Source organism: Carettochelys insculpta, chromosome 5, assembly GCF_033958435.1.
Source record: "Carettochelys insculpta isolate YL-2023 chromosome 5, ASM3395843v1, whole genome shotgun sequence".
NCBI classification, from domain to species: Eukaryota; Metazoa; Chordata; order Testudines; family Carettochelyidae; genus Carettochelys; species Carettochelys insculpta.
In genome coordinates this window covers 55,552,060-55,624,148 of record NC_134141.1, presented here as the reverse complement: position 1 = coordinate 55,624,148, position 72,089 = coordinate 55,552,060, and the positions used below count along the sequence as shown (strand labels likewise).

The 72,089-nt window shown below is 45.3% G+C and overlaps 1 protein-coding gene across 1 annotated transcript; it reads right to left on the bottom strand.

Annotated features, from left to right (window-relative positions):
• Window positions 1–42,797: 42,797 nt before the first annotated feature.
• Window positions 42,798–56,309, bottom strand: LOC142013508 (cryptic protein-like; the record flags this gene model as incomplete). The annotated part of the gene is made up of 5 exons (XM_074994981.1): window positions 42,798–42,925; window positions 45,387–45,496; window positions 45,604–45,718; window positions 53,332–53,478; window positions 56,252–56,309. Coding segments are annotated over 5 exons (558 nt in total), but the record flags the coding sequence as incomplete, so codon positions are not given.
• Between the last annotated feature and the right edge of the window lie 15,780 nt (window positions 56,310–72,089).

Sequence of the window (72,089 nt, the reverse complement as noted above, 5' to 3'; positions counted from 1 at the left end):
GTTCAGCTTCGACGTTGCGCGGCACCACATCGAAATAGGCGCTGCGAGGGAACGTCTACACGCCAAAGTAGCACACATCGAAATAAGGGTGCCAGGCACAGCTGCAGACAGGGTCACAGGGCAGACTCAACAGCAAGCCGCTCCCTTAAAGGGCCCCTCCCAGACACAGTTGCACTATACAACACAAGATCCACAGAGCCTACAACTGGTTGCAGACCCTATGCCTGCAGCATGGATCCCCAGCTGCCGCAGCAGCAGCCAGAAGCTCTGGGCTAAGGGCTGCTGCCCACGGTGACCATAGAGCCCCGCAGGGGCTGGAGAGAGAGCATCTCTCAACCCCCCAGCTGATGGCCGCCATGGAGGACCCGGCAATTTCGACGTTGCGGGACGCGGATCGTCTACACGGTCCCTACTTCGACGTTGAACGTCGAAGTAGGGTGCTATTCCGATCCCCTCATGAGGTTAGCGACTTCGACGTCTCGCCGCCTAACGTCGAAGTTAACTTCGAAATAGCGCCCGACGCGTGTAGCCGCGACGGGCGCTATTTCGAAGTTAGTGCCGCTACTTCGAAGTAGCGTGCACGTGTAGACACAGCTTTAATGTGACATTAGTGAGGGGTTTATTTATGCTCCACACTCCTGATCAAGTTTTCCATAAGTGGTTGCCAGTGTTGGATGCCCAACTTTGAGGCACTAGGTTTTGTCATGCGGGGTCCCCAATGTAAGTAGGTGCTCTCCTGAAAATTTTCATCCACCATGTTTCTGATGTGTGATTCTGAGCCTGTCTGAAACAAGTGGATAGCGAGTAGAATTGGTGAGAAACCAATGCCAATGTGAGTAGTCATCTCATGTAGATTTGCTGTGAAGTCATTGATTTGTAGATTCTATATGGCAGACACATTGACTGTGACATCACACAGAATTAATCATTCATAGGCTGGGTCTACACTTGCCTCCAGCTTCGAAGGAGGCATGTTAATCAGGGCAATGGAAGATTACTGATGAAGTGCTGTGGTGAATATGCAGCACTTCATTAGGCTAATGCTCCCCCTTGGCAACTTTGAAGCTTCAAACTTCAAAGTGACGGCTTGCATGTAGCCGCAGGCACTTCAAAGTGGCTGCACTGCTTCAAAATTTTGAGGAGTAAAGGGACTTTGAAGTAGTACGGGCACTTTAAAGTCTCTGTGGCTCCATGCATGCCGACACTTTGAAGTTTGAAGCTTTGAAGTTGCCATGTGGGAGAATTTGACTAATGAAGTGCTGCATATTCACCACAGCACTTCATTAGTAACCTCCCATCCCCCTGATTAACATGCTCCCTTTGAAGCTGGGCTCAAGTGTAGACAAGCCCACAGACAGGTACCCGTGTTAGTCTGTAGCTTCACGAAAAACAAGCAGTCCAGTACCACTTAAAAGACTGACAAACTTATTTATTAGGTAATGAGTTTCCATGGGTAGTTCATTACCTAATAAATAAATTTATCAGTCTTTAAGCTGATACAAGACTGCTTGTTTTTTATTTAACCATTTCATATTTTTAATGCTATATCATATGAATGCATCCTTTCTGCAGGACTGATATCAGGGCATCAATGTAAAGAAGAATTGCATTCATTATATTATTGGTATTCACTATCTTCACTATACGGTCCATGCACTATATTAGTCCTTTTCCTTCTAATTTAATTAAAAATTCCACTGGATTTTCTGAGTATCTCCATATGGGAATGATCTTTCTGAAAACTCTCATTCATTGGTGTTCCTTCTTGAACCTTTTACCACTGGTTTCTTAGTTTCCTAATACATATCCTATTAGATCACTAGAAGTCTATGAAATTGACAGTAAAATTTCAAATTCTGCTCTACATAAGAAGTTAGTAGTATGTATACTTACCCACCAGCCACTGGATATGCCAGTATTCAGATGGCACCAAGGTAGCTAAATAGTCTCCAAGTGAAAATTGCCCTTCTAAGGCCTAATCCTCCTTGGCTGTGTCTACACTAGCCCCCTTCTTTGAAGGGGGCATGGTAGACAGCCCAAATGGGGAATAGCAATGAGGTGCTGCAATGCATATGCAGCACCTCATCAGGCTAATTTTTGCCACAGCTAACTTTGAAGTGCAGGCAACTCATGTAGCTGCGGGCACTTCGAGTAAGGGTACTTTGAAGTTGCGCGGCTACTTTGAAGTGCCCACGGCTACATGGCTTGCCAGCGCCTTGAAGGCACAGAGAAAATTAGCCTAATGAGGTGCTGCATATGCATCACAGCACCTCTTTGCTGTTCCCTGCTTGGGCTGATTACCATGTCCCCTTCCGAGAAGGGGGCTAGTGTAGACACAGTCTTCTTGCGTTAATGAACAACAATTCGCCTGAGTAAATCAGCTAGAGTTCAAATCCATAATGGGCCAAATCCTGAAGTATTTGCTTAGCTATTGGGCGTTTTACCTGAGCAAGGAATTCAGGAAACAACTTGTCTGTTTTTTTTCCCAAATTCATTTTAGATGGTCCTGTACATCCACTGTATATTTCAAAGAGTAAAGTTAAATATAGAAAGGTAAGTAAAGTTCAGAAATCCAATTTCTGGCTGGTAAAGGTTAATTTGACATGTTTTTCACAGTAAAGACACAATTGTAAAATGAATTACTGCAATATAACAATCTAAAATAGCTGAAGAGGCAATAATGTTAATACTATCATGGGCTCACAAAGTTTTTGTTGGGGGCTTGGGATGGATGTGAGTTATGGCATGATGATTCATACAATAAGCTTTCTGAAATATATAGTCCCCTGTGGAAAATGTGAGATCACTTGCCTGTGTGACCCCTGTGTCAGGAAGAGTCCATTGTTTATATCTCCGTGTAAACATGAAATAGGTTGCCTTTAATAGTACCTTCCTAAATTTATTGTCTTCTCTTTTAAAAGATGAGTAGATATTTGCGTATGAGGTGTATAATACTGAATGCATCACTGAGGTTCAATCGTGTGTTAGTTTCATGTGAGTTAGGTTGGTAAAACACCATTTTAATAATTACACATAGTCCAAATTGTGTTCTTGCTGAAACAGGTCACTTACACTTCACTGTGCACTTCAACTGGTAGAAATATGATAAATGACTGAGAGGGATTTACAATAGCAGGTTATTTACAATGACTGACCTATTTATGTATTCATTGCTTGATTATTTATAGAGAATATTCATGCAGAATAACATTTCAGTGCATTGGCAAGGGTAACTTCAACCACTGTAAAAGAATAATCTCATAACTACTAGGTCAAATTATAAGTCACTAGGTTGTGCAGCGCACTGGAATGCACTGCTGACCTGTCAGGTTTACAAACCACACTTGAGAAATGTAAGCATGAAATCTGTTAAAATAGCATCACTGCATCCCTAGGCCAGTCTTGTCTCCTGTAGTCCATGAAATTCACACTAAGGGAGATTGATAGATTCTCCACTGCTCTCCCTTGTGGCTTCTACATGGAGGAAGTTTTGATTCCTGCTGGAAGGGGGTCTGCACATAGTTTTTTGTATCACTGCCAGAATGTTGGCTTAGAAACTGAGCAGGACAAACTGTCAGCTTATTCCCGTAAATTTGGTCTTGCAGGCAGAAACTACTTCAGAAAGGTGTTAATTGTTAAATCAGCACACTTCTGCATGCCCTACCTGCACCCCTTCACTAATCCTACTGTTTTGTGGTCTTAGTTAGGGGAAACCTTTCTGATGTGGTCTATACCAGCAGAAGTCTATAGAGCTACGAATGAATCTTGCCTATTGCTTTTAACAAAAATAGCTGTTTTTGGTGAAAACAAAGGGAAATCATTGTGTTGATGTTTTATCAGTTTTTCTCTTGGTTATTCATACAATTTTTGAACACTTCTAGTTAATGTCCCCCAGAACTGAAACATATATTAAAATACATAGATAATATCTGCTAATTATTAGTATAAGAAACTCTTCTCATAACACTTTGCTTTCATTAAGACACACTTCAGTGCATGCTGTATAGCTGGTGCAGGGAGGAGTATAATTTGTGAAAAAAATAAGTTTTTCTTCTAAATTTTTCCATTTTGCCCCCTATTGAAATGCAGTTTTGTTTAGAGAGGTACAAAATCATATACTCACTTTAAGGAGGGATGGGAGGAGGGGAGAGTCCTACCCAAGTAAAACATTTAAGAAACCAGAACTTTGTTCCCAAAATGTGTGTTCAAAACAAAAACTTTGGTCAAACTGAAAATATTTTCACAATATTTTAGTTTGGTTTTAAAAGCTTTTTCTCCTTCCAAAAGAGGCGTAGTCAGAAAATTTTCTAGGAGCTTGACTGTCCAACCAGTTTGCATATTCAGCATGAACATTTCAAGTCTCTTGCTGTGACAGAAATGTCCTAAACACCTAGTAGCCCAATGGATAGTATAGTCTGCCATTAACTTCAACAGACTTTGTATGCAGGGCTGGAGGGGTTCTCAAGCCATATCACCCCTTTGATCTTTCTTATCTTTACCCGCTACTAAAATTAGTCCTCTACTTTTAGTGACATCAAATGAGATTTGTTTGCCTAAGTAGAGATTCGTTAGCCCTTAAGGTGCTAGAGATGACTGCTTGTTATTTGAGATGTTAAAATAATATGCTTAATATAATTTTTATGAACTTTTTTTTAAAATAAAGGTCTAAAATGTGCTTATATACATGGGTCAGGTGCATCTTTACATTCAAAGTGTCTCTTTACAAATCCATACAATTCCATACTTTCTTTGGTGAGTTCATATCAACACACAGTTCTATTCTATGACAAAACAAAATGAAAAAAACAAATACATGGAATTAATACACTGAGAAAAACATATCAGGAGAGCACACCTGAGATTTTACCAATTAAGTAGTGTCTTATTTTCCAATAAAGCATAAAATAATTAAAAAAAATCAAACCTAGAAAAGAAAAAAAAGGATATTAAAATTCCCAGTATCTATAAAGGCAAAAGGCATTTGTTTATCTGCCAACTTGTGTAATCACAAAATAATTAAACTAGGAAGAAAATACCCTATTGTACTCAATACAAAAGAATGTAATTTATCACATCATCAAATCTTACTTTTATAATACAGTAGCTTCTTCTCTCAAAACATGGATTCTCTTGTAGGATTACTGAATACTGTCAATTTTGACCTCTAGGTTCCTCTTTTGTATGAGACTCACTGTGGGTAGTGGGAGTAACCACTGAGATCTCTTCATCTGTCACTCATTTTTATTTGGGACTGGTGACATGAGCTATTTTGAACTGGATCAGTATGGGGAGGAGGGGAGGGAAGAACCTACAGTCTCATTTTATTAAGTCTGTGACACATGAACTGGAAAGACCGAACAGCTATAGGGCACCAACCCTGATTGCCACATTTGAGCTGCACTCCAATTTCTGGCAGGTGCCACTGATGTCATAACTTGGCTTAGGGAAACAGTAATCTGCACTTGTCAAAGAATAACTGGAACATGACTGCCATGTGACTTACAACTATTCAGCGTTGTCCCCTCCAGTGAAACAGAAAGATCTGAGCAGTGCCCATTGTGTAACACAGCTTGTTTTAGGATTGTGTTACTGAGTGAGTGACATAAATATTTTTTTTCTCTTTTGAGCTGCTGCTCTGTAGGAACACCTGGTAGGTTAGATGACAGGGCTCCAGCTAAGCTGTTCATGCTGTGCATAGAATGGGAATCTGAACTCAAATGGAGGGCAGCTGGATTCATGGTCGATAGGAATGCATGACAAAATTTAGCACTTCCATTACAATAAAATGATTGAGCAAAAACTATTCCATACCTGCACTTTGTGGGCCAGATCCTGCTGTACTTACTAAAGCTGAATAGTTTCCCATCCTCCACTAATGTCACTGAAATTAATGGAATTATTTATGGAGTAAGGCACTTTCCCCTGCTCCCCACATACAAGTGAAAGTAACAGACTCTGCCCCAGATATAACACAACATCAGGGTTCTGAACCATTTTTAATTGCTTAAAGCTTAGGTGAACAGCAAAGCTAAATTCTCCATTAATGAGTCTGCCTAACAGAGATGCTCAGAACTGTCTAACATATTTAATAGAAATTATTCGTATTTATCCATCCTTGCTTATTACTGCAAATCGATTTTCAAACCTGTATTTTATTCTCTCTGCTTAGATATGATATTCCCTTCTCTGACCTTGTGTCTTGGAAGGTGCATGCTCCTGCACAATGCTGTTACATTCACTGAACTCTGGGTGTAGACAGCGCTATGTTGATGGGATGGCTTCGCTCGTCAATGTAGCCAGCATCTCTTGGGGATGTGGAGTGCACCGATAGAAGAAGCTCTCGTGCATTGCTGCAATGCTGTAAGGTCAACAAGACCTTACAATGTTCATTCTTTGGGGCAGAGACTGTATATTCATCTCTTTGTACAGGGCCAAGCACAATGGGGTCTAGCCACTACCGTAATACAAGTGATTAATAATGGGAGGTAGAGTCCTGTATGTTTTCTACACTGCTCAAAAGCACAATATTAGCAAAGTGGAAGGGCAGCTTTGTCTTCAGGTGGGGAAAGACCTTTTCAATTTATTTGTCACATCTCCTCATGGCAAATCCCAAAGGGATCCAGCCACCTTACAGTTTGAGTGCTATCCAGATCGCTTTCTGCCTAGGTGCTTAAGGTGGTCTAGCTGGCTATTCAGTGTTTTTGTCACATCACAGAGGCTACACATGACCACTAGTTGTGTAGTGGAATTGCTTGGTACATTACTTGGTACACCTGCTTGACAATTAGCTCGTCTATGCTTGAGCTGGCCAAAACTTGAATATTAATTTTTGGAGTAAATGTTGAAATTTACCACAAACCTGTAGCTGAAAATTTTCCTTTTAGATACCTGAACATGGCATTTATAACACAATACTGGGGGGCCCCATTGTGAGTCCAGCTTATGTTCCTAAATAATGTAAGTTATAACAAAATGACTTACAAAGGGGAATTAATACCCATAAGGAATAATGTAATTAGCTTCAGATAGGTTCCCAACACATACAATTCACACATATGTAAATACATATAACATACTTATAACCCATAAAAACAATACATAGAAATAGATAAGAGAAGTATGTTGTTATTCTTACCTTGCAAATGTATTTGATGTGCTTGGTGGTGGATACTGAAACTGTACCCTCTGCTTGGTGAGACTTAGGCAGGGAGACAGGAAGATGGGACAGGGGAGTCATCCACCTTCATCTCTTCATCATCCAATATGTCAATTTCTCCATCCTCCTTGATGCCTAACAGCTGTGCAACTACTGTTGGTCCTGCTTCTTCCATGTCCTGAAGGTCTAGATTCTTCCATGACTGGTTTGCGTTTCTTTGCTTTCATAAAGAAAGACTCTAGTGTTGTCTGCTTGCCACCATGAATTTTTACACCCAAAATCTCTCAACAGCATGACAATCTGTCATCTGGGAGATGTACAAGCCTGGAAGAGTGATCAGTCAGATGATCATGAGTCTTGATTATGTTGATGATTTCATCAGCAAGGTTAAAAATATGGCAAAGAAACTTCACTGTAAGTCTTTTATCTTCCTTCTTCATTGTTTCTTCTTCATTTTTGTCCTGGCTTTCCTCTTCAAATGCTTGCTTATTTAGCCCTTCCACGTCTTCATTACTTAGAGGTTCTGAATGAGAACCAAGCAATTCAGTCAAATCCTCTTCATCAACATTGTCAAACACTGTCTTTGCTAGTCTCACCAACTCCTTTTGAATTGTGATTGCATTGAAATCAACAAATTCATTCACTGCTTCAGGATAGATTTTTTCCCACACACTGTTAATGCATCACTTATTTCATCACATACTGTGCCAACATGCATCACTTCATCCATTATGTTAAAAGTTTTCTAAAATTCCTGCACGGTTGTTTTTCCTTTTCTGTCTGTATCCTTGATGAGTCTCCTGAATGTCATATGTAGATAATAGGCTTTAAAGATAGCAATTGCACCTTGATCCATTGGTTGGATCAGCGATATAATGTGTGGTGGTTAAAAACTCAATTTTAATGTTGGGGCATAACAATTCATAAGTCATGTGCAGCAGCATTATCTACAAGAAGAATTTAGAATGTTAGATTTTGCTTTTCACAATATTTTTACATTTCCAGAACAAAATAGTCCACGATCCAGTCATGGAATATTTGCTTTGTTTTCCAAGTCTTTCGCTGAGACTTCTTCATCCGTCTCTGTCTTTGTGATTAGTGTGCTGTGGGTGCACTAGAGTCTGGTCTTCAGTCACAGAACTTGTCTTAGTCTGGTATAAACAGCCATCAAATAGGAATTGTTTTTGGTCACTGCTGCTCTGCTTTCTTTCTTCCACAGACTGCCACACTTCCAAAAAGAATAGATATCGGGGTTTGTCAACTGGCACCTAGACACACAAGACAAAGACTGGGATAATATGCGTGCTATTCTGGAATCCCTGTACATCTCAGCACATGAAGAGTCCAGGGATGCCTCGAAAGAGCACTTTATTTCAGCATGTGGTACCATTTAGTCAGCACCACATGCCAAAATAGCCTATTTTGAAATCTACTCCAAATAAGCTATGAAATTCATGTAGCACAAATTTCAAAGCGCATTGCGAGGTTGGGGTGCTGTGTAGACATAGTCTTACTGTTTTGTTGCCCAAAGGCAGTTTTTGGTAACCCAACTTGGTTGTGCAGACAAGACCTAAGTATACCCAGGAGATGGAAGTAGGCGTTAGGCAAACACTGACCATGTGCAGATCTTACAAAACCTTCTGAAACCAAAGGCAATTTGGTTTGGCTAAGGAAGGTTTCATTGGAACCAAGAAATTTAAGAATGCACTGTTGTGATATTCAGTGTCCTCATGTAGTGTGTAATCAAATGTCCTGAATGAATTAGATATTTTCCATAGCTGAAAGGAAAGATTTTGTGGACATGGTGCTTAGAACAGCCAAAGACTTCCTGGAATTCTGTTAGTAACAGCAGACTTTGCAAGGGCTTAACCAGCCACAGCTATTTCTGTATCTTGAAGCAGAAGTCACTAAAATGTGCCAAGGAATTTCCTGTTAACTTCAGGCATTGGTCCTGGAGAGTAACAAAATTTGAGTTCTTCTTTCTCTGCATGTGGCAAATGGACAAACTCAGAAGTATGTCATAATTGTTGTTATGAAAAAGCTCTGTAGAATGTAATAGGTATTGAACACATGAGGTATTACAGAGATTAAAGAGGAAGCCATAGAATTTCTAAAAACTTATAGGTTGGTATCTTTCTAAAGAAAATTGAAAAGCATCTTACAGAATTTAAAAATTAAAAAAAAAATTAAGTGCTTTTGTCCCTCATTAAAAAGCTGTAAAAATATTATTGCTTTGAATTAAGTGTTACTGAACTCTTTCATATGGGTGGCTGCAAATATAGAGGTCCTCACATGTACATACAAGTTTTTGCATTGTCCACAAAGTAGCGAAAACATATGGGAAGCTATCGTGTGGGGCTTCTTTCCTCTAGGTTGTTTTACAGTAATAATTACAAGGGGGGGAACCTACTATGACATGTTTTAGGAAAACTTTCCTCATTGTATTCCCACTGAGGCAACTCCACTGGTCACATCAATAAGGGACAATTAGCGTAGCCAGAGGACAGTCATGTATACTCAGATGAGAGATGGTCTAGATCACAAGGGATACGTCTACACTAGCCAAAATATCTGAAATGGCCATGCAAATGGCCATTTCAAAGTTTACTAATGGAGTGCTGAAATATATATTCAGCGCCTCGTTAGAATGAGGGCGGCTGCGGCACTTTGAAATTGACGCTGCTCGCTGCCGTGCAACTCGTCCACATGGGGCTCCTTTTTGAAAGGACCCCGGCTACTTCGAAGTCCCCTTATTTCCATCTGCTCATAGGAATAAGGGGACTTCAAAGTAGGCAGGGTCCTTTTGAAAAGGAGCCCTGCCTGGACAAGCCGTGCGGTGGCGAGCCGCGTCAATTTCGAAGTGCCGCGGCCACCCACATTCTAATGAGGCGCTGAATATGTATTTCAACGCTTCATTAGTAAACTTCGAAATGGTCATTTGCATGGCCATTTCAGATATTTTGGCTAGTGTAGACACAGCCAAGGTGTCCACACTAATGCTCCCACCAATCTATGGCAATTTGAGAGGATTTTCTCCAAAATGCTGGTGTAGATGTGGTCACACTATCTGCCATCTCGATGAGAAGTTTGGTATTACTAATGATTAGTAGCTGCAAGCAGATGTTAGTCTTTCTTGCACAAGGAAAGCTCTAATTCAAGTTTAACAGGTGCAGTAATTACATAACAAGCTGAAAACCTTGTAGTTGCAGCTACATGTCATCCAAATGGGTGGAGCACTGAGTAAGTAATATCAAGTGTGGTAAGGTTAAGGCAAAGGTGACTGCTGACCAATGGAGAAGGGGGGCAGAGTGAGGGCACTTGGTTTCAGCAGTTAAAATCTAGAGAGACAAGTGACACTTCGTGCCTCCACATGCATCATCGATGGGTTAATCGAAAGACTTTTCAGAACTATTGCTCTCCCAATGGATCCTCAGTCTGTCCATACAATTCCTGATTTAAGATATAACATTTTAGTAGGTTGTATAGAAGTCATCAAGATTATCAAACACAGGGATGTAAAATTAGATTCCTAAATCCGCAAGTATGTACATAAAAGAGAAGCAAGCAAAATAGAGCAATAGAATCTTTTAGCACACAAATTTGAAATTTTCTATGTCTGTAGTTTAAAAGATCCCCTTTTGTTTAACCAGCATAACATGTAGTAAGTACAGCCTGTGATATGGAAAAGGAAGCGTCAGCCCTTTATAGTTGATCTCCTTTCAGAAAGACCAGTTCAGCACAGTTTTTACAGCTGTGCATTACTAGCAACTACACTTAATCAGACAAAAGAAGTGGCCTCTGCAAATGCAAATTGTAGTTAATTGTTTTAGTTCAGTGTGGGACAGCTGGTGGGGAGGCAATACCATAGAGAGGGTGGGCAGATATGAGCCATAAAAATGCAACAAAAATAGGAAAAGTGACGCCCTTTAAAAATAAATGCAGTAGAACTTACACAGGATTGGTGTAAAGATTTGAGAGAGTTGCACAGAATAACAATCACATTGCAAAGTTATCATGAGGTTCTTTTGAGCACTGTGGCTGTTGTGTTGGCATCAGGGAAGTTCACATTGCTTAAGCACAGAAGAGTATCATTGAGTCCCTCTGTGGTCACGTGTGCGTGTGTTTAAAGCAGGCCCCCGTCTTAAAAAAACACTTCCCAGGTGATCAGAGTTCTTTGAGGAAATTATCACCCGGTATTGGCCAGTGTTGGCAGACAGGGTACTGGGCTGGAGGGACCTTTGGTCTGACCCAGTATGGCCGTTCTTATGTTCTTATCAGCCCTGTACTGGCTTATACACAGGGTGCCCTTATTTCTCCAAAGGGAAAATGGGACACTGCATGAGCCCAGTGCAAGCTCCCCCCAACCATCTCTGCTTCCTGTCAGTGTGGGGTAAGCCCCAGGCCCTGCTCCTTTTTCTCCTGCATTTCGGCCTTGAACAAGGTGCTCTCCTGCTGCTTGATTGCATGGGGCCAGCCTGAGGTGCCCCTCTACTCCATGCATGCAGGGTGAGCCCATAACCTCATTTCGCCTGCCTCCACGTGGCTGGCCCAGCTCTAGCTACTTTCCTAAGCCCTCCATCCCATACAAGGCTGGTATTGTCTTTTGCCCCCTCTATATCCCTCCTATGTTTCTTAGCACTCCAGTCTCACTTTTTGGCAAAACTGGGGATTTGTCCCATTTGCATTTTCCAACTAACGGACAAATGCCCAATTTTGCCAAAAAATGTTGGGACAACAAGGAAAGGGCTTAAAAAGGGGGCTGTACCAACCAAACTGAGATGTATGGTTTCCCCACTTACACAAAATAGAACGTAGCTGGAGATTTGTCAGCATAGCTATGGAGCTATAATGCCTTATGTGGACACTCTAATTGCAGGGTAAGTGGCTGTTTTGGGTCAGTTGAGCTCTCCCTGCATCCGAAGAGGCATAACACAAACTGGGGGCGGCGGACGAAAGGCTTTTATACTGGAATACATGTTCAGATGGGTGATATATGTTGGCATATATCAAGTTAAATTCACACACTATCTTTATACCCGTTACTTCCCTGTGCACACAAGCCCTGGATGCAACTTCACTTACCTAGTAATCACTAGTAACAGAGAGGTAGTTGTGTTAGTCTGTATTCTAGCAAAACAAAGCAGCAGCCATGTAGCACTTTAAAGAATAGCAAAATAGTTTATTAGGTGATGAGCTTTCGTGGGGCAGACCTGGAGGAAGATCTGAAGAAGTGGGTCTGTCCCACAAAAGCTCATCACCTAATAAATTATTTTGTTATTCTGTAAAGTGCTAAGTGACTGCTGCTTGTTTTGATAGTAATCACTACTCTTTCACATTCACTGTCTGATAATGTTCCAGCAAATGAACGCATGGGCAGAAAAGTTTTGAGGAACAGAATTTTATGTGGTTATTACAGATTATATTCAGAGAGCTTTTCCTCATGATTGTTTCCCTTGTCATCCAACCCCTGTAGATTTGTTTTGTACACATTCATTCAACCCTGTGAGCTCTTCAGGGCTCAGACCACCTTTTGCTCTATTTATACAGTACTATGGGGTCCTGATCCTAATTGGGATCTACAGGTTCAACTGTAATAAAAATAAATAATATTTCACCAATTATACTAACCCTTCCCTTTAATGTTTACATATTGGAATAATAAGAGCTTTTGAAATAGCTGTGGTTTTTATACTGATAATTTTACAATAAAACAAACAGAAATGAACCAAACAACAAAGTATAATAATACCCACTCCTATATACACGGCTTACTCTCTGTTCCTATATACAGTGCAAGTGTAATTTCACCTGATTTATGATGAAGCCTCTATTTTTAAGTGAAATGTTGGAAACTCCATCATTTAAGGTACTTGAAATTGGACTGGGCAAAGCACTACAAAATATACTCCAAGGACACTTAAGAAAAAGCAGGGGAATGGGTTTGATGACCTTAGAGGTCTTTTCCATTTACGATTTTTATGATTCCATATTCCATTACATTTGTGTTCTATTCCTGTTATTTGTGGTTCTGGTGTGAAGACGGGGAGGTGAAAAGTGATTCTTCAAAACTTAAACTCTTCACCATAAGCAAAAAATATTTTGTTTAAACTTGAGTCTAATGTTAACCGTTGGTCAGGTGTATTATGGATTTTTTTCTACTCAGGCTGGAATCTGGACTTGTTGGGTGAAAAGCCTGGTCTGCAATGGTGTGCCTATTTCTCTAAAGCTTTTGAAGGCAAAATCAGTCTCTGTAGCTACCTAGTGGCTTCATGAATGATCTTGTCACTTTCAAAATGAGAGCATATGGAACAAAATTCTTGAATTTTAGTTTTATGATTTTGCATCAGTTCCAAAGTTGTTTTAGAACTTCTTAGGCTATGTCTACATTGCAGCCTAAATTTGATGTTAAAGCACTTAGTTCAATTTTACAATGTGATTGTCTTCTCTGCAAATACCTTTAGGTTGATTTTAAGCGGCGCCACGGTCGACTTTCTCGCTCCAATCCTCTGATATGGTGTAACACCAATTTCAAATATAAAAGGTTGAATTAATGCTTGTGTGGAAACAGCATTACTTTAAATTGATGTTATTGGCCTCCAGAGGTATCCCACAATGCCCAGAATGTGTCAGTTCTGGCAGCTTTCACCTCTGCTGCTCTTCAGGTGTTCAGGAAGTAGAAAACAGAAAAGCCAGCAATTTAAATTTATTTTCTTTCTGGCCAGCACCGTGATCCCATTTAGCCATGACAGAGAGGCCCAGCATGGAGCCATTAGGAGATCCGAGATCTCATTTCAGCTGTTGGGGTAGCCTCTCCCCAGCAAATCACATGGTAGCTGGGCTGTGGGGAACAGCTTCTTCCATGCACAGGATTTAGCAGGAGAGGCTGAGAAACTTATTTTCTGTGCTTCATATTTGTATGGGGCAGCCTGCTTCAGGGTGCCATGCAGGTGGCAGGCCAGCCGCCACCCCACCACCCCACCTGGCAGCCATGCTGTGGGGATCATGCTGTAGAAAGTGGCGTGCTAATGAACAGCTCAAAATATGCTAATGAGGTGTGGATGTAAATTCCCTGTGCCTCATTAGCATAAGGTCACATGAGTTGGAGTCCAGAAGACGCTCTTCTGGACTCCAAAACAGTGTGTAGAAGCACGGCCCCTGGGGGGTTTTCTGGAAGGAAATCCTCCTTCCAGAGGCCCCTTCTTCCCGAAAAGTATGGGGACGCTTCTTCCGGACTCCAAATCATGTGACCTTATGCTAATGAGCTGTGGGGAATTTACATCCATGCCTCATTAGCATATTTCAGACCATTTATTAGCACGCCACTTTGGAGAAAGTGGCATGTGTAGAAATGGCCGTTGAGGGGCTGGCTGCTGGCAACTGATATTTTTGGGGGCTGGCCCTCAGAAGCAACATGCACCAGTATTCTCCCTTCCCAAAGGCAGGTCTGTCCTCGCCTACAGACAGCCTGCCAACCTTAAACAAATCCTCACCAGCCACTACAAATCATAAACCAGTGGCTCTAGCCCTGGAACCAGCCCCTGCAATGGTCCTCGCTGCCAACTCTGCTCACATATCTACACCAGTGACATCATCACAGGACCTAACACCAACCATACCATCAGGGGCTCCTTTGCCTGCACATCTACTAATATAATATATGCTATCATGTGCCAGCAATGCCCCACTGCAATTTACATTGGCCAAACTGGACAGTTTCTATGTAAAAGAACAAACGGACATAAATCAGATACCAGGAACAGTAATGTACAGAAGCCTGTGGGGGAACAATTCAATCTCCCTGGACACTCAGTAGCAGATTTAAGGGTGGCAGTCCTGAAACAAAGAAATTTCAGATATCAAATGGAGAGAGAAACCTCTAAGCTGCAATTTATTTGCAAATTTGACTCCATTAACCAAGGATTTAAGCAGAGACTGGGAGTGGCTCGCAGCTTACAAAGGCAGCTTCTCTGCCCTGGGTGTTAAGATCTCCCCACTAGACTCTGACAATGGCTCATATCCCCCTGTCTGATCTGGCTTGTGTTTTCCTCTTTTGATACCGACTATCGATAATGGGCCATTTCCACCTTGCTGAATAGACTTTGTCAGCTCTGGCCCTCCCTTTTTATGGGACCCCATTCTTTAAATACCCTTCTGAAACCACCCCTCCCACTCATGCATCTGATGAAGTGGGTCTTTGCCCACGAAAGCTTATGCTCCAAAATATCTGTTAGTCTGTAAGGTGCCACAAGACTTCTTGTTGTTCCCAAAGCATGTGGCTCAGGGGAGCCACAGTCCCAGCAGTGACCTGTTTAGTGTGCTTTCACCGAAGGGGAACAGTAGTTGAGCAACCTGTTGACATGGCACAGTCAGCTGTGTGCTTCCAGAGTTCATTTGCTAAGGGTGCTTCAGCTTCTGAAGCCCACCAACTGTTTGGCTTTCTTACAACGTGGATTGGTTTGCACTTGGGCATCATGGGTACATGGTACACTCAGTGAGGTGTATTTTCCCAGGGAGAAGAGTAGTTGAGTGACCTACTGACATGGTACACTCAGCTGGGTGTTCCCAGAGCTCATTTAGGTGCTTCACCCTCTGAAGCCTTCTCGTTTGCTATATTTTCTTCTGGGATTCCCTACTTTTCTTTCTCTCCTTGAGAATAATATAAAGTCTTTCCCTAGTTGTGTGGAGCCCACTTTGTTCCACTTGGGCACCATGGGTTTCAGCGTCTGAAGCCCACCTGTTTGGTGTGTTTTCACCAGGGGAAAAATAGTTGAGCAACCTATTGACATAGTTCAGTCAGGTTATTTTTAAAAGTCACTGTTCTTTAAAAAGGGACAGTACTAAGAACAGAGCCAGCAATGGATGCTTAGAAACAGCTTGGGGTTGGGGGGTACATAATGCAGATGAATCAAACAATTTCTCTCACTGGGAAAAAAAGAGACTTCAGAAAAATGGCCATTTCTTCTCAACAGGAGGAAATGAGGACAATCCATTATGGGAAGAAGACATCACATACCCACAATCACTTGTGGACTAATTTTTTCCCATAATGCATCAGAAGAAAACCCAGAATACCATGGGGCTGAGAGAATTGTGAGATAGGTTCCCACAATGCACTGCAGCAACAGTCAAACTTTGGCAATTTAGTGGGGACACACTAAGTTGACTTTATGGGCAGATGTGGAAACTCAACCTTGACTTTATAAAATCCAGTGTTACAAAGTTGACTTTAATAAAATGTATTTTATTTCATAGCATACACGTAGCCTAAGTTACTTGAATGCTTAGTTTGCTGGACCTAGCAAGTATACCCTCTATAAAATCAGAATCACTTATTTAAAACTGAAATGGGGCAACATCTTCTAAGTATGTGGGCCTCCTGGATCTTGAAAATGTGTTTCAAGGGAGTAGTCAACCAAGTTCCCAAAATGATATATAATTTTAATACAGTTTCTACAAATTACTTCCAATCCTCCTCCAAGAAGTCTGCTAATGCAGAGTTAGGTGATGGCTTAGTTAGTTCCCAGTGCCATAAACTCCTTAACCACTTCACTTGATTTACAAAGCCCACCCAATCTTAACTTTGCCCTTCCCCCTAAATTTACAGAAATATATGCCAAAGTCAAAATAAGCAGTTGCTAACAGGTAATTAGAAATGGATCTCTGGAGCATACTCACCCTTTCTGGGAGGTGGTAGCTTCCTATGCTGACTGGAGAAGCTCTTTACTCTGTGGTGTCACCATGCATGTAGGGTCTTCCCTAAGTGCTACTGTGGTGCACTGTGCTCCTACAGTACTGTGAGTGTAGACAAGACCACTGTGTCTGACTACAAGTGCTACTTAAGCCTTGGACTCCATGGCTATGTCTACACATGAAGCCTACATCGAAGTAGCTTATTTCGATGTAGCGACATCAAAATAGGCTATTTCGATGAATAACTTCTACACGTCCTCCAGGGCTGGCAACGTCGACGTTCAACATCGACGTTGCGCAGCACCACATCGAAATAGGTGCTGCAAGGGAACGTCGACACGCCAAAGTAGCACACATTGAAATAAGGGTGCCAGGCACAGCTGCAGACAGGGTTACAGGGCAGACTCAACAGCAAGCCGCTCCCTTAAAGGGCCCCTCCCAGACACACTTGCACTAAACAGTACAAGATCCACAGAGCCGACAACTGGTTGCAGACCCTGTGCATGCAGCATGGATCCCCAGCTGCAGCAGCAGCAGCCAGAAGACCTGGGCTAAGGGCCTGCTGCCCACGGTGACCATAGAGCCCTGCAGGGGCTGGAGAGAGAGTGTCTCTCAACCCCTCAGCTGATGGCCGCCATGGTGGACCCCGCTATTTCGATGTTGTGGGACGCGGATCCGCTACATGTGCCCTACTTCGATGTTCAACTTCGAAGTAGGGCACTATTCCCATCCCCTCATGGGGTTAGCGGCTTTGATGTCTCGCCGCCTAACGTCGATGTTTACATCGAAATAGTGCCCAACACGTGTAGCCATGACGGGCGCTATTTCGAAGTTAGTGCCGCTACTTCGAAGTAGTGTGCACGTGTAGACACGGCTCATGTGATGCATAGCTCATCTACAAGTCGCCTCCACTTCACTCTGTCTCAGGACAAAACTTCTTCCTCTTTTGCGTTTTCCTTGAGGGTTCCATGTGAGAGCTTGATGGCCTATACTGGATGATGGTTTTCTCAGAGTGTGGCCTAGCCATCCCCACTTTCTTCTCTTGATTTCAATGCCAATTGCTTCTTTTCCTGCTCTTTTCCAAAGATCCTCGTTTGTGATGAAGTCTTGCCATTTGATGTGAAGGATGTACCTCAGGCATCTGTTTACGAATGTTTGTAGATTGTGATTTGAAGACGTTTTAGTATGCCAGGTCTCACATCCATACAAGAGCACACTCTTCAAGTTTGTGTTGAAGATCCACAGTTTTGTCTTGGCAGCTATATGTGAACTCCATGTGGGAAGTTGAGTCTTGAATGCAGCTGTTGCTTCCCCTGTCCTGCCCCGATATCCTTGTCTGTTCCTGCGTCTATGCCCATTATACTCCCCAGGTAGGTGAACTGCTCCACATCTTCTAGGTCATCTCCTCCTAGTGTGATGGTGGTGGTGTTGGACTGTTTGATTCTCATTGTATTGGTTTTTCTCTTGTGAATGCTCAGTTCTGTCATTGAGGCAGTTTTGTCTAGTGTTGTGACCTTTTCTTTCATGCTTTCATGCTGATGTGAAAGGAGGGCAACATCATCAGCAAAATCAATGTCCTCTAGCTGTTTGAAAAGTGAACACTGACTGCCTCACTGACTGCCTCATCTGTTGTCCTGTTCATAATCCAGTCCATTGTGATCAAGAACAGGAAAGGTGACAATAAGCATCCTTGTTGCACTCCTGACAGTATGCTGAAGGATTCTGTCAAGATTCCATTGTGAACAACTTGACACGTTGAAGGTTCATAGACTGAACAGATCAGGTTAATAATTTTGGAATCTTCAAAGATCTTTACCTACAGATCTATTCCCATCCTTCCAGCCATCTGACAGCCCCACTGGCTTGGTTTTGCGTGGTCTTTCCTCCCTTCCAGTTTCATGACAGATGACTACCTGCTACAAATATGAGCTATGAATGACTGATGCCCTATTATATATATGCAACACTTCCCACTAGCTGTGACTGGCTTACTTTTTTCTGAGATGCTGCTGTACATATATTCATTTGTGGCCTCATAATTAATTAATTAGTTCTATAAATAGTAATCATATATTTACTGCTTTTTCTGCTTAGAAATAGTATGCAATTTCTATTCTTTTAGAAATATTTTGGATTATGTCCCAATTATCACACAGTTAAGGACAATATATAAGTCCCTGAGAAAGTGATTTATGAAGAATGTTAAAACGACTAAATACGTACAGCTAATTCTCCCCTAATATTACTAAGCGCCATATGGAACATCATCTATTATGCACTCCACAATATCTCCGCTGTGTTTCCTTCCAATCCAGTTATGTTTTGGAAAGTTATGTGCAGACATAGATGCCAGTTTCTAAATGCTATTAATAATGATTTTTGAAGGGGCTTTTCTTCCCATATCAAATGCACAGGAATCAACTGATTTTTTTTAAAATATTTATTTAGTTTGTGGGCCAGAATGGATGCGAAAAAAATTTTGCTGAAAAATAGCAACATCGACTCCAAGTTGGGAGCAGTTGGTGTTTATGTAATACTTTTCTTAATTTAATATTTGTGTTACTTTTTTATTATTAGGTTTTGTAATATCCAGCAAATCGTGTACCAAGCCAGCAGTATGTGAACAAATTTTCCAATAAGCTCAAATTACATTGTAAGTATAAAAAAATTGTAGCGTGCACACAACTACCTGATCTGTATGGTACAGAATTGCCATATCAAATCTCATGAACAGTGAGAAAACATTACTGCAACAGAGATAACTCTTCATATTTGACAAACTGGGGACATCAGTCCAGGTGCATGTGGAAAGTAACTTTGGAAGAACTCCTGCTTTCTTTCAAAGTCAGTTCTCCATTCCCGGGATGGGAAGAGCGCCCTCCTTCGAAAGATAATTTTGAAAGAGAGCAAGTGTAGACACTCCGCGGCCCGCTCATTCGAAAGAGGGAGTCCTCCATGGCGGCGATAAGCTGGCAAGCAGAGGCGCCGCTCACAGCACAGACAGAGCTCTATGTTTCCAGCGTCTGGTCACGCTTAAGAGGACACAGGCTCCCTGAAACCCTCAGGTAGGAAGCTGAGAGCGTGCAGCCAGCAGTGAGGCTATGCTGCTCTCCAGCTTGCCAGCCACCTCAACAGCCAGCCAGTCCCCCACACCACCTGCACCTATGGCCAGCCACCCAGACCCCTGCCCACCCAGGGGCCCTCCAAAAACACCGGGGAGTCATCCCAGGAGGCGGGCCAGGCCTCGAAGCGTTGAGCCCCCTCCTGGACAGAGGCCGAGATCCAGGACCTCCTCTCCCTCTGGGAGGATAAGGAGGTCCTCCAACAAACAGGGGTCCATCACCACAATGAGGTTGCCTTCGAGTGGCTGGCAAAGGGGCTGCTCGGCCGCAGCCACCACACCTGCACACCGGACCAGGTCCAGTTGAAGGTCAAAGAACTGCGGCAGGGGTATTGCAGTGCCTGGGATGCCGCTGGCCAGTTGGGGGCAGCCCCCACAAGCTGCCCCTATTACCAGGAGCTCCACCGCCTCCTGGGGGTGAAGGAGGCGGACCCCCCACCATCTTCCTTGACACGTCCATCAGTGACACCAAGCCAGAGACGGTGACTGAGGGTGAGGAGCACCTGGGACCGTCAGCCAGCTCCAGGTGACCACGGATAGCATGGTGACTTGACCCCACCAGCAATGACGAGGGCTCAAGTGAGGGGGCCCTCGTCATTGACCTCCAATCCAGGCTGTCCAGCCAGGCCCTGTCCAACCGTGCCTCGCCTGCTTTCCCGGAGGGACCCATAGGTAGGTGGCGTGCACACTGGCCTCCCTAGTGCCCAGGGAGGGAGTGTCAGGTCCCACCCAGGGTGGTCACAGGCATCCCACACAGCCACCAGTCCAGGTGCACGTGGACCCTGGACAGCTATGTTCCCCGGGCTGTCAGGGGGATGATGCGTGGCACTCACCACCACATAGATGGAACAGCACCAGGGGCTGGCCAGACTTGGAGGCAGTGGGGAATAGTGTGGCGGGGGAGTGTGTTCCCAGAACCCCTGCAGGGCACCCAGGGACATGTACCCTGTGCGGGGCAGGACACAGGGCCTGCACCCGGGACTAATGGCCCATTCCCCCCTCCCCTTCTGTCTCCACAGCTCCTGCAGCCAGTGGTCAGACCAGCCCCACCACGGAGGGCGAGGTGGAGCAGCCCACATCCCGAGCAGGCACTGTATGGGGTCGCTGCTGGGCCATCCGCCAGCACCACCAGGCCGGCAATGAGGAGGTGGGGGACACTGCCCATACCACAGCTCTGTGGGACCTTCCTGGTGTGCTGCGGGAGTGGCTTGCCATGGAGCAGCAGGCCTGGGACCGGGTGGCGGCGAACATGGATGCCCTGACCCGGGCCGGGGTTGGCCACCTAGACCCAGCTGCCCCCACATCACAAGCCACTCCCACACCCAACCCCCCCTGCCTCCACCCCACCATCCCTCATCCCCCCGCCCCCCGACTTCCCCGGTCCCTCGATCAGTCTCCCCACTCCTGACCTCAGCCACCTCCCCAGTCCCCCAGTCAGCCTCCCCCACACCCCTTCAGCGAACCCCTCCCCACGAGCCCGACCTCTGTGCCCTTGTCCCAACCCACCTGCCCCCGGTTGCCCTGATGCAGCTGGCCCATATGTTGATGACCAGGGCTGGCCAGGGTGAGGCCATTGCCCCCGCCCCCCACTCCTCCCATGCTGACCCCAGGGAGCCCACCGGGGCCCCACCCCAGCAGCACCCCTACCTCCCCGTGCCACTCACCCCAGCCCAGCCACGATGGAAACAAAAACATCAAGTCAAGTTCTATGCAGGCAGAAAAGGCAATTTATTACCATTCTATTTCTTTTAAACACATCAAGTTCACCAAGTTACAGCATCAGTCTATGGTTCTCATAGTGCATTCTTATATCCCCACTCCTTTAGTTTTCTTTAAGTCCTTTCTAATGCCCAGATGCTGATGAAGTTCTCAAGATAAATTTCACAATTAAACAGCTTTCTTCCACCTCTTGAATAAAATCTTTGCAACATGCAGCAATGCAAGTAGGGCAGAATGGTCTGGTATGCCATACCAGCAAGCGACTTATAGCCAGGCAAGATACAAGAGGTGCAGAACATGGTGCTGGTGACAGCTCCATGCAGGCTATACTGCCTCCAGCCCATCCCTACAGGGCCTCCTCCATCCGTACAGCAGCCCTGCTGGAGGACAGGGCAGGAGTGAAGCTTGAGGCTGTATGGCTGCATCAGGGAAATTGCCGGCATGGGGCTACCTAATGGTCCTATGATCTGCTCCTTTCTCTGCTTCAATTCTCAGGAGAGCCCTGAACTGCTGGGGTCTCTCAGGAGCCACAGTAGGGCAAGGAGCAGAACAATGGTACCTCCTGTGTAGTGGCTGTACCACCCCCAGACCTGTCTTCCAGGAGTGCTATTGTAGAGACTCCAGGAGATGCATCTGCAAGGACGGGCAGGATGGTAGAGCTGTGCTAAAAAAGTTGCTGGTGTTCTGCTCCTTTACCTCTTATGGTTCCAAAATTTCCAGTGCAGTGTGAGGAAGACAGAATGCCCCCTTCTCTACACAATAAGGAGGTGGAACATGGAGAGGGGAGAGCATGCAAGCCCTGGGCTGTGGAGGATTACAGGAGGAAGTCTCGTGTCCCCTGTTAATTGCTGCTTTTCCCCACTCCTTTAAGAAACGGAATTTGCTCACATCACAGGCAATGTGTAAACATAAATTTAGAAAACACTGGGTGAAACAATAAAATGTTGTCTTTGAATGTTGTATTCTGAGAGATGAAGGAGGTAAAAGAGGTGGAAGAAGCCTGGAACTGCAAGAAATAAGGAGGTTATCTTGGTTTGAGACCAGGAAGAATCAGGTCTAGCATTTGGTCAGTGGCAAGCAAATTTGCCTATGTGTTGTCTCCATTGCTGGTCAAACCATAGCGTTAGTATTATTTTGTTAGATTTTATCTAACATAAACATAGCATCATATTTAAAGGTTCTGTAAAACAGAGGGCTAGTCTCTGCTTGTAATGCCTGAGTGGCTCAGGTGTAATGCTGCAGCTGTGTTGCTCTATGACTTCAGGGAAGCTACATACCACATCAGCAGGAGAGTTCTCCTGTCACCATAGCTAATCTAGTGCTCTGAGAAACAGACTGACAGAAGAATTTTTCCATCAGCCTAGTGAGCCATCTGGTTGGCTCATGGATGTGGATTTTTAACATCCCAGGGTGATGTTGCTGGGTCGATAATTTTAGAGTGTAGTCTTGTCAAAAAGCAAAAAAACAAGGGCTTGACCCAGTTCCCATGTGAGTCAGTGGGGCTGGACTGAGACATAGATCAAGACTTGGGTCTATTTTGATTATATAGTCAATAGTCTGTCCACACTACAGGGTGGTGTCAGCTAGTGTTGGTCAGCAAACACTGACCTTCTGCTAATGTAGGAGCCCCATCTTCCTGTATCTATCCTGGGCAAAACTATGTTACTAGGGAATGTGTTTTTCCACATCCTTAGACAAAGCTATGGCAGTATAGTCTGTAAGTTTAGAGCAGGCCCCAAAGGATTTGTGCTCTCCGACCCCGAATGCTGTATGGAATGGGATGAGGCACTGGCTCAAGAGTCTTTACCTTTGTGGACTTATCAAGCCAATCCTTTTGCTGAATCCCATCCAAGGATTGGTACAGATTGAACCTTTCTAATTTGTAACTCTCTGGTTTGGCAACATCCATGATTTTAGTTAGCCAGATGGCCACTTATCATGGGTGTGGCCAAGTTTCCTGCAGTCCCATAAAGCCTTTTTATAGCCACCAGTCCTACCCCTGTGTTGTGTGCTGTTATTTAGTTGTAATTACCCCTATATGTCTCTTAAGAGCCCAGTAAGCAGTGGAAGTGTCGGTAAATCTGCTAGACAATATTGACATCCCCTGGTCTGGCAAATTCTCTGATTCAGCCCCAGTCAGGTCCTGGGGGTGCCAAATTTGAGAGGTTCAACCTGTATAACAACTACTGGAGAAGACAGTAAGGCTTGGCCTAAAGTTATATCAGCTTAGAAAACATTCCCTTGATAGATGTAGCTCACAAAATTACCAGTGTAGCTATCGATGGTAAAAAGCTTCCTTTAACTAACTGGTTTGGGGTGGCATCCCCTTCTGTCATCATAAAATGTGTCTACTCCATGGTCCTAAGTCACAAAACTGCATTAACATATCAGTGCTGGGAGACCCTCCAAGAGATAGAGAGATCCTTGAATTTGCTCAACTGCCTTTTGCTTGGAAGTAGGGTGTACAGGGTTTGGAAACCAGGGTCTGGGCTTTTTGTGCATGTTAGAGAGTTTCTAAACTGGGAAACAGTAGGGAAAACAGAGATGAATATGGGGAAAACCACTCCTGGCAATGAATCTGAGTAACAGAAGGGAGTGCTTTATATAGGCACACTGAGAAGCCTAAGTATCCTGTCTTGTCAGCACTGCATTAAGCACTACTTTAAGAGGCTAAGTTCCCTGTACCACTGTTTCAGTCAGCAGTTTCAATCTTACTATGAATGTCTGAACAGACAGTTAATTATAGTAAAACATGACAACAGACTGAATCCTTGGGTCCGGAAGGTCACAAGACTGCATCCTAGTCCTTAGGGGCTGATATGGAGATGCTGCCAATCATTTAAACCAGTGTAGGCTGGTTTTCAAAGGCAATGAGAATATATAGAGTTCTGATGACTGGAGAAATGCCAAAATGTGCCTGGCAACATTGTGGTTTGTGACAGTAGTTTCTCTGGTGATAATTTTATACACTGAAAAAAGATCTTTTATTTCACTGCAGTTGGCCATATACACATTACTTGCAGGTTGATATCAAAAAACTTGCCTGCTTTACAGAGGAAGAATGTGACAATACTGTAAATTATGAGTGAGTAGACTGTGCTATCAATTTTTAAACCAAAATCCACATAGTTTATGTGAATATGTTTCAGTTTATGATTTCTGGATATCACAGATGTTTAAATCATTATTCTTGTAGTGTGATTCGTAATTTCAGTCACATGGTATTTTTTCTATTGCTTGATTGGAAGTCAGATGAAAAGATGATCAATGAATTATAAAGTCAAAACCTGAGAGGAGAACTCAATCAATTATGCTAAAAAATGTGAAAATTTCAGGATTAAAAACATACACTAATCAACTGCTCATGGACACATGCCACTATGAATAGCAGTGCTGCAGACTTATCACATTTATTTTTGAAAATATTTGTAAACCATTTTTGTATTTTTGCCAAGCTGTCATATTCATATTTAAACCTGGATTGTGCTTTCTGCTACGTGATCAGACATTCATAGACAGCATGTAAAGTGGTCATCCGGACTCAATTAAAGCAAAAATGCTTGTTTTATAAGGAAAAAGCTATGTGAGAGGACTTCAGCTTCATCCTTTTGTGTATCTTTCTGCATGTGAAACACCCATACTGTATTGCTATGTAAATAATACTATTTCTGTAGCACCTTCCTTAGACTTTTGAAAAGCCTGTGGTAAAGTTAAAGTCATCATCATCATCATCATCATCAACAACAATCATAGGCTCAGCACCCGTTGGTGTCTGCTGCCTCCCTAACTATTTCCTTCTGTCTTTCCCTGTCCAGTGTGTAGTGGCTTAGTTTCTGTAGATTAGCTCCGCACCAACCTACTACATCACCTACCCATTCACTGTGAGGTCTTTCTCTCCTATTCAAACCATCTATTATGTTGAACACCAGGGTCGTGATTTTTCATTTGTTGTTCATGCTGCAGATCTGCCTGAATAGCTGTAGCTTCTGTTGTATAACCTTCTGCAGTAGGTTCTTTTTTGGCTGTATCTTCCTATATACTTCCTTGTTGGTGACCTTCAGCATCCATCCTATCCTCAAGATCTTTCTATAACAACTCCTCTCAAATGCCAATATCCTTCTCTTCGAACCCATGTCTCACATCCATACAACATGCTGCTGAATACATGTTTTCAAGACACTCAGCTTCATTCCTAATCTAATCACTTTGCTTTTCCAGATTATCCATCGCCATCAAAATCACTCTTACTTTCACTATTCTAGTTGCTATATCCTTCTTACAGTCTAGATCATATGTTTTGTTGCTTCCCAGATGCATGAACTTCTCTATGTTCTGTAGTTCAATCCCATCTACCCTGATCTTATGTCCCATTTCCTTATCTCCAAATACCATTGTTTTTGTTTTATCAATGCTCGTAATCAATCTGTACCTCTTCCCTTCCTCGTATAGCACCTGCACTGTTCTCGCTAGCTTCTCTTTACCTTCTTCAATTATAGCTGTATCGTGAGCAAACCTCAAGTTGTTGATTCTCATCTCGTGCACAGATATCCCTTCTACCTCTTCCTTGATCTTGTCCATCACTTTCTCTAGGTGCGTGATGAAGATACTTGGCAATATTGGATCTCCTTCTCTCTTACCTTTACTTGTTCCAAACCAACTTCCCACCTTTCCATGCATTCTCACCGCTGTCTCCATATTGTCGTTATGTGTCAGAGAGGTAGCTGTGTTAGTCTGTATCTTCAAGAACAACAAAAAGTCCTGTGGCATCTTATAGACTAACAGATATTTTGGAGCATAAGCTTTAGTGGACAAAGTCCCTCTTCATCAGATGCAAGAGTGGGGACATGGTTTCAGAGGGGTATTTAAAAAGTGGGGTCCCATAAAAGGGAGGGCCAGAGCTGACAAGGTCTACTCATTCAGGGTGGAAAAGGCCCATTATCAGTGGTATGTATGAAGAGAGGCAAAAACAGGTCAGATAAGACAGGGAAGATATGGCCCATTATCAGTCTAATGTGAAGATGTTAACACCTAGGGCAGAGAAGCTCCTTTTGTAAAGTGCGAGTCACTCCAAGTCTCTGTTTAATCCTTGGTTAATGGAGTCATATTTGCAAATAAATTGCAGCTCAGAGATTTCTCTCTTCATCTGATTTTTGAAATTTCTTTGTTTCTGGACTGCCACCCTTAAATATGCTACTGAGTGTCCATGGAGATTGAAGTGCTCTCCCACAGGCTTCTGTAGATATGTGAGCAGAGTTGGCAGTGGGGTTTGTTGCAGGGATTGGTTCCAGGCTTAGAGTTACTCTTTTGTGATCTACAGTGGCTGGTGAGGATTTGTTTAAGGTTGGCAGGCTGTCTGTAGGAGGGGACCGGCCTGCCTCCCAAGGTCTGTGACGGTGAAAGATCATTGTTCAAGATGGGTTGCAGATCACTGATGATGCTTTGGAGAGGCCTTAGGTGGGGGCTGTATGTGATGGTCAGTGGTGTTCTCTTGTTTTCCTTGTGAGGCCTGGCTTGTAGCAGGTGGCCTCTGGGTACCTGTCTGGCTTTGTCAATCTGTTTCCTCACTTCTTTAGGTGGGTATCATAGTTTGAGGAAAGCTTGATAAAGGCCTTGTAGATGTTTGTGTCTATCTGATGGATCCGAGCAAATACGGATGTCCCTTAGTGCGTGGCTGTATATGATGGATCATATAGTATACCCTGAATGGAAGCTGGAGGTGTGTAGATAAGCATGGTTGTCTGTGGGTTTTCAGTATAGGGTGGTATTCATGTGCCCATCGCTTATGTACACAGTAGTGTCCAGGAAGTGAATCTCTTGTGTGGACTGGTCCAGGCTAAGATTGATGGTGGGTGGAAACTGCTGAAATCACGGTGGAACTCTTCCAGAGCCTCCTGCCCATGGGTCCAGATGATGAAGATGTCATCAATGTAGCGCAGGTAGAGGAGGGGCACTAGGGGACAAGAACTGAGAAAGCGTTGTTCCAGGTCAGCCATAAAAATGTTGGCATACTGTGGGGCCATGCGGGTGCCCATAGCAGTGCCACTGATTTGAAGGTATAATTTGTCCTCAAATTTGAAATAGTTGTTGGTGAGGACAAAGTCACAAAGCTCCACCACCATTTGTGCCACAGTCTCATCAGGGATAAAGTTCCTAACAGCTTGGAGTTCATCTTCATGTGGGATATTGGTGTAAAGGGCCTCTGCATCCATGGTGGCCAGGATGGTGTTTTCAGGAAGGTCACCAATGGATTGTAGTTTCCTGAGGAAGTTGGTGGTATCTCGAAGAAAGCTGGTGGTGCTGGCAGCATAGAGTCTAAGTAGAGATTCCACATCCAAACAATCCTGTGGTGAGGGTACCAATGCCTGAGATGATGAGGCGTCCGGGATTCCCAGGTTTATGGATCTTGGGTAGCAGGTAGAATAAACCTGGTTTGGGTTCAAGGGGTGTGTCTGTGTAAATTTGTTCCTGTGTTTTTATAGGGAGGGTCTTGATCACATGCTGTAGTTTCTTTGTGTATTTCTCAGTGGGATCCTTGGACAGAAGCCTGTAGAATGTGGTATTGGAGAGTTGTCTGGTAGCCTCCTTTTGGTAGTCTATCCTATTCATGATGACAACAGTGCCTCCCTTGCTGGCCATATTGTCGCTGATGTCCTTCAACAACGGTATCAGTCTGCTATCCACTCTGTCTGACTCCAACACTGCCCAGATCACTTTCTGATCTATACTGTCAAATGCCTTCTGAAAGTTGATGAGGTAATTGTAGATGTTCTCATTCTTTCATCGAGCTTTCTTCACTATCAGTCTTAGTGCCAATAGCTGCTGTATGGTACTTCTATCTTTCCAGAATCCCGCATGCTCGTCCACTAGATGTTCTTCTATCTGCGATCTCAGTATTTCCATCAATATCATCATCAGCACCTTGCCTAGATGACTTGTTAGGGCAATTGTTCTCTAGTTCTTGCACTCCAATGCACTCCCTTTCTCGTGTATTGTCACTAGCATGGATCTCGTCAATTCCTTAGGTGCCTTCCCTTCTTTCCATGTGATATTACATAGTCAGTGTATTTCCTGAATCACACTTTCTCTGTCATATTTGATCATCTCTCCTGTGATCTTACCATTTTCAGGGCTCTTACTGTTTTTTGGTCATTTCACTGCTCTTTTTTGGTTCCTCCATTGAGATATTATTTTTTTTCAGTTCTTCAGTCAGTCCCTCCGAGATACTCAGGTCCAGCTGTGCTTTGTACAGATTGGTGCAATATCTCATCCATTGCTGCACAACCTTCTCCTTGTTTATAAGCACTTCATCATTCTAGTTTTTATTTGCCATCTGCTTCAGCTGCCACTTCCTATTAATATTTCTGATCATCTTATATACCTCCCTGGACTTACACGCACTATAGTGCCTCTTTGTGGCTATGTCTACACTTGCCGCCAGCTTTGAACAGGGCACGGTAATCAGGCTGATAGGAAACTACTAATGAAGTGTTGCAATGAGTATGCAGCACTTCATTAGGTTAATTCTCCCTGCGGCAACTTCAAAGTGCCGGCATGGTGTGTAGCTGCAAGCATGCTACTTCAAAGTGCCTTTACTACTCACAATTTTGGGAAATAAAGGCACTTAGAAGTAGCATGGGCACTTTGAAGTGCCCGTGACTACACAGCGTGCCGGCACTTCAAAGTCTGACACTTCGAAGTTGCCACAGGGAGAATTAGCCTAATGAAGCCTAATGAGATGTTGAACGGTTTTTCTTCAAATCTCACCACCAGCATTCTTGCTCTCACCAGTTTGTATTGTAACAATGCTCCTCTAGCTCTTCTGCTTGGAAGGAATCCAACTTTTGCCTCATGGTCCGTTTAGTTCCTTCGCTGAATGACTTCGCAACCTCACCTCTCTCCCCATGCCATCCAATGCATCTTCGCCAGTCCAAGTGTATCACATCAGTATCTCTCCATCTCCTTTTGAAGCAGCTATAACTTTCTAGTTGCCCACGGTGTTCAGACATTCCATGTTCCAATTGACAGTATATGTGTTAGTTGTAATTTTCTTTTGGTAGCCAACTATTGACTTAACCCCGATCGCTCGACTGATGCCATGGACCTTATTTATCTGGACAATGTCTGAGCCGGCATCTTTTATCAGTTAGTCATACTGGCATCAGATTTAATTCGTATTGTTGTTTCATGATCAGCACATCTACACTCATCTAACCAACCTTCGTCTTTTATCCAGGCGTGGGACTGGCATGGAAACCCTAGAGGCTTCATGGCAGAGTTTAAAGTAAAGTAGTAATGATAAAATATACAGCTTCAGCTTAATTTATCTCTGTACTTTGTTCTGGACTTCATTCAGGTTCTTGTCATCCAAATGAGCAGTCCTAATTATCGTCAGTAAGGGTTTAGTAGATTACTTTTTTATAATAAAGTATTAATGAAGTTTTGAAATAGCAATGAGATAGCAATGTCAAAATCATCACCAGAGCATCTGCTCACTGAGGCTTGGGTGGACAGTATCTGCCACAATGAGGTTGTAATAAAAATAATCATTGAAAATGAGAGGTTGGCCAAAGAAAGATGTTTGCTGTTGCCAACCTTTCACGATGACAACAAGAATTAGCTAACTTCTTTGTAGTTATACTGTACAGAAGAGTCTGAAAAGTGGCAGCACAGCATTGGGCAACTATAACTGACACGAAATAAAAATACAGCAGGAGACATGTCTCCTAAGTGTGGCATATCAAATAACTTTCTCACATTTTTTGCAGCAGAGTTCATGAAGGAAATCAAGGTACCAAAAACGTGATAGTGCCTGATCCCTGTTCACAGAACAAAGAGTGTTTCTTCTCAGGGACTTGCTTCTTTGCAGAAGTTTCTCTCGTTTCCTTGCTCCTCAGAAGAAATAAATCTAACCAGTGAGATTGCTGGGTAATGGCTAAAGTTTATTTCCAGATAAAATGTTTGTGTTTATAAAATTCTGAGAAAGTGCAGTCCTGCCCATAAGCACTGTCAGACTATGTGGACAGTACATGGGCTCACCTGCTGAAAATTAAGCTAATTAAATTACCTGTTACCCTATCTTCAGCTGACATGGAGAACACTTAATCCCCATGCTTTTTATAACATTTTACACATCTGAAGACTGTTATCATGTCCTTCTTTCAGTCTTCTCTCTAAATTAAAAACACCCAGTGCTTTCACTCTTTCCTCATAGACAGAGCCATCCTACCCATAGAATGAACTAGGGTGACTGCCCCAGGGCCCGTGACTTTGGGGGCTTATGGATGGGAGGGATGGTGAAGAGTTTACCTGGGATCAAGGGCCAGGAAGAGGAGGCAGCAGGGGTTGCCTTCTCTCCCCCACATCATCACATGGCTTGCAGGAGCAGCAGCTTGCTCTGCCCCACTGTGCTGAGCTGCCCTCCCAGCCCACTGGACTTTGCTTCTCCATAGTGCCACTCTGGTTCCTGCTGCCTGCAGAGAAGTGCTACACAGTGGGCTGGGAGGGTGGCACGGCACAGCACAGAGCAGAGCTACTCCCACTGCCCGTATGGTCAATGGGAGGGGAGAGGAGGGGAGGCAACCACTGCTGCCTCTGCCATTCCCAGTGCTTGGCCCAAAGTAATCCACAGACCCTGTTGCCTGGGAGAAGACAAGGAAGTAACTGTGCAGAAATACTTCTTCACACTCCCCAAGTACATTTGTTCAGGATTTGTACTTTATTCAAGTAATTTATGTTCATGAAACTTGTACTTTCACTTAAGTTTTTTTTTAAATATTGTCCTTTTTGACTCACCTGCCATTTCTGAAAGTATTTAGTTACTCACTTCTTTCCTCACCCCATAAGCCATTGTGCAAGCCAGTATCCCAATCTGCTAAAGCTCAGCTGCACATGTATGTGAGCCAATCATCATGCAATGGCAATTTTTTAAAAAGGTAACCAAAAGTGCAAAGAAGAACCCCTTTAACAGCCTTTTAATAGCTGCATTAACACCTTTTCACTCAAAAGCAATATCTATGCAGACACAATATCAGCCCTAGGGACCAAGGCTGTTGCCCAAGATGATGTGCTCAGAGGGTTGCATAAGAAGGGTCTCATGTGACTTTACCTTCAGCCAGCCAGCTTGGTAGCATGGGAAACCCAGCATTTCAGCCAATGGCAGGTCAGACAGAGGCAGTTAGTCTGTTTCGGGTAATTCCTCTGCACTGGAGGGAGAAGCAGCAAGGTGGGTACCGAGGGCAGGGTCTCCCCATTCTCCCTGGGACAGATGGCCCCCTGTGCAGAAGCCCTGTGGGAAGAGGGTGGGGCAGGCTGTGCTAGAAGAGGCTCAGAGTGGGTGGCTGAGGTTGCTGGGGGTGTGAAGAAGTGTGTGTGTATCTGGTCTGTTCCGGCTGGCTGGGGTTTGGAATGTGTGTATGTGGGGGTGGAGTGGTATTAGTGTGTGTGTGTGGCTATCTGGGTGAGTCTTAGCGTGGACCAGGTGTGGTCCACCCCCAGCCCCTTTTTCTCCTAAGCCCCACTGGGAGACTAAGCTGCAGACTGGGAGGGGGGTATGACACTTGAGTTTTTGAGGTGGCAACCTTTGAGTTGTGCCCCTCCCCTGGGTGTGTGGGGCTTAGGGAATCACTGACAGGTGGATCATTAACCTTACACCAGGCAAAACAAACAAGCAACAAAATAACCCAGCCTTCAGGTTGGGCACATGGAATGTAAGGACCATGACTCTGGGCCTTACAGAAGACCTACAGAGCATTAGTAATCCCCGGAAGACAGCAATAATTAACAGCGAGCTGAGAAGACTGAGGATGGACATTGTGGCCCTCCAGGAAACAAAGCTATCATCCTCTGGATGTCTCAGGGAGAAGGACTTTTCCTTTTTCTGGCATGGGAAGCCTCCAGAAGGGACCAGGGAACATGGTGTTGGCTTCACAGTCAGGAACAGCCTAGTTGGCTCAGTCATACCACCAAATGTGGGAACTGAGAGATTGCTGAAAATCCAGCTTCAAACACCAGTGGGCATGGTCAACATCTTCAGCGTCTATGCGCCTACTTTAACTTCTGCCCAGGAACTTAAGGACAAGTTCTATGATGAACTTAGCATTGCCATCAGTGAGGTACCTTCCCATGAGCCGCTATTCATCCTTGGCGACTTCAACACCAGAGTTGGCAGCGACCACCACGGCTGGCCATCCTGTCTGGGACAGTTTGGAACAGGTAAGATGAATGAAAACTGACAGTGCCTCCTTGAACTCTGCTCCCAACATGACCTCTGCATAACCGATACCTTCTTCAACGTCAAACCCCAGCACAAAGTTTTGTGGCAACACCCAAGATCGAAACATTGGCACCAGCTTGACCTCGTCCTCACCAAACACAGCCATTTAGGTAATGTCAGGGTGACATGTAGCTACCACAGCGCAGACTGTGACACTCACCACTTGCTCGTGTGTAGGAAGGGGCACATCCAGCTGTGAAGATTATTTCGCTTCAAAAAGGACGGGAGGCTGTGCATTGACACTGGCAAGACTCATGACCCTTCAAAAGTATGTGAGTTTGTCCAAGCACTTGAAGAGGCCTTGCCCTGCCCGACGACACTGATATCAGCAAGAGATGGGAACAACTACGGGACGCTATCTATAATGCTGTGATATCTACCTTTGGGAAGAAGACAGTCAAGTCTGCTGATTGGTTTGAAGCCCACACTGAAGTGCTGACACCCCTGATTGAGAAGAAGAGACAGGCACTGGCTGCATACAGGTCCTCTCCCAGTGAGGTGAACCTGCAGGTGCTCTGGTCTGCTCGGAGTTAAGTGCAGCAGGTTGCTCGGTGGTGGGCCAACGATTACGCGCTCCAACTCAGCTCCAAGATTCAGCAGGTCGCAGACACTGGTAACATGCGAGGAATGTACGATGGGATCAAGCAGGCCATTGGTCCATCACAAAGAAAGACTGCCCCACTTAAGTCGGCCACAGGCGAGGTCTTGAAGGACAGAACCAAGCAGATGGAATGCTGGGTGGAACACTACTCACAGTTGTACGCTAGAGAGACCGTAGTTACAGAAAGAGCCCTGAATGCCATCGAGCCTCTGCCCACCATGACTGAACTTGATGCTGAGCCCATTTTGGAGGAACTCAGCGACATGCTAAAAGCACTCTCTTCTGGAAAAGCCCCAGGGAAAGGCGGTATTCCCTCAGAAATCCTCAAATGCGCCAACGGTACCTTAGTTTCAGAGCTGCATGGAATACTTTGCCAGTGCTGGAGAGAAGGCAGTGTACCGCAAGATATGAGGGATGCTAACATCATTACTGTCTACAAGAACAAGGGTGACAAAAGCGATTGTAACAACTATCGCGGCATCTCCCTTCTCAGTACTGTGGGGAAGCTATTTGCATGTGTTGTTCTGAAGAGGCTCAATGTTCTTGCGGAGAGAGTCTACCCTGAGCCTCAGTGTGGGTTCACAGCTGAACAGTCCACCATAGACATGATTTTCTCTGTTATGCAACTACAAGAAAAGTCCAGGGAGCAGAACAAACCTCTGTATATTGCCTTCATCGACCTGACCAAGGCATTTGACCTTGTCAGCAGAAAAGGTCTGTTCACGATTCTGGGTAAGATCGGCTGTCCCCCAACTTTGCTCAGCATTATTAGAGCCTTCCAGGAAGGCATGAAGGGGACCGTCGTATACGACGGATCTACATCCGAACCCTTTGATATTCTCAGCGGAGTGAAGCAGGGGTGTGTGCTGGCTCCAACACTGTTCGGCATCTTCTTTGCAGTTTTGCTCAAATATGCCTTCGGAACTGCTACAGAGGGCATCTCTCTCTGCATGAGAATGGACGGCAACCTCTTCAAACTGTCGAGGCTTAGAACAAAGACCAGGGTGCTTACGAGGCGTCTAAGGGAGTTCCTTTTTGCTGACGATGCAGCTATTGCTGCTCACACTCAGCAGGAACTGCAGTCACTTATAACTCGCTTTGTGGATGCATGTATGCAATTTGGCCTCACAATCAGTTTAAAGAAGATCCAGGTGATGGGCCAAAATGTGGGTAACGAACCATCTATCAACATGCTAGACTACGAACTGGAAGTCGTCCATGAGTTCGTGTACCTAGGCTCGACGATCTCGGACAACTTGTCACTTGATAGCAAGATCAACAAGCGCAGTGGAAAAGCCGCCATAACATTCTCCAGGCTGACAAAGAGAGTATGGGTTAACAATAAGCTCACTGTACACACCAAGGTGCAGGTCTACACAGCCTGTGTTTGGAGCACACTGCTGTACTCCAGTGAAACATGGACTTTGTGCTCAAAATTAGAGCAGCAGCTCAACACATTCCACGTGCGCTGCCTTAGGCACATACTCGGTATCTCATGGCAGGACAAGGTCCCCAATAGCGCAGAGCTTGAGAGGGCAGGCACCACCTCCATGTTCATCCTTCTCAAGCAGAGGCGTACGCGCTGGCTGGGCCATGTCTCACGCATGATGGATGGCCGAATACCGAAGGACCTCCTCTTCGGTGAACTGGCGTCTGAAAAGAGGACGAAAGGGCGACCTAAATTGCGCTACAAGGACACATGCAAGCGTGACCTCAGCACTCTCTCTATCAGTGTGAACACCTGGCTTTCGCTCGCCTCAGACAGGCATGCCTGGAAACAGGGAGTGAAGGAAGCTCTTGCTATGTATGAAACTACCTTGGTGAAGGAAGTGGAAGACAGGAGAGCCCTCAGGAAGAGCCGTGCCCCTGATACCAGAGTGACATCTGCCTACTGCTGCTCACAAAGCGGAAAGGACTGCCACTCCCAGATTGGATTGCACAGCCACAGAAGACGCTGCTCGAATCAGTCCAACTGGGGCTCAAACCCATGATCCCTCGGGATCGAAGGATGCCTACTACTAAAAATAATGGAACCCTATGATAACTCAGGATAAGAGAAGTAGCTGTGTTAGTTTGTATTTATGATAAGAATAAGAAGTCCTGTGGCACCTTGTAGACTAACAAATATTTTGGAGCATAAGCTTTCCTGAGCAAAGACCTGCTTCATTAGATGCATCATCTGACATCATGCATCTGATGAAGTGGGTCTTTGCCCATGAAAACATATGCTCCAAAATATGTGATAACTCAGGTGATTAACCATAGATTTCTATAGGATGGCTACTTTTTGTTTCTGGATACTTGAATACTATCAAGATGTGGTAACTTTGCACTTTTAGCCACGTCATTTTCCAGATGGATACTTTAACTTAGGTAGATTTTTTTGCAAAGTAACTGCACTTTTATCTAAGTAACTTTTTTGGGTACTTTTCCCACCACTTCCTGGGAGAGGGAGTTAAGGGGGCAGGACAGGAGAGAGGCAGGGTATGTGACGTGGGGGGTGGCCCCAGACCTTGACTTCCCCCTCAGGATGGCCCTGCTCATGGGCTGGTTTTTTAAACCTCTTGTCATTTTTTTGCTTTCTTCCAGATGCTATACAATTTAATCATACTTTTGTTTTTAAAGTGTGGTGTCCAGAACTGATCTTTGTACTCCACCTGAGGCCTCACCAATGTCAAGAATAGTGGTCTCTTTGCATAGAGCCATAGGCTACATTCACACTGCTTCTCCATCCACAACTATGAAACATGCCCAATATTTTGAAATGTTTTTCGAAATCCTGGGCATGCTATTTCAGCCTGCTGCTATACCTCATTGCAGGAGGAGTAAAGGATGCCTTAAAATAGCACAGAGAGGAAGCCGTGCTCGTCTATACACTATCAAAACAAGGTCTGGCTGTGGTCTGAAGAAGTGGGTCTGTCCCATGAAAGCTCACCTAATAAACTATTTTGCTAGTCTTTAAAGTGCTACTTGACTGATTTTTGTTAAAATAGCACAGTATTTCAATGTTTGCCAAAATAGCCTATTTCAAAGTTAACTCAGCATAGGGTATGCAATTTGCACAACGCAAATTGCGTATCTTGTTGTAAGTAAAGGGTGCAGTGTAAATGTAGCCATAGAGGGTTAGGCCCAAAGGGACCATTACGTCATCTAATTTTGTACAGTACAGGACACCAACAACACCCTACACCGAGACGCTATTCCATTTCTGCATCAGACATTTCTTATTAATACATCCCAGCATACAGCTACCAAAATGCTCCCTATGCTCCAGGACAAAGTTTGTGGACGCTGCCACAATAGACAGGGCACTGAGGCTATAGGATGACAGCTAGGGAAGCGGAAAGCATGATCAGTATGTACCCTGACAGGCTAGTGACGACAGGACAAATGCTTACTGGGAAGAAGTCTTCCCTACTCAGTGAAGTTTTGGTCAATAAATGCAGCCTCAATTTAGGGCTCCATAAAAGTGGACAGAGGAAGAATGTGAAACTGGGCCCAAATGGAAACAATGCTGTCTTCAAACACAACCAACACAACCTGAATAAAAACACTGAGTTTAGAGAGATGAGACATCTGGATAACTGGCATGCAAATGAGGACTGGGTCTGGTGCAGAGTACATCAAAAAGCCAAAATATAAATATATGCTCTCTTCTTGCTAACATTTACTAGTACCCCCTCTTGCTTCTTTTAGCAATTGAAAACTAGTTATCACCACAGTGGCCTAATATGCCAATCCAGTTTAATTACTGCTAAGGCAGGTAGGTGTATTTTCATTACGTGCTTAGTATCTGGGGAACTATTGTTGAAAGTGAAGGATGTCAAAATTTAATTGGGCTCCTCTGAACTCTTTCGTTCTCAGATCCACAAATAACAAATCATGGATTAAATACGTAATTTTTTAAAGTTATTTGTAGATGGTTAAGAAGAAAAAATATTGTGGGAAATTGTATCAAAAGCTTTGCTAAAGTCAAGGTACACCAATTCCACCAACTTCCCCATTTCCACAGAGCCAGTTACCTCATCATAGAACCTAATCAGATTGGTCAGGCATGAGTTCTTGGTGAATCTGTGTTGACTACTCTTGATCACTTTTCCCCTCTTCCAAGTGCGTCAAAATGGAGTCCTCGAGGATCCCCTACATGATTCTTCCAAGGACTGAGGTGCGGCTGACTAGTCTATAATTCCCTGGATTGTCCTTTCCTTTTTTAAACATGGGCACATTTGCCTTTTTCCAGTTATCCAGGACCTCTCCCGAGCTCCATGAGTTTTCAAAGATAATAGCCAAAGGCTCTGCAATGAAATCTGCCAAATCCCTCAGGACACTATTTCACCAGCAGGGTCGTGAAGCACTGGCATGTGTTACCTAGAGAAGTGGTGGAATCTTCATCTCTAAACTTAGTTAGGGTTGATCCTACTTTAGGCAGTGAGCTGGACTCAATGACCTCCTGAGGCCTCTTCCAGCCCTAGGATTCTATAACTCTGTGATTCTAAAAAATACATTAAATGCCACTCCATAAATGTTAACATCTAACTGAAAAAAATGCTAGGTCTTTGTCATTTGAATTTTTGTGTAATTATGTTAACTGGACATCAGTTTGTTACCCTGTTCTATTTCTATAAAAGCTTAAAATAATGAAAAAATACATTATATTACTGGTCTCTTGAAAGAATGTACTTGAAGAATTAAAGAATTATTAGTTAAGGTTTCCTAATGAAGAAAATGAAAAATGTCAAGTGATAAATCCACAGTGAGAAACTAGTGTTAGAAAATATATTATTTAATTTTTTGTAAACTAAACAGGTACTAGTAACAGAGAAGGGGCCGTGTTAGTCTATATAGTATCAAAACAAAAAAGCAGTCAAGTAGCACTTTAAAGACTAACAAAATAATTTATTAGGTGAGCTTTCATGGGACAGACCCACTTCTTCAGACCATAGCCAGACCAGAACAGACTCAAAAATATATTCAAATATATCCCTTAAATATTGAATATGTTCTGGTCTGACTATGGTCTGAAGAAGTGGGTCTGTCCCACGAAAGCTCACCTAATAAATTATTTTGTTAGTCTTTAAAGTGCTACTTGACTGCTTTTTTGTTTTTAAACTGATACTGTATGTGATATAGAACTTATTTTGCAGACAGGGATAAATTGTGTTCATTGTGATTTGCTCATGTATTTTTAAATATTTCTATCTCTGTCCATTCTAGGAGCAAAATAGGATCTAAGATCATGCAAGATACAATTTGTTAACTCCTCTTCCCACTGTAGGTAACAAGAGCTAGCTTAATGATGGTTAACTCTGGTGAAATATTCATTGTAGACAAGGTTAGCGTGTACTTGAGGAAATGCAACAGCTTGTCCAGTGTATATCTGGAGGGCCAGAGAATAAGCTTTTTTATGTGTGTATCTATATAATTTAGTGGGGCCAAGAGCTACTGTAGGCCCAGAGGCAAGGTGGGAGGAGGGGCCAGTTCTCTGTCCTGGAAGGAATGGTGCAAAGGGTGAAAAGGCTGGGCTAAGGGAAGTCAACCCTACCCCTCCTGCTCTTTCAGTGCTGTGCATGAAGTAGTAGTACAGTGTTGTCAACATTTCAAAGAAGCCTGGAGCTCAAGGCCCCCTTGAAAGGCTGGGCCCTGCGGCAAATGCCCCCTTAGCCTCTGCCCCATCAATGGGTCTGAGCTCATTGGATGCATACAAATGAGGAAACACATGTCTACTCTGCATGTCACTTTCTCAGGGAATATGTACCATAAGGCATACTTAAATGTTCCTGATTTAACATATACAAGCAGCCTTGACTATTTCCTTTGAGCTTACTCTCTCAAGTAGGACACTCTTCTTGGAAGTAAAGGAATGCTTTGGAAATATCTGATTAATACCCAATATAAAATAAGCTATAATATTTGTATTTACTTCTACAAACATGCCAAATCCCTACAGGTAATTCTAAACCCATCATGTTCAGATGATCCTATTAAAAAGTACAGCCCACAGATATATAGTGTGAACCACATAGACAGCAATAATAAAAAATCCACCACAGAGACACTTGTATCCCAAGGCAGTTAAAATAAAGTCAAGTTACTTTTTACAGGAAAGAGTTTTAAATAATGAATAAACTAACACCTCTGCATTTACACTATGGTAGTGCCAGAGGCTTCAGCCAAATTGGAAGCCTGCTATGCTAGGCACCATTACAAACATACAGTAAATGCTGGTCCCTGACCCTTTTGACTCCGATACAATGTGAATATGATGGGACTAAATTTTGAGTCCTTCTGGCACTTCTGTAGTTTAAAAGGAAACTCTTTGAAGTGTAAAGTAAGCAATTCAGTCAGGAAATTATCTGCCAAAGCTAAAAAAATCAAGAAATGCCAGCTCCCACAATGCAGGAACACAATTGCTTGTACAAAGGCTCAGAGTATATACCATTCAAAGTGAAAGACACCATTTTGTATGTTAACACTTTTGGTATGTGTGAATTCCCCAGTGCTGCCAAAAGAAATAAAGCTGAGAAGAGGAGGAATGTGACTCGTATGGCAGGAATGGGCAATCTCAATGACTTATTTAATCTTGCCAGTTTTATTTTTGTTAAGGCAGGATGTTAAGATCTTCCATTTTTCTGATCACATCAGTATGGTTTAACATTTGGATGTTATGGTTCCATGGATACATTACAAACTGATGGGGAAAACACTTCTGATAAGCATCTGGAACAGTGGTGTCCAATAGAAATTCAAAGATCGCCACACTTGTGGTTGTCATCTTTCCATGTTTGGCATATTATATTATTAAATAAATAATAATCTAAATAAATGCCCTCCCCCTCAACCAGAGCCAGGCCCTGGGTGAGAGCCTGGCACTACCAGCCCTCACCCTCTAAATAAATGTCCTCTCCCAGAGCATGGCACCCACAGCACCCCCATTCTAATTCAATGCCGGTGACTCACTAAAGCCACAGGGTCCACCCCCAGGACTGCCAGTGCCACTGTTGCCACACATGTCTCCCATAAAGCGGTGAAGTATGGAGTGGGTGGAAGGCACTCCCTGCATGCGGCTTTCAGAAGGAGCTGCATTTAAAGGCTCCAAGAGCTGTAGATGGGCCACCCCCAGATTTGCCACAATGCAGAGTCCTACTAGCCACTTGTAGTGAGTGGTGAACATGTTGGACACTGCAGCTCTCGAATGTAGGTCTTCATGGCTGTTGAGCAGGGCTTGGGAGGGTAGAACCAGGTGGCAGTGGAATGCTTCCCCAAAGCACACACATACTTTGCAATAGAAGTTGACTTACCAATTATTAGATAGCAGCACAAATGTGTCAATGCAAATTATCAGCGTAGAGGCACTGCCCTGGTGGTATTAATGTGGAGCAGTGGCTCCGATCTCTGGCCAGCTACGCTGTGTCTGCCCTTTCCCATCTGCAGCCCCTGCATCCAGCATGGCTATTAGTCTTGCAATTCCCTACCCAGTTCCTTCTGGTGTATGGAACATCCTCAGCCTCTGATCCCATCCACATCCTGTGACCTCATCTGAATTCAGCCTCTGCAATGCTTTCCCTTGTGAGTCCCCCTTAGCTCTTGAGGAAGAGATCGTTTAAGTGCCCGTCTATTTTACCCCAAATAAACAGGGAACTGGCTGAGCATGGAGCGAGTCAGAAGTTAACAGACACGTGTGTGGATGGCAAAAATGTATGTGGAGTTCTGAGAACTTGAAATCCAGAGGCATTTGTATAATCATATTGTATATGATATTAAAAATGACTATCGTGATTAATAAGGCAATGAATATGCAAATCCTTCTGCCCTGATTAGCCAAGGGCCATTAAGAAGCTTTGTATCTGCACACTCTACAATTACTGAGAAAGTCATACAGACATTATGCAAATCAAATCCACTTAGCTAAAATGCAAGGAATTACATAATTTGATATCAGAGGGTTTGTCTACGCGTGGAATTATTCCAGGATAGCTGTTTTGCGATAACTATTCCTGAGTATCATGTCTGAACACTCTTATTTCATAATAAACTTAATCCACTTTGGAACTGGATCCTACTTACTGAAGCACACAGCAGACAACTTAGATTTATGAAACCCCAAAAATGGTTTAAAAAAAGTGAAACAGAGAGGACATAGGAAGGAAAAGTGTGGAGACAAAAACTAGAAGAAACCCAAATACTATTTAGATTTGCTGATTGTAGACAGTGTGGGAAGGGGTAGTTAACAAAATGATAGTGAATAAGCATCCATAAACTTGAGTAAATACTCTTTAATGATGTACTTAGGAAAACTTTTTTGAACATAATCCATTTTCTGGGAATATATTTTTCAAAGTAATTCATTCAGATCAATACAGCCCCTTTGGAAAATATGCATCCTTTGAAAAATTAAGTGTTTGGATTAAATTTTTTAAAATAAAGGTTATTTGCATATAGGTGTTGTGATCAAACATAACTTTTACAATATCTTTAAGTATGAAACTACTGTAATACAAATAACTCTTTTTAGGATGACTCTTTAAAAGTTAGCTGCTAGGGGGAAAACAAATCCAGACTGACAAACAAAACAAACAAACAAACAAACAAACAAACAAAACCCTTTGCAGTCAAGTAGCACTTTAAAGACTAGCAAAATAGTTTATTAGGTGAGCTTTCGTGGGACAGACCCACGAAAAAAATTAAATTAAAGTGCTACTTGACTGCTTTTTGTTTTGATAGTGTATAGACTAGCACGGCTTACTCTCTGTTACTAAAACCCTTTGCTTAATTATTTAATTTTCTGCCTTTTCAGCCTTTGAACTAGCCAAGAGATATATTATTAAAATTAGATATTTATTTATATTCATATTCACAATACAATTATGGCTGTTTTAGCCTACATAGGTGTAAATATACCATCTTCCACTGGAAGAATTGATCTTTTTAAGCCCCATAGAAGCCAGTATTTGAAAGCAATTCATAGATCCACTTCAGTACGTGTGGGGAAAGCAACATGCCGGTCCATTCCAATTCACAGAAATCAATGGATTTGTTGCAGGATAAAATAAAAAGAATGTTCCTTTGCTACCTCCCCCACCTCCACCCCCATCAAAAGCATCTATGAATCAAGTGCAGATAATCAGTTCCTGCTGCTTGCCATTATACAATTAAAGATAAAACACAAGGTTTCTCATATTCATGTTACTTTCTCATTGTTAAAGTAACTACCTTTCTTGCGTCTTATCTTTGTTACTCATTAGCCGAGCTGATGTAGCAGGGGAAACAATAATGAAACTGTAAGGATGGCTGTTGTCTGTTGAAGTTTTAGTCCATCAGACCTCATGCCAAGATGAATCCAAGCTCCCATGTTTTCCTTTGTAGAACCTGAAGAACAAAGCCTGAATTTAAATTCCCTTAAATTAAACAGAACCTGGTATGATTTACATGTACTTCATTTCTCCAAAGTACTTCCTTTCAGGCTGCAGCCGAACTGCCACCTATGAAGACTTTCAAGGGACTGTTCACAGTTCTAAAAGAGTTGTGAATGACAGTACTCAGAGAACCTTTAAGAAATGAATGATGAGATTTTATGGCATACAGGAGAGAAAACCTCCAAGTATTCAAATGTAAATCCCAGATATTTGCCAGAATGTTACTCTTTAGCACTGCCATATTTGTGTTTCAAGTGCATCTGTAGTATGTAGATGGAGATAATGTCCCCCCTAGAGACCCAGAAACTGTTTTTTAATATGAAAGAAAAATGTTGGGAGTACTAAAGGCTTTCAGGTTTTTCCTGTGTAAATAAAATTCTCCAGGGAACATGAATGGAAAAATTCCTTCTAAACAGATTACCAAATTTGTTAATTCACTTAATGGTCTTTCCAGGTTAATTGGATTTTGTTAATCAGAATGCTGTCCCCTTTTATTTACCTTGAGTCTAAATTCTTAAGGGTTTAACATTGTAAACATTTAATGAAGAGAGATCTTCTCTTTTGTCCCACACAAACACAGCTAAATTATAATTTAGCAGATCTGTTTAAATAGAAGGGAATTTGGAACAAACAATTTTATGTTACATAAAGATTATGTGTATGTATGTATGTACATAATAGCTATATTTGTGACCTATATTTTACATGCATAGTCTTATATATATATATATATATATAATGTGTCCCCCTCAATTTAGAGAGCTCTGCTAAATTAAAAAACAAAACCTCCGATTGTAGGGGAATCGAGCAATTCTTGAACATCTCCTCTCCCTCCATTAACTTTCTCTGAGAGGGTTAGTATTTCACCCCACTCACCACAGATACTGACTCAAATCTTTAAAAAAAAAAACAACAACAAAATATTAAGAAGAACTAAAATCTATTTATCCACCAATCAAGTGCCCTGTGGTTAAAGATTATGTAGACTCTTCCATAGTATCCTGACAGTGTGCCTCCATACTGGATCAGAGGGCTCATTTCTAGGGAAGGCAAGTCCATGCAATTTATCTTTCTCAAATTTCCCATCATTGCTGACACTGGTGGGTTTCCATTGATGTTAGCAACAGTGAGAAATCCAATGTAAACAGGACCCCTACAACTGTCCATGTGTTAATCACAGAGTCAGCTAGATCTGATTTGAGCAGGATTAGATGACAGAATGGATACATTGCCAGTGGGAAGCATACAATAGGGTCAATGCAGCTATCGGGCTCTGTGGTGTGAAAAATTTACAGCATCGAGTCACAATGAAACTGACCTAACCAGCAGTGTATACATGGTTAGGTCAATGGAAGAATTCTGCTGACTTCTCAGTCACCTCTGCAGCACCCCAGGGGAGGCACATGGAGCCAACCACACGCCCCTCCAATGTCCCTCTGCCTCCCACGTTCACTGTCAGTGCTTCACAGATCAGTGTGGTGACCACCCCAGAGCCACACAGCATGGGAGTTTCTCAGCTCATGCTACTCCTAGGCCATGTGGCTATATGTGTGTGTTGAGGGGGTTGGGAGAGGACTGCCCCACATGCACTGGAAGTGGTGGTCAGGGGCTGGGGGAGAGTGGGACATAGGTGAGGCAGGGGTGGGAGGGGGAGGGGATCTACAGAGAAGGGGTAGAGTGGGGCATGGGAGGAGCAGGGGCATGTGGCCTGTGCCCCCCTCTGCAATTCCTGCAAACTCTGGTGGCGCCCATATTGTAAACATGGCTCGGCACGGCCATGACTGGCGGGTGTAGTGGTGTTGGCAATGGTGGAAAACTTATTGTCAAGGTGCTAATGTAGAGATGCCAGTGTAATCTTTGGCCTCACCTTAACACTGTCCCACACTCATCCCTATTGACCATGGATGTCTAATCAGGCCACTGATAAGTTATTACTTACCAGGGCTGGCACTTTATGTGGTAATAGAGATAAAAAGACTGTATAGCACAGTACCGCTTCCCTGGTAAATCCACTTCTCCTGATGCCTCATCTCAGAGACTAGGCTCACTTTCCTCACCTCATCTAGATCAGACCGCAATTTTAAGTCTGATCCAGGCAAAGTTCTAAGTTTCCTCTTTTACTATACACCTAGAACCCTCATTTCTTTCATTTTATTCCCAGCATCGGTATTTGTCTGAACTCAAGAGATTCCCATTCACTAAATCAGACCTATCTTAAGAGAAACCTAGGGTTGCTCCTTGAACAATTTGGAATAATTCTCACACTCCCTGAGTGTTTAGTCTCCTCATAGCTGACTTACTGAATATATGACACAGGTGAGCTGTGAACAACAAACATATGTGAATTCTGAGAAGTGAAAAATGTATGTGAAAAACATGAATTGTGCTTTAGAAAAGAATAATATGCTTCTTACCACAGCCATATTCCTGGTCTTGAGCAAAACAGTGCAGAATCCCATAAATACATTGGCAGAAAAAACATTCTTCCCAGGTCCACTCTCCATGGCCAATAGTGCCACAGCTACTGCAGGAGAAGAAAGATTATATAAACAGGAGTCCTGTGTGTGATTGAAAACTGAGTTAGTTTCCTCTTTCTCCTTTGCTGGGAGACAATCCCTGTTTGTTGCTTACCTGATCCGTCTATCACGTTCACAGTGTCTGCCAGTAAAGTGTTTTGGACATATGCAAAAACTCCCCAGGAAACAGGTCCCTCCATTCTGACAACAGTCTCTGTTCAGTTTGCTGGCTTGAGTCAGAAGTAGAGAGAGTAGAAAGGAAGAATTAGAAGTTACCTAAGGAACCAGACTGACAAACAGACTTGCCATGCACAGCTAGGTCACCGCTAGAAATCTGTCCAGAAAAGAGTTAACCCCTGAGGGCTTTAAGGTTAGGGTTCTTCACAGAAGACACTTGTTTACTGGGAGGAATCCACTACAGTTGATTGAATGTGTTACTCTTTTCAAAAAAGCAAAGACTAATTTCTTCCTCAGGTAATTAATTAATTAATTATCCTCACATTCACAGAGGCAGTGAAGCCTGCAGGCCTGAGTAACACACATTGGCAGGGGCAGAGCCAGCCCCACAGCAGCGATCTGGAGGAACAGCTCTGGCTACCCCACTATCCTTTCAGGATTTGCTCCACTACCTTCTTTCGTGATGGGGAACATCAGAGCTGAAACAGTTAGAGTGGCATTGCAACTGGCACATGGGGGTTATGGTGAGACTGCTCTGAGATTAAGACTGTGGGGTCATGAGGCCAAAGTTGAGCATCATTGGGATCTTTATGCATCAAATCTCAAGGGTCAGTCTCAATTTTGATCCCACTACTCCCCTGTAAATCACAGAAGGCTGCAGGGGCCAAACCAGAGTGGGCAGTGGAGTGGGTAGCACTGCTCCTCCTTGTCATTACTATGGAGCTAGCTCATAGGGCAGGACAAACACATCTCCTGCCACCTGAAACCTTGCCCTTATTTCAGCAGCATGCATGTCATCCCCTCCCCAGCACCTGCCTCCCCGCTTAGCTCACCGGAGTCCCTCAGGACAACCCCACTAAGGCTCAAGAAGCTGCACTGATTGCTCTTCTGGGGGAGCAGGCTGAGAGGTGTGGCAGGGAGCCCCTGGAGGAAAACAGATGTGAGGGGGGTTTTCTTAGAGCATCCTGAGTTTTTTTTTTTTTTCAACACAAAGGCTGATTCTCCCATATATTGCAATGCAGGGACCTGAATCGCAGAATCACAGGGCTGGAAGGGACCTCAGGAGGTCATCTAGTCCAGCCCCCTGCTTCAAGCAGGATCAACCCCTACTAAGTCATCCCAGCCAAGACCTTGTCCAGCCGGGACTTAAAAACCTCAAGGGATGGAGAATCCACCACCTCTCTAGGCAACGCATTCCAATGCTTCACCACCCGCCTGGTGAAATAGTTTTTCCTAATATCTAACCTACACCTTTCTCTCTTCAACTTCTGACCATTAATCCTTGTTCTGCTATCTGACACCACTGAGAACAGTTTCTCACCCTCCTTTTTAGAGCTCCCCTTCAGGAAGTTGAAGGCTGCTATTAAATCACCTCTAAGTCTTCTCTTCTGTAAACTAAACAAGCCCAAATCCCACAGCCTACCCTCATAGGTCTTGTGCTCCAGCCCCTTAATCATTTTTGTTGCCCTTCGCTGAACCTGCTCCAGCAAATCCACATCCTTTTTATACTGGGGGGTGTAGCCAGACAGAGTCTCCCCCTTACAAGCCAGCTTGCTCGTTGCCCCCCCCCCACTGAGGAGCACACAGGGCACGGAAATGGCTGCTGACAGCACAGTCTTTGATGCCCTCATTGAGGCCCAGATATGCTGGCTTATCGTGACCCTGAGAAGCAGAAAGTACAGCTAGAAGGCTAACAGGCCAGACTGTCAACATGAGAGGGGGGGTGAACCCTCAAGAAATCACCCCAGCTGGCATTGATCAATATGATGCACACACACAATCACTCAGAAGGGGACGTGCCCCGCCCGCACAAAAGAATGTCCTGTACTCCTAAATTGTTTATCTCTTGTCTTACAAGTGCAAACTAAGTAGAAATGCCCTTGTAACAAACTGGAGTCACAAAGACAAACCAGTATGATCTGGCACCATAGATAAGAAAGAGAATACATAACCCAAAAGGGGTATAAAAGATGGGTCCAGCAGAACTCTAATTTTGAGTGCATTCGACCAACTTCCTGCTGGTCGGGTCAGGTGATTGCCTCCCGAGGTCCACAGCTGGGGACGCCCAACCTCGTATTCGTCTTTCCGTCGGAATTGAGTGACCGATCCGGCTTGGCTACGCTGGTATCGAGGAGATGCAGAGAGGGTAAGATACACCCATGCTAGGTCTCTGACTTTTTTTTGTGCACAGCTAAAGAATTAGAGCTCTGTAACTAGTATCAAGATATCATTGTGTTAGATGGTAACAGATATCTTTGTATTGGATTGTAACGTAACTTGTTAACACCTGTACTTTGCTAGCATATAAGAAGTAAACAATAGCCTTTTGTAACCGCACGCTTATAACTGTAGCTTTAATAAACTTGTAACTAGTTAAGATCCAAGCCTAACTATTTTGTTAACCCTTTTGTCACTGCAACACAGCCAGCACAACAAAAGAACTTTAACCGTTTGGTTACTACAGCCTGGCCGTGGGTGAGTGTGCTAGGAGCTGCCTGCTCTAACAGTAAAAAACTGGGTTGCTTAGGACCCAGGGGAGTACCTCACCGCACATTACCTGGCCACCGGCTAACAGGGGGGCCCAAAACTGGACACAATATTCAAGATGTGGCCTCACCAGTGCTGAATAGAGGGGAACAACCACTTCCCTAGATCTGCTCCCAATTCTCCTCCTAATGCACCCGAGCATGCCGTTAGCTTTCTTGGCTACAAGGGCACACTGTTTACTCATATCCAGCCTTTCATCCACCATAACCCCTAGGTCCCTTTCCTTCGCACTGCTGCTGAGCCAGTTGGTCCCCAGCCTGTAACAATGTTTGGGATTCTTCCGCCCCAGGGGCAGGACGCTACACTTCTCCTTATTGAACCGCATCAGATTTCTTTTGGCCCAGTCCTCCAATTTATCCAGGTCCCTCTGGATTCTCTCTCTACCCTCCAACATATCTACCTCTCCCCCTAGTTTGGTGTCATCCGCAAACTTGCTGAGGGTGCAACCCAGTCCCTCATCCAGGTCATTAATAAAGATGTTGAATAACACCGGCCCCAGAACCGAGCCTTGCGGCACTCCACTTGAAACAGGCCGCCATCCAGATATTGAGCCATTCACCACTACCCCTTGGGCCCGATCATCAAGCCAGCTTTCTATCCATCTTATAGTCCAAGGACCCAATCCATATTTCCTTAACTTATGGACAAGAATGTTGTGGGAGACCGTATCAAAAGCCTTGCTGAAGTCAAGGTGTATCACATCCACTGACTTCCTCATGTCCACAGAGCTTGTTACCTCGCCATAGAAGCTGATCAGATTGGTGAGGAAGGACTTGCCCCTGGTGAATCCATGTTGGCTACTTTTGATCACTTTCCCCTCTTCCAAGTGCTGTGGGGGATTCTGTTTTGTTTCCATGTCCTGGATGGGAGTGTTGTTGGAGATGAAACTTTGGCCTGAACACCCAGAGGTGCTGTGCATTGTGCCTGTCATGTGAAAACATTTCTGGGAGTGCCTTTTCACAGAGCCTAGTTTTGCCTATTTTGAAGGCCTCTACTAGCCACATCTGTAGGGACATGAGCAGCAGGTGGAGCCCATTTTGGGGAGGCTATCCACTGGTTCCACCACTTTACTCATGACTCCTTTCCCACTGTGGCTGGAACCACAAGCACCCCTCTTCCCTCAACTCAGAAGCCCTCCTGCCCCCGAGGCATAGGAGTCTGGTCCTGGCTGAAGGCAGGAGCTCCCCCTGGCACACACATACCTGCCCAGAGGAGCTTTTGATCAGCCACACTGGGTCTCCCCTCCCTTCCCTTCTCTTGGGCCGCGTCTACACGTGCACGCTACTTCGAAGTAGCGGCGCCAACTTCGAAATAGCGCCCGTCACGGCTACACGTGTTGGGCGCTATTTCGAAGTTGAAATCGACATTAGGCAGCAAGACGTTGAAGCCGCTAACCCCATGAGGGGATGGGAATAGCGCCCTACTTCGAAGTTGAATGTCGAAGTAGGGCACATGTAGACGATCCGCTTCCCGCAACATCGAAATAGCGGGGTCCACCATGGCGGCCATCAGCTGAGGGGTTGAGAGACGCTCTCTCTCCAGCCCCTGCGGGGCTCTATGGTCACCGTGGGCAGCAGCCCTTAGCCCAGGGCTTCTGGCTGCTGCTGCTGCAGCTGGGGATCCATGCTGCATGCACAGGGTCTGCAACCAGTTGTCGGCTCTGTGGATCTTGTGTTGTTTAGTGCAACTGTGTCTGGGAGGGGCCCTTTAAGGGAGTGGCTTGCTGTTGAGTCCACCCTGTGACCCCATCTGCAGCTGTTCCTGGCACCCTTATTTTGATGTGTGCTACTGTGGCGTGTAGATGTTCCCTCGCAGCGCCTATTTCGATGTGGTGCTGTCCAACGTCGAAGTTGAACGTCGACGTTGCCAGCCCTGGAGGACGTGTAGACGTTATTCATTGAAATAGACTATTTCAATGTCGCTACATCGAAATAAGCTCTTTCAATGTAGCGTGCACGTGTAGATGTAGCCTTGGAGTCCTGGGATATTACTGATGAACACACTGTCTCCCAAGCTACCCTGGACCTGCATGGGGCACCATAAAAATGAAAGCTTCCCCCAAATGCCACAGCCAGGGGGTGTGGAGGCTGTGGCAGCACCAGGGAAAGTGCCTATTGTACCTGCCACTCATATCCAGGGTGATAATCTAGTACCTTTCACAAAGCCTTCACTTGCTTTAAAATGGAGGATGTGTTTGTTCCAATCTCTTGGTGAGACATTTATATATGAACTATCAAGACTATAAAAAGGAAAATCTGTTGATATATATAGAATATGAACTATGCCAAATTACAGAGCTCTTTGATGGAAAAACAGTACAGAAACATAGATCAGATAGGTCTTATAGGTTTGGATTCCAAAAGGACACAGATTTCAATATATATAATTTCTGCTCTGATATACACATTTTAGAAATGTGCCTGAAACATGCTGGGTTAAAACAATGGAGTCTAAGTGCTGTTTCGTTACAGAATAGGTATAGCACAGGCAACAGCTGCTTAATAGGGCCTCACACACTAATAAAAACAAAAAGCAGTCAAGTAGCACTTTAAAGACTAGCAAAATAAGTTACTAGGTGAGCGTTCGTGGGACAGACCCACTTCTTCAGAAGAAGTGGGTCTGTCCCATGAACGCTCACCTAGTAACTTATTTTGCTAGTCTTTAAAGTGCTACTTGACTGCTTTTTGTTTTGATAGTATATAGACTAGCACGGCTCCCGCTTCATTACTATTCACACACTAATGTGTGTTAAGCCTGACCTCTGAAATGTGTTCTTTATATTTGCTTTTCATTAAAGAAGTGGGGAATTTTATGAACCATTACAGGAACACGCTCTCTGAATCACGGCAATAGCTTTCAGCACAGCCCCCTCGATATTCACATAAATGAAAAGAATTTTCATATTTGGGTAGATCAGAGGTGTGTTCCGATGCTTGCATGTGTGGGGTTTTTAAAACCATCTTAATAACAATCAAACCAAAACAAATGTTTCAGGGGAGAAGAGAATTCACAAGATTTAATGGGAGTGGCAATGTCTTTCAAATGCCAGAGAAGCACTTCTTTCCAAATTCTTCTCACAGATATATACACTTCAAGCATGGCCCCATGCAGAGGAGCACATTTATTCTCATGGATCAATTCTGTCTGTAGATTGTGATTTTGCTGACTGACTGTCGTGCATACATTGTAGTTTGTTCCTGGTAATAAGCTACACCATGCGCGGTATTCTTAAATTATTCAGTATTTGTATTAGAGTAATGCCGCAGAGTGCCAGTCATGGACCAGGACCCTGTTGTGTGAGGTCTTGTCCAAATGTGGAACAAATCAATTACAAATTATATCACACAGTGCCAGCTTCTCTGTTTTTAACCTGAGATTTTGCAAGTCAGATCAGACTGCTGATCGACCTGGTGCAGTATCCTCTGTTCAGTGATGAGAATTGCTCATGTTTCAGAGAACAAAGTGTTGTCTGTTTCCGTAGTGTTAGTGTACCTAAGTAGTTTTACAGTCTTGTATGTAGAAAAGATTCCTTGTCAGCTGCTGAAATTTAAGCCCAGAAGTGTGTGAACTGATTCTTTATAACAGTGTGCAGACACTATTATAAATTCTAAGGCATACTGTTATGCAGCTCCTTTTAAAAATTTGGCTGCACTGCACGACTATACTATACTATACCATACTAATGTAACTGATGCTATGTCTACACTATGCTTATGTTGTTAAAACTTCTGTTGTGCAGGGGTTTGCAAAAACCCACCCCCTCCCCATGAATGACATTAGTTTTAATGATGAAAAGCCTGCGTGTGGATGGTATTTTGTCAGCAGGGTACACTCTCCTAGTGATGAAGCTCTCACCTCTTTGAGGGTAGTTTTATTCTGTCATAAGGAGAGCTCGCTGCTTGTGACAGAGCAGCTGCACCGTTTGCCTTAAAGCAGCAAGGCTTTGCTACCACAAGCTGCACAGTCTAAACATAGCTAAATAAGCAATGGAGATCATCAGTCTGCACATCACTGGAGCCTACAGTTCTTCAATTAAGGTTTCGGTAGTTATTGCAAATAAATAGTTCAATCTGGATCATATATACAGTAAAGCTTGACTCCTCTCGTCCTTCTTCCCTGAATGCAAATACAAGAGTTCTAAGCATAGAAAATACATATTTTTGACCATGTACCTATCAGTATTTAAGTGGCAACAAAAACCTAATGGAATAAGTTCCCTTTCTCCCTTCCCGCCACAAGAAATGATTTGAGCCAACTTTCCCTTTGTCTGTTTGTAACCAACAAAAGTGTGAATGAGGTGTATGATACATCTCCTTTAACCTTTTCCATCAATTACAGCATTAGTGTGGAAATGGACTAGTTGCATTTTCTGATTATCCATGAGCTACATTTCCCAAGTGTCACATGCCATGCAACACTTGGGCAAGTTAGAGAATGAGGTCAGATTTATACAGTATTGTAAAGTCCAAATATTTAGAAATGAGAAGTGTCACGCCAAATATATTGTGAGTGGCACAAAAGATAGGATATTAAAAAAAAATTGTCTACTCATTTCTAAGCCACTAAAGTTGGCCACATGATTTATATTTAAATTTTCACAAGTGTTTGTTCATAAAATGTTCCCACTTCCTTGGCACTTGGCTGCCTTTCATGTATTCTGTATAAATGATTGAAAATTTGGACTCAGTTTTTAAATGCTCCCATATATAGCAAAGTCTATAGGCAAAAATATTTATATACATGCCTTAGTTGTGCAAACACCTATTTTAACACATACAGGTGTCTCTTGAGCGCATCTGAATGAATTTACAACATAACCAGAGTGCTATGGAATTTACTATGGAATCCATATCTTCCTTCAGAACTTAGATTGTTTTCATTAAGTACAAATAGTCTTTTATGCAAGTATATATTTCCATGTACAATGACACAGGGAATTCATACATCACTGCATATGTAAACATAGAGTTTTGTGCATCCAACATGTGGGCACAGAAGTGTAGCCCTAAAACTTTCAACATAAAGAAGTCACGTTACTACAAATCTGCCTACCAGAGAAAGCTAGTCCACATTGTAACATGAAAGACCTTGTTGCCTGGTAACACAATGAATAACTTACCATCTGTAAGTCCAATGAAAGGTAAGACTTCAGAGGGGTTTCTCCTTTTCCGCTCAGAATTGAGATTATTTATATAGTTAAAAGTAGCCAAGGAAGCGTTTGAATTTCTCCCATCTGGGTTATCATCACAGTTCGCCCCCTCACAACCTTTAGATATACATAAAACAACATACAAATATTAGGTCAAATTATCAGTGGTGGCAAAGCTATAGGTTTAGCTTTGACAGCTGCTGTGGCTGGTTTACAAAGAAAGTTGCCATGCAAGTTTGAAGCAGTGATGAAAGTATTATTCCATCTTGGGGGCAGGAGATACACCTATCTCATAGAGCTGGAAGGGATCTTGACAGACTCAGTCCGGTCCCCTGCACTCCTAGCAGGACCAAACACCAGCCCTGACACATTTTTTTTTAAATCTATTTGCCCTCGACCCCTAAATGTAGTGGAACTTAAGAAAATGAATGCATCTCCTCTCATGAGGTAGAGGCTCATGCACTAAGTTCCAGAGGACCCAGGTTCAATTCTACCTGTTCATGTTACACCACTAAATGGCCCCATCAAGGATTGGACTCAGAACACTCACTTCAGCAGACTAAAGCTCAAACCACCAAGCTATCCCTCCCAGTCAGTTCAAGCACGTCCTTATAAACCCAGGTTGTGAGTTCAGTCATTGAGGCCCTTTACGGGGTCTGAGGAAAATGGATTAAAAAAACCCAAAATCCTGTCAGGGATGGTGCTTGGTCCTGCCAGATGAGCAGGGGACTGGACTCAATGGCCTCTTGAGGTCCCTTTCAGTTCTATTAGATACATAGAGTGACCATATCTATCTGTTCCAAATACGGGATGGGAAGATATCACCGGGGTGGGAAGGGGCAGCTCCTCCAAGCCCCAGGGAGCCAGGAAGGAGGTGGCTGCTGCCAGTGCTCCCTGAGCCCTGGGGAAGCAGCCAGTGCCCACACTCCCCCTGCTTCCCTGAGGCTCAGGGAAGTGCGGGTGGGGGGATGCCCCAAATACAGGACAGTTTGTCCCTTTTAAAAAATAAATGGGGGGGGGGAGCTTTTTGGCATTCCAAATATGGGACTATCCTGCCCAGTACAGGATGGATGGTCACCCTATAGATATGTATGTACATGTATGGAAGCTGGTCAGTATTTCATACACCTTTGCCTGTTTAAAACAAGAAGCAGTCAAGTAGCACTTTAACGACTAGCAAAATAGTTTATTAGGTGATGAGCTTTCATGGGACAGACCCACTTCTTCAGCCCATAGCCAGACCAGAACAGACTGAATATTTAAGGCACAGAGAACCAAAAACAGTAATAAAGGAGGACAAATCAGAAAAAAATGATCAAGGTGAGCAAATCAGAGAGTGGAGGGGTGAGGGGGGAGGACAAGAATTGGATTAAGCCAAGTATGCAGATGAGCCCCTATAGTGACTCAGAAAATTCCCATCCCGGTTCAAACCAAGTGTTAATGTTCCGAACTGGGATGGGAATTTTCTGACTCACTATAGGGGCTTGTTTGCATACTTGGCTTAATCTAATTCTTGACCTTCCTCCTCCCCACCCCCCTGCTCTCTGATTTGCTCACCTCAATCATTTTCTTCTGATTTGTCCTCCGTGATTACTGTTTTTCGTTCTCTGTGCCTTAAATATTGAGTCTGTTCTGGTCTGGCTATGGTCTGAAGAAGTGGGTCTGTCCCACGAAAGCTCACCTAATAAATTATTTTGCTAGTCTTTAAAGTGCTACTTGACTGCTTTTTGTTTTGATAGTATATAGACTAGCCTGGCTCCCTCTCTGTTATTTTGCCTGTTTTGTTTGTCTACTTTACGGCCCAATCCCATTCTCATTGTCTGCTTCCAGGGAGAGGTGGGACAAAGAAAAGACTCTGTGGAACATTTTGAAATATCTTGCTGAACCTTAGTATGTATTACAATAGTTCCAAGTGGCTTCTAATGAGGGATCCAGGCCAACTCTGCTAGTCACTGCAAACACACTATTAAAAGCCCCGCCCCCCCCGGAAAAAAAACTACATTGATATCCTGAGACAGAGGCAGATGCTGTCCTCAGTCATATTTAGACTGGAATTGGCCATTGGTTCAGTGAACAGTGTTAAAAGAAGCCTCCAAACATAGGATCATAGAATTCCAGGGCTGGAAGGGACCTCAGGAGGTCATATAGTTCAGCCCCAGCCCAAAGCAGGATCAACCCCAACTAAATCTTTCAGCCATGACTATGTCAAGCTGGGATACAAAAACCTCTAGTGAAATAGTTATTCCTAATATCCAGCCTACACCTCTCTCTCTTCAACTTCAGACCATTGCTCCTTGTTCTGCCATCTGCCATCACTGAGAACAGTCTCTCTCCTTCCCCTTTAGAGCTGCCATTCAGGAAGTTGAAGGCTGCTATCAAATCAATCCTCAGCCTTCTCTTCTGCAAACTAAATAAGACCAAATCTCTCAGCCTCTCTTCATAAAAACGAAAAAGCAGTCATGTAGCACTTTAAAGACTAACAGAATTCTGTTAGGCTTTAAAGCGCTACTGGACTGCTTTTTTGTTTTGCTAGAATACAGACCAGCACGGCTATCTCTCTGTCTTTCTTCACAGGTAATGTGCCTCAGATCCTTAATCATTTTTATTGCCCTCCGCTGAACCCTCTCCATAGTGTCCACATCCCATACAGTCTTGAAAACAAATCTGGCACATGCATCATGTTACTCAGATGAGTAGAAACATTTAGGATTATTCACATACGTAAGTGTTTGCAGTGTGAGGGTGAAAGTAGTAGTTGGTTTGTATTCCCAGTATTTATGAGTTAAAATTATTCAACGTGCATAGACAAAAATATAAAATACTTTTTTTTTTTGTCCAAGAAAATGAGCAAAAGCAAAGTTGGGGGAGGAGGGAGAAGGAGTTCTCTTACCATTTCCAAACTGGATTACTTGTAAAGATAGGGCCAAGCTTAAGAGAAATCTAAAACACAAAACGATTCATATGAGAGAATGGTGATCTCACTAAAACGAACCTAAATTACACCAGCAAAGAAGCAGTAAACCTAAAATTGTTTATGCTTTACACAGTCCTGGAGCAATACAAGGTATGAGGAAGGGAAATCAACATATATGTATTACACAGATGAGTGCTAAGGAGAAAGATAGCTATAGAAAAAAATAAAATGCAATTTAGAAGGATCTTAAACATAAGATTTTATAAAAAGTCAATGTGCTTCACTAGAATGACTGAGCACTGGACTTTTCCAGACTGACCCTAGGTATATAAAGTAGCATTAGCTTACCTAACAAGCAGCATTTTCCCTTAAGTCAATTTGTATTTCTCTCCTTTCCTTGCACCTGAAATCCTTCTGCTGTCGTTTTCACACCACAGTCCACACAACAAAGAACTCACTCTGAGCTTTAGCAGGGTCAGTGCTACCTGCTGCAGGGCACTTACAATTAACACCTTCCTACTCTCTCCTCCCACCTCCTCACTTGACCTCTTCCCATTAATCCAGCGATTTTAAGAGGCCCGGCCCCATTATGGGGTGGCCTTGGGGCACCCACAGTTAAAGTTGAACTGAGATTCAGTTAAAAGTTAATTTCCAAAGTGCTGTGAAATTCACATGCACACTTGTCTTGAAAGTTTCTGTGCATCACTGGGATGCAGAATGTTAGGAGTAATGGTGCAAAGTTGGGTGCAAAATATAAAGCTCAGAAAAATTGAATCGAGTCAGAAACTAGCAAAAGGACTGTATTTGGAGTTTTTGTATGGCCTTTTGTGTGTGTGTGTGTAATGTTTGGGGCCAATGACATATTTTAATGGACCACTATTATTTAACTGTGCAGTCCCGCTCCAGAAAAGTTAGATCACTGAAGAAAAATGACAGGACATATATCAACTATTGGGAGTGGACAAGGAACCTGGGGATCAGTCCATGCCAAGGCTCTGTCCACACTGCACCTTGAAGCTCTAACCCAGAGCTGTGGTTTATCTGGGCACAAGAATCCCATCTCTGCAGCCATAACAGAGCTTCTGTGCTGGGAAGAAAAAGTGGGGTGTTGTGACCAGTGCTTCCTCTAATTTTCTCCATCCATGGGCAGAATAAATTTTGTTAGGTGCACGGAGGCATGCACAGATGTGCACCACCAGAAAATGAGCAAAAGCAATATGCTGCCAGCTGTGAGTGCTTTGCTAATCAGCTGGCTTTCCTGAATCTCACCAGTGCTCAGTTTACAGGGAACACTGGTTCTGATGGCTGCTGAGTCCATGAAGAGAGGGAAGATGGAAGAGAATGCATCTTACAGCCTGCTTTGCATGCATACAGCCCTTGTTTAGAAACAGCTGTGAAAGTGGGGAAGAACAGACTAAAACAGAGCTAATGATTAAAATGTACATCAGGGTGCCCATTAACTTTTTCCATCCATGTGCAGAATGAATTTTGTTAGGTGCACAGAGGCAGGTGTGGAAGCGCACCACCTGTAGAAACACAGGTGCTGGCTGTGGCAGCTCTGCTAATCAGCTGGGGGGGGGCACCTGAATCTAGCTGTCCTAGAGAAAGTCAGGTGCTGCCCAGCTGATTAAAGAGCGCCCACACCCAGCAGTGTGTTTCTATCAATTGTGCACATCTGCACATGCATGGGTGAACCAACAAAATTTATTCTACCCATGGCTAGAAAAGATTGGAGGGAACCTTGCTGCCATGCTAAGCAGCAGCCAGGTAGGTGAAAGGCTCTGGCAGACAGTGTGTCCCCCCTCCACAGGTGCTTTTGTTTTGCCAGAACTCCACAAAATGTGGTGGAGAGGGAGCTGCACAGCTCTGTGGGAAGGTAAGCTGGGAGTGGGTGGGAAGTTGGGGCTGGGGGGTGTTAACCCATGGGAAGGTGGTTTGGGCCCTGCTGGGGTATGGTTGAGCCACTTGAGGACAGCTTGGGCCCTACTGGGATGTGGTTAAGCCACTGGGGGCGGGAGACTCGGGGCCCACCCAGGGAGTGGTTAAGCTGCCCCGGGTGGGTGGCTTGTGCCCCAGGGGGTGTCAGCTTGCGGCTCGTATGGGGGGTAAGCCAGTGGGTTGGGCTTTGGGCGGGGGTTGGGGAACAGTTTGGGGTTTGAGTTCCACCACCATTTTTCTTCTAGAGGAAAAGCACTGGCAACAACAGAGGCTAGAAGAGGGGAGTCCAACATGTGGCCTGTAGGCCAGAATCTGGCACATGGAGCTGGCAACGGTGTCATTATAAAAACGCAGCCACACAGCTCTTGTCGCTCTGGGGCTGAGTGCAGCGCTGCTGGGCGTAGCTGGGCGCGGTGCAGCTCTGGGGCTGGGTGCAGCGCTGCTGGGCGTGGCTGGGCGCGGTGCAGCTCTGGGGCTGGGTGTAGTACTGCTGGGCGTGGCTGGGAGTGGTGCAGCTCTGGGGCTGGGTGCAGTGCTGCTGGGCGTGGCTGGGCGTGGTGCAGCTCTGGGGCTGGGTGCAGCGCTGCTGGACGTGGCTGGGCGCGATGCAGCTCTGGGGTTGGGTGCAGTGCTGCTGGACGTGGCTGGGTGCGGTGCAGCTCTGGGGCTGGGTGCAGTGCTGCTGGGCGTGGCTGGGCGCAGTGCAGCTCTGGGGTTGGGTGCAGTGCTGCTGGACGTGGCTGGGTGCGGTGCAGCTCTGGGGCTGGGTGTAGTACTGCTGGGCGTGGCTGGGCGCAGTGCAGCTCTGGGGTTGGGTGCAGTGCTGCTGGACGTGGCTGGGTGCGGTGCAGCTCTGGGGCTGGGTGCAGTGCTGCTGGGCGTGGCTGGGTGCGGTGCAGCTCTGGGGCTGGGTGTAGTACTGCTGGGCGTGGCTGGGCGCAGTGCAGCTCTGGGGTTGGGTGCAGTGCTGCTGGACGTGGCTGGGTGCGGTGCAGCTCTGGGGCTGGGTGCAGTGCTGCTGGGCGTGGCTGGGTGCGGTGCAGCTCTGGGGCTGGGTGCAGTGCTGCTGGGTGTGGCTGGGTGCGGTGCAGCTCTGGGGCTGGGTGCAGCGCTGCTGGACGTGGCTGGGTGCTGTGCAGCTCTGGGGCTGGGTGCAGTGCTGCTGGGTGTGGCTGGGTGCAGTGCAGCTCTGGGGCTGGGTGCAGTGCTGCTGGACGTGGCTGGGTGCTGTGCAGCTCTGGGGCTGGGTGCAGCGCTGCTGGGCGTGGCTGGGCACAGTGCAGCTCTGGGGTTGGGTGCAGTGCTGCTGGACGTGGCTGGGTGCGGTGCAGCTCTGGGGCTGGGTGCAGTGCTGCTGGGCGTGGCTGGGTGCGGTGCAGCTCTGGGGCTGGGTGCAGTGCTGCTGGGCGTGGCTGGGTGCGGTGCAGCTCTGGGGCTGGGTGCAGTGCTGCTGGGCGTGGCTGGGTGCGGTGCAGCTCTGGGGCTGGGTGCAGTGCTGCTGGACGTGGCTGGGTGCGGTGCAGCTCTGGGGCTGGGTGCAGTGCTGCTGGACGTGGCTGGGCGCAGTGCAGCTCTGGGGCTGGGTGCAGTGCTGCTGGGCGTGGCTGGGTGCTGTGCAGCTCTGGGGCTGGGTGCAGTGCTGCTGGGCGTGGCTGGGTGCGGTGCAGCTCTGGGGCTGGGTGCAGTGCTGCTGGACGTGGCTGGGTGCGGTGCAGCTCTAGGGCTGGGTGCAGCGCTGCTGGGCGTGGCTGGGCGTGGTGCAGCTCTGGGGCTGGGTGCAGCTAGCGTGGCTCTGGCAAGTCAACAGGGGTGGGGTGTAGGGTGTGTGGCTGCAGGATGGTGGGTGTTAAGTTTGGGGGCAACTTGAGGCTGGGGGGGTGCTTAAGCCTGGAGGTACAGGGGGCAGTTTGGGGCTTCAGGGTGTGTGTGTTAAATCTGAGGGAGGTCGGGGGTGACAATCTGGGGCTATTTTGGGTTCCGCCCACAAAATGTAAAAGCTTGTAGTGTGGCACCCCTGAATGAAAAAGGGTTGGACACCCCTGGGCTAGAAACTTAATTTGTATTAAATGAAGGGTACAATTCTCATGTTGTCCGGAAGTGTAGGCTTTAATAAAATTCACAAACATTGTGAGCTATGCAATAAAATTTCCAGTAGAAACTCTGAAATTGTGCCTCAGAAATATACCAAGCATTCTGAAGTTTTCCTTTCAAGTAAGTTAATAGAGTGGGGCCATTAAATTTCCATTACAAACAGGAGCCAGTGTGACACTCTTGTCCAGTTTGTTTTTGGCTGCAGTGTTCTCTGGTGAACAGAGTCTAGGTAAGGTATAATAAGGGAGGAGAGATTTACAGTACTCATTAATTTCACAAATCAATCCATTCTTTCTGTAATGATTAAATCCCTAATTGACTTTTCAAGATTTATCCTCTCTTACTATGGTCCTGCTCTCTCACACACATACAAGTAACCTGTAAACAATGATCTTCATCAGCTGTCTGCGTTTGAAAAAAAGAAATTTACAGCCTAAGCAGAGTCAAAGACATGCAAATTGAAGTTGTATTTATTTCCATGAACATAAATTCAGGATAATCATGGTAAACTATAATTCGTTCCTGATATTTATAGAGCACTTTTTCATCCAAAGATCTCAAACTATCAACTATCATCCAAAGATCTCAAACTATCAACTATCATCCAAAGATCTCAAACTATGGGTCACTTACTTATGTGAAAGAATAGGATTACTCATGAGATAGGTGAAGTGAGCTGGCTCCTGCAAAGATTTAAGCCCAGGCATAACTTTTCACACTGTGAGGAACTCTACAGGGCTTAAAGTTAAGCATGTTCATAAGAAGGCTATGTCTATGCTACAGGCACTAGAATGGCAGGGCATAGTTACTGCACCAGAGCTATGCTACTGGAACCCAATGGGGAATGCATAAGAAGTTTTTTCTGTCCAAGTAGAAACTCCCAAAGATAGGTAGGTTGGTTAATGGAAGAGTTCATTCACTGCCTTAGCTGTGGCTACACCAGGGCTTAGGTCAGCATAGTTATGGCACTCAAGGGAACAGATTGTTCACACCCTGTGAACCAAAGCTGTGTTGGCCTAAGTTTTAAGAGTACATCAGTCCAGAACTCAGTTATTGAAGGACCGGGATCTTAGCCACTGCTGGAGTGGAAGTGTGTAGCAAACATGAACCATAGCTCAGACCAGACAGTGAAAAACAGCATTGCCCAGCCTTTGGCCATTATCTTTGAAGACTCTTGGAGATCGGCAGAGATCCCAGATGACTGGAAAAAGGAAAGTGTAGTGCCCATATTTAAAATAAGAAAGAAGGACAATCCAGGGAACTATAGACCACTCGGCCTTACTTCAATCCCTGGGAAAATAATGGAGGGAATCCTGAAGGAATCCATTCTGGAGCACTTGGAAGACGGGAAAGTGATCAAAAGTAGCCAACATGGATTCACCAAGGACAAATCCTGCCTGACCAATCTGATTAGCTTCTATGACAAGGTAACAGGCTCTGTGGACATGGGGAAGTCAATAGATGTGATATACCTTGACTTTAGTAAAGTCTCCCACAACATTCTTGCCCAGAAGTTAAGGAAGTATGGATGGGATCCATGGACTATAAAAGGGGTAGAAAGATGGCTTGATGGTTGGGCCCAACGGGTAGTGGTCAATGGCTTAATATCTGGATGGTGGTCTGTTTCAAGCGCAGTGCCGCAAGACTTGGTTCTGAGGCTGGTAGTGATCAGCATCTTTATTAATGACCTGGATGAGGGACTAGATTGCACCCTCAGCAAGTTTGCAGATGACACTAAACTAGGGGGAGAGGTAGATACTTTGAAGGGTAGAGAGAAAATCCAGAATGACCTGGGTAAATTGGAGGATTGATCCAAAAGAAATCTGATACAGTTCAAAAAGGAGAAGTTTAGAGTCCTGTGCTTGGGATGGAAGAATACCAAGCATTGTTATAGGTTGGAAACCAACTGGCTAAGCAGCAGTACAGTGGAAAGGGACAGAGGGGTTATGGTGGATGAGAGACTGGATATGAGTAAACAGTGCGCCCTTGTAGCCAAGAAGGCTAATGGCATATTAGGACTCATTAGGAGGAGCATTGGGAGCAGATCTAGGGAAGTGGTTGTTCCCCTCTATTCAGCACTGGTGAGGCCACATCTGGAATATTGTGTCCAATTTTGGGTCCCAATATAAAAATGATGTGGATGTGCTGGAGCAGGTTAGAAGAGGGCAACAAATATGGTTAAGGGGCTGGAGCACATGACCTATGAAGAAAGGCTGAGGGATTTGTGTTTGTTTAGTTTACAGAAGAGACATTCTGTTAGTCTTTAAAGTGCTACATGACTGCTTTTTTGTTTTTATGAGAGATTTGAGCTTATTTAGTTTGCAGAAGGGAAGCCTGAGGGGTGATTAAATAGCAGCTTCAGCTTCCTGAAAGGGAGCTCTAAAGAGGATGGTGAGAAAACTGTTCTAGTGGTGACAGATAGCAGAACAAAGAGCAATGGTCTGAAGTTACAGAAGGAGAGGAGTAGGTTGGATATTAGGAAGAACTATTCTTCTTCGAGTGTCCCCGTGGGTGCTCCACAATAGGTGTCGGGCTTGCCCGGCGCCGCAGATCGGATCTTCCAAGCAGTTTCTGCCGGACTGCGCATGCGCCGGTGCGCACCGCTCCCTTGCGTGCTCCTGGCCATGTGCGCGATCCGGTCCCCGCCAGTTCCTCTTAACCGCCGTCGGCTGCAGACGGAATCCGACTAGGCTAAGGCCAAATAGCGTATTCAACGACTTTATCTGTTTTTCTTTCAAAGTTTTTCAGATACTTAGGCTACTACGAGTTAGCCGGTTGTTATTTTGCAAAAAAAAAAAAAAAAAAAAGAACAAACAACAACAACCAAACTACGAGCGGGACAGCTTCAGCCAGTCCCAGTAACAAGCGCCGGAGGCCAGGAGCTACGGCCATCAGCCCTCCTGCTGAGGCAGGCCATTGGACGGGGAAAACAGCACAAAGAAGGTGCTAAGTACCCACTTAACAAAACTCAAAGACTCACCAACAATGTCCTCTTCAGGCTTTAAAAAATGTGAGTCCTGCCGAGAGGCGATGCCAGTGTCCGATGGGCACAGTCTATGCATAAGGTGCCTGGGGGAGTCCCATGTGGCACAAAAATGCGCCTTCTGTGCTAAATTAACAACCAGAGCACGGAGAGACAGGGAGATGTGCATTAAAATGCTGCTTCTTGATAAGGCCCTCCAGCCAGACGTGCCGGAGCGGCCGCAGCAGGAGGGACTCTCCGGGGCCCTTAAAAGGAAAGCTGCCTCCCTCACTCCATCAGCGCAGAAACGGAGGAAAGTCTCTCCAGCCCGATCCCTGCCGGCAGCAACAGTGAGCGGGACGGGAGGAGCACGCAGCCCCCAGCCGCAGCAACAGCTGATCGGCGGCGGCACGGAGAGCCACGTGGAAACGGCTCAGCCTCCGATGATCAGCCAGCTGCCCTGCACCGCAGGCAGGGCGGCGGCTAAACAAGCGCCGGTACCAGCGGCACCGCAGGCAGCGGCACCAACCCCGACGGAACCGGCGGTGCAGAGCGCGCAGGCACGTAGCCTGCAGGCGCAGGACACCGCACGTGCGGCACCGCCCTCGAGCGTGCCTAGCACGGTGCCGACGGGGCCGGGATCCCCCGCCCCTCAGGGGGCGGAGTCACCTCCTCCAGGGAGGGGGAAGGCTGCACACAAGAGGAGGCATTGCAGCCCCTCTCCGGACAGGGCTGTGGAGCTGCTTTCTCACAGCCCTCCGCTTACGTTGCAGACTCCAACCAGAAGGCAGGGGTCCCCCCTAGCCTACCCGGAGCCCCCTTCTCCATTTTTACAACCAGCCTCGCCATGGCTGGCACCACCTTCACCCTTCCTCGGGTTTGAACCACTGGACTATTATGCGAAGTCGCCCTCTCCAGTGTCTCGACGATCTCCCTCCCCCAGACACAGAGGGTACACACCAAGGGAGTGGTCTAGGTCACCCTCCCAAGAACAGTGCCTATATTGCCATGGTCGCCCCTACCACGCGGGGCATACACACCATCGGCAATCTACTAGGGATAGATCCCCACAAACTATCTCGTACCCCCGAGGGCAATCACGACCGGGGACAGAGCCTCAAGCATCTCAAGGGGGACTGGTCATGGAACCCCGAGATTTTCCCTCGCAAACCTCTAGCGAGAGGGTGTACCATCACCAGCAGGAACCGGAAGGGTCCAGAGAGATGTACCCCAGCGGTTCCTCACTCTCTTCCCCGGACGAGGCTACGGCCCTGGGGGACGTCCATCCTACGGACGATCTCAAACAGTTTCAGGAGCTGTTTAAGAGGGTGGCCTTCACGCAAGGCATCCAGACAGCAGAGGTGCAAGAGAAACACCATAAGCTCCTCAAAAATTTGAGACCTCCGGCCTCTTCCAGAGTAGCAATACCGCTTGATGAAGCGATCTTAGAGTCCGCCACTACGATATGGCAGACCCCTGCAACTATTCCGCCTGTCCAAAAGAGAGCGGATAAGAAATACTTCGTGCCGGCGAAGGGCATGGAGTTCCTGTTTAGCCACCCACAGCCAAACTCCCTGGTGGTGGAGTCCTCGCAACAAAGATCAAAAACATCTCAATTTAAAACAGGGGGAACGGACAAAGATGCCAAGAAGCTAGAGCTGTTCGGCAGAAAGGTCTACTCCTCCTCCACTTTAACGTTGCGAATGGCAAATTACGCAGCGCACTTGGCGAACCATAATTTTGACAACTATTCCAGGTTAACTTCCCTCATGGACTCGCTTCCAGAGGACAAAAAGCCGGTCCTCAAGGCCATAGTGCAAGAAGGCTATGCGGCTGCGAGGATGGGAGTTCAGATTGCTTTGGACGTTGCGGACACGGCAGCACGTTCCACAGCAACCGCAGTGGTAATGCGAAGGGAGTCCTGGCTCCAGACCTCGGGTATACCGAGGGATCTGCAGGCGAAGATAGTTGACCTTCCCTTCGACTCGCAGAAGCTGTTTGCTGAATCAACTGACTCGGTCCTTCATTCCAGTAAAGATTCAAGAGCCACACTCAGGACCCTGGGGATTTACACCCCTCCATACACAAAGAAAAGGTACTACCCTCAGCAAAGGCGGTACCAGTACCAGCAACAGCACCCCCAGTATCACAGGGGTTACGAGCAAGGGCGACATCAACAGCACCAGCAGTACAGAACTCCCAGGCGACGCTCACAACAGAGCCGGGCGTCCTTGGGGCGGGGCCAAAGGCCACAAGTTTGACATACAGATCCAGGGCTGCGCCATCACTACCATGGCACAAGGTCATCCGAAGCAGCTGTTTCACCATCGCCTCCGACCATTCTACGACCAGTGTCAAAGGATCACCACAGACAAATGGGTGCTGGAGATCATAGCCACGGGGTACGCCATCCCCTTCCAGTCGCTCCCACCGTCACGACCTCCACCCAAGCCCCACCTCCAGGAGGCCTCCCAGGTAGCGAGGCTCAGGCAGGAGGTGGACCATCTCATGCTCATAGGGGCGGTGGAAAGAGTGCCGGAGCAACTGCACGGGAAAGGGTTCTACTCCAGGTATTTCCTCACGGAGAAAAAGACAGGAGGATGGAGGCCCATCTTAGACCTTCGCGGCCTCAACAGGTACCTGCGCAAGCAACGTTTTCGGATGACCATGATCGCCTCCATCCTTACTGCTCTGGACGATGGAGACTGGTTCGCAGCCCTCGATTTACAAGACGCGTACTTCCACATAACCATCCATCCGGCTCACCGGCGATTCCTCCGGTTCATGGTAGGCACCGAACACTTCCAATACAAGGTCCTACCGTTTGGCCTCTCCTCGGCCCCCAGAGTCTTCACCAAGACCCTGGCAGTGGTGTCAGCCTACCTGCACAGACAGGGGGTATTTATTTTCCCGTATCTGGACGACTGCCTGCTCAAAGGGGCCTCGAAAGGAGAGGTTCTGCTCATGATACGCGTCACAGCAAACACGTTCTCCTCACTTGGCCTGGTTATCAATCTGGCAAAATCACAAATAGACCCCACACAGGACATAGAGTTCATAGGGGCTCGCATAAACTCGGTTGCAGCGAGAGTATACCGACCAGAGGCTCGCTTTCGAGCCATCGGTTCCCTCGTGCAAGTCATCACCTTCAGCCCTACGGTGCCGGTCTTGACGTGCCTGCAGCTGTTGGGCCACATGGCAGCGGCGACGTTTGTAGTGCAGAACGCCAGGTTACACATGCGCAGCATGCAGCACTGGCTGGCGAGTGTATACAAACCGGCAGTACACACCGTTCACAGGGTGGTGTCGCCCACAGCCGGGGTGCGCAAATCCCTGCAATGGTGGGTAAACCCCAGGAACTTACTAACAGGGGTACCCTTCCACCAGCCGCAAATATCGGTTTTTCTCACTACAGATGCCTCCCTCATAGGGTGGGGAGCGCACATGGGCGAAGAGGTGACTCAAGGACTGTGGTCACCCACGGAACAGTCACTACACATCAACGTACTGGAGCTCAGAGCAGTGTTCAACACCTGCAAACACTTTCGAGACCACATACAAGGCAAAGTCGTCGGGATCAGTACAGACAATACCTCCACCATGTTTTATATAAACAGGCAAGGAGGAGCTCGATCCCGTGCCTTATGCGCGGAAGCAATCCGCTTATGGAACTGGTGCATCGCCCACGATATAATCTTGAAAGCCTCATACTTGCCGGGTGCGCACAACGTGAAGGCAGACCAGCTGAGCAGGCGTTTTGCGCTCACACACGAGTGGCAGATCCGTCCCGATCTGCTACGGTCGATTTTCCACGCATGGGGTTTTCCCCAAATCGATCTGTTTGCCACTCAGCACAACAAGCAGTGCCCACGATTCTGCTCCAGGGCAGGACTGGGATGGGGGTCCCTGGGGGACGCGTTTGCGATCCTGTGGGGGGGCCCCCTGCTTTATGCGTTTCCTCTCACAGTGCTGATCCACAAAGTTTTGCAAAAAGCCAGGAGGGAAAGAGCCCGGATGATCCTGATAGTCCCAACGTGGGATTGCCAACAATGGTTCCCCCTACTCCTGCGCATGTCGGACCGTCCACCGATGCCTCTTCTGGTGGCACCGGATCTGCTCACGCAAGCCCAGGGGTCCATAGTGCATCCGCACCCCCACAGCCTGCGACTGCAAGCGTGGTTAATCCATGGCTCAGCTCCCTAGACAGCACATGCACAGTGGCAGTACAACATGTCCTAGAAAGTAGCAGGAGGACTTCCACTAGGAAGACCTACAAACGAAAATGGACTCTCTTCACGGATTGGTGTTCTACCAAGCAGCTGGCCCCCCTTTCGGTGCCTATACCTACAATTCTAGAGTATTTACTGGACCTCAAGAGAGGAGGACTCTCGCTATCTTCGTTAAAGGTCCACCTTGCCGCCATCTCGGCGTTCAGACATGAGGAGGAAGGGCACACGGTGTTCGCCCACCCTATGGTTACCAGGTTCCTCAAAGGGTTGATAAACCTCTACCCCCCTCGGAAACCGATTCCACCTTCGTGGAACTTGGACCTGGTGCTTACCACACTGATGGGACCACCGTTCGAGCCCTTGGCCATGGTTCCCCTCCGCCTCCTTACAATTAAGACGACCTTTCTTCTCGCAATTACGTCAGCTCGTAGGGTGAGCGAGCTCGCGGCAGTCATGGCAACGCCACCCTGCACTGTGTTTTCCAAGGAGGCGGTAACCATACGGCTGCATCCAGCCTTTGTCCCCAAAGTTTCTTCCGAGTTTCACATCAACGAACCTATTGTTCTACCCTCATTTTATCCAAAACCTCATAACTCCAACGAAGAGGCGCGCCTACACCTCCTGGACGTGAGGAGGGCGCTAGCCTTCTACGTAGACAGGACCAAGTCCTTCCGGAAAACAGATAGACTCCTAGTCTCCCTCGCTCCCAAATCGAAAGGAGAGGGTCTCTCCTCGCAGAGAATCTCAAAGCACATTGTATCCTGCATAAAAATGTGCTATGAGCTCAGAAAGACTCCTTTATCGGCCACTCCCAGGGCTCATTCCACCAGGGCGGTGGCGGCATCAACAGCCTTTTTCAGGGGCGTTGTGTTAAAAGACATTTGCAGAGCGGCAACCTGGTCATCCTACGACACCTTCGCCAAACATTACGCCCTTCACAGGGTATTCCAAGAGGATACCCGTCTCTCTGCAGCGGTCCTCTCGGGGACAAGCTGCACATAATCCGATTACCCACCTCCTATCTTGGGTTACTGCTGGGTAGTCACCTATTGTGGAGCACCCACGGGGACACTCGAAGAAGAAAGAGAAGTTACTCACCGTAGTAACGGTGGTTCTTCGAGATGTGTCCCCGTGGGTGCTCCACTACCCGCCCATCCTCCCCGCTTCGGATCTCTGTTAGTGTTTTGCAGGGGCACCCGAGGCGGTTGGTCGAGGAACTGGCGGGGACCGGATCGTGCACATGGCCAGGAGAGCGCAAGGGAGCGGCGCGCGCCGGCGCATGCGCGGTCCGGCAGAAACTGCTTGGAAGATCCGATCTGCGGCGCCGGGCAAGCCCGTCACCTATTGTGGAGCACCCACGGGGACACATCTCGAAGAACCACCGTTACTACGGTGAGTAACTTCTCTTTTCACCAGGAGGGCGGTGAAGCACTGGAATGCATTGCCTCGAAAGGCGGTGGATTCTCCATCCCTAGAGGTTTTTAAGTCTCGGCTTGACAAGGACCTGGCTGGGATGACTTAAATGGGATTGATTCTGCTTGAAGCAGGGGGCTGGACTAAATAACCTCCTGAGGTCCCTTCCAGCCCTGTGATTCTATGATTCTATGAAAGGAATAAAGAAAGTGAAGCATGCATGTGAATGTCCAAGAAGAGTTCTAAATAGCAGAATACAATTATTTGAGTGGGAATTCCTCCATGACACAAGGCCTAACATCTCTCTCTCTCTTTTTGGACCTCTGTGTTATATAATTGTCTGTCTGTACTGGAAATGCTGTCTCCAGAGCTGAAGAAGTGGATCTGCCCCACTAAAGCTCATCACCTAATAAATTATTTTGTTAATCTTTAAAGTGCTGCATTACTATTGGTTTGCTTTATTTCTATCTCCTGTTAAAGTTAAAGGAGCTATAATTACTATGAGCTGTCCTGGGTTTTACTTCTCTTCCTCTGGAGGACGAAAAATCTGAAAAGCAGGATAATTACGTCAATGAGTGGGTGATATTTACTGATGTAATTGTACCCCTACAAACCCTGACATGGGTATGGTTAGATCAGTATTAAGCTACCATATACTGAAATGTTTACATACTTCACTGAAGTAAGCTGTATGCATCACCTTGTTACTGAAATACCTCCAGCTGGTACAACTTTCTAGTGCACAGAAGGCCTGAAGGCTCATCTATACCTAAAATTGCTACACTGGCACATCTGACCTACTGTGAGTGAACTCCTGTAGCCCTCCAGTGTAGAGCTACTTATGCTGATGAGAGAAATTCTGCTGTGGGCTAGGTACTCCATCTTCCTAAAAAGCAGTAGCTAGGTTAACAGAAGAAATCTTCTGTTGACCTAACACTGGGAGAGTTTCTTCCATCAACCTCCCTCCATGAGGATGGCTAGATAAATCAATCCTAGGCTACGTCTACACGTGCACCCAACTTCGAAATAGCTTATTTCGATGTTGAGACATCGAAATAGACTATTTCGATGAATAACGTCTACACGTCCTCCAGGGCTGGCAACGTCGATGTTCAACTTCGACGTTGCTCAGCCCAACATCGAAATAGGCACAGCGAGGGAACGTCTACACGTCAAAGTAGCACACATCGAAATAAGGGAGCCAGGCACAGCTGCAGACAGGGTCACGGGGCGGACTCAACAGCAAGTCGCTCCCTTAAAGGGCCCCTCCCAGACACACTTTCATTAAACAGTGCAAGATACACAGAGCCAACAACTAGTTGCAGACCCTGTATATGCAGCACGGACCCCCAGCTGCAGCAGCAGCAGCCAGAAGCCCTGGGCTAAGGGCTGCTGCCCACGGTGACCACAGAGCCCCGCAAGGGCTGGAGAGAGAGTATCTCTCAACCCCCCAGCTGATGGCCGCCATGGAGGACCCCGCTATTTCGATGTTGCGGGACGCGGATCGTCTACACGTCCCTACTTCGATGTTGAACGTCGAAGTAGGGCGCTATTCCCATCCGCTCATGGGGTTAGCGACTTCGACGTCTCGCCGCCTAACGTCAATTTCAACTTCGAAATAGCGCCCAACACGTGTAGACGTGACGGGCGCTATTTCGAAGTTACTGCCGCTACTTCGAAGTAGCGTGCACGTGTAGACGCAGCCCTAGAGTGTCAATTCCAGCTATGCAATTGTGATAGCTGGAAATGTGTATTTAGGATTGACTTTCGGGTCTAGTCTAGGTCTTATTCTGGGCTATTTCCCCATGTAGACAAACCTTAAGTCTCTTGAGGATGCAGTAACATTGTATAATGAACATCACAAGCCCTCAACAGCATAGACCTAATTGATGGCTAATGTCAAGTGAGTGTGGTTATCTAATGAATATTCTTTGACTGTTCCATATGTTTATTACACAGATGACGTTATTTTTTGTGTTTTCTCTTTTGTTTTAAGCCTAAATTTACTACATGATCACTGTGAGGAGGTTATTCATTTTGGGCTAATTTCCTTCTTACTGGTTCTTGTAACTTTCAGATCAGATGTTGTTTTTGGATATCTACATTTATTGTAAAGTGCAAAAAACCTTAATGAAATCTAAGTTTTAAAAAACCTTCACTGTTGGATTTGTCTGAGATGGTGCTGCTGATGTTAGAATGAAAAATGCATCTCCTTGTTTTCTCTTCTGAATTGTGTTACATTTGATTTTTAAATGCAGCAACATGGCGAAAGCTGATATCTCTGGAGGGGTTTCAGTACGATTTAGCAGCTCGTTAAAAGCCAACTGCAGTAAGGTGTGCATGGGAGTAGCAAAACAATTAACACCAGGAACCCTTGACTTTGCTGTTGTTGGCTTCTATTATTATGTTGGCTTTTGCTTGGCTTCATGAAACCAGTGTGGTTTCTCAAAGGCACAGATTAAATCTTGAGAGAATTACATGACAATAGTAAACTCATTCATTATTACCTCAGCTCCATCAGTATTAATTAACAGATTTCCATAATGCGCTTGCTTTTTAAATGTTTTACTTCTTAAGAAAGTATTTAATCTTCCTCTCCCTTTTTAATATTTATTTATTACCAGGGACACTATCAATTCACCATATTTCTGTGGAATAGCAGCCTAATAGCAACATAAATGTAAACTCCATTAGCTACATTATAATCATAACCTTTGTATGCTCTACCTAGTTATTTGCCTGAAAGCATAGTGTATCAAGGAAGTATAAGTGGAACATGTTCTGAATATGTCATCTGGTCTCTAGAGAATCATAATACATGCGTCTGCCTGCATAATACAAAAAAGATCTAGCTACTGAAAGATGCACTTGTGCCTGAATTTTAGGAAATTTGGGTTCTGTTCTGGGCTCTGCTACAGATTTCTTCTTTGACACTGGGTAAATGACTTCAGTTTTCTGTACTTCAGTTCCTCCTCAGTAGAACTGGGATAAAAATACTTACTATACAATACCACTGTGTAGAGAGTGTGATTACTATACAGAAAATGATGTGAATCATTACATAAACCTATGCACATGGGCGGTGAATGAAATCCCCAGTCCTGCTCCAGCTGCCCAGGGCCCTGTGGGAGCCAAGTGCCTGTTCTCCACTGGTAAGGCAGGCCACCCCTGCTCCAGGGGG